Here is a 72,089-nt window from a genome sequence, read left to right as displayed (position 1 = left end):
CCCTAGATGTGGAGTCAAGTACTTTGTTGCTGATCTAACGTTGTCCGTAACAGGATAACCATAAAGGCAGTTGATGGGTACTTCATAAAGCATGCTGAGGGACAGTAGTGACCTAGATGGAATTTGCCAATCCTGCATAACAGGATAAATGTCATGGGCCCAATATTGAACTGGACAAAGATGACACCAAGTATGTTTTGTGTTCAATATAGACATAAAGGGCAAAGGGGTAATTATACACACTGATATTATCACAAGAGGTTATGTTTAGATCACATGTTAATTTCTCGTAACTTGAGTAGCAGTGATGTGTTGCTAGATACCGCTCACTGTTTATTGTAATAAATAGTGATTTATTATAATTGTCAATGTTACGGAAACCTACAGGGTCACACACGTAAGAACAATCTAGTGAGATTGGAACACCGTAAGGTACGGTGCACCTTGGAGAAATAAGGAAATATGATAAGGGTATTATGGTAATTAAAATGAGCATTACATCATATGGTATGATGTAGCAAGAAGGGGGTGCAAATATGTACTAGACATATTTACATGAGAATGGCGCCCACTATAGCCCATTTAGTTAAAAGGGCTTTAGTGTAATTTTGCCATGGCAAGTGGTTCTATAAATAGAACCCTTGTGGTAAGGAGAAACAAGTTACACACTTTTGTTACTCATTCTCATGAGCCTTTGTTCTCTCCTCTCTTGAGAAACCCTAATCACCTTTCTAGAGTTTTGTGAAAAAACCCTAATCCTTATTTTGTGCCTCTTTTCTCCTAACCCTTCAAACCATTGGAGCTAGCACTCCATTGAAGGTTGTTGTTCGTGTGGACTGGCTAGAGGCGTTATACCTTTAACGCTTGTGATCAAATTCGTTGGTGACTTGGTGGTGACCTTGTTCGTGACGGTTCGAGGTTCTTGTTCGTGACCTTGTTCGTGATTCGAAGTGTTCGATAGCCGTTCGTGATTTAAAGGGAGTTTTCGAACCAAACGGTAAAACTCTAAACACAGTTCATGACCATTCGTAAGGATCACAAAAGGAAAATTTTAAAATTCCGCTGCTTTTATCGTATCAATTTTCCTTCATCAGGTACTTTGACTACTGCAGAGAAGACTTTCCTTATTCAGCTAACAAGTCTGAAGACCCACGTTCTCAAAAGAGAACAGACAAAACAAGAGTAGCTGAACTGAGCAGGCTTGAAAGGTCCTTTTCTTCATTGGTAGAAGAGTTGACTTGCAAAGGGAATCTTTACAGCTTTCAAAAAGATCTTCAGAGGTTGATGAAGCTTTAGTCACTTAAGAAGTTCTGAAGACTTCATCATCTGAAGGTTGTAACTTCTGAAGTCCAACATCTTCTGAGCGCTTATGAACTTCTGAATTCACATCCTCTGAGCTTCACTCAGAGCTTATCTGATGCTTATATCTGCACACTTAAAATAAATTTTTAGTCCTTCCAATTGTTTATTAATACTTTGTTATCATCAAAACCTTTATAGATTTAGGGGCAAACATTTTTAAATCAATTTTGTTCCAACATACACAACTACTCTGGTTAAAATATCAGTTAGAAGATTATCAGGTAAGCAGTAACAATATTCCTTTATATTGTGACAATACTGCAGCCATTCATTTATCTAAAAATCCTATCCTACACTCTAGAGCCAAACATATTGAAATTAAACACCATTTTATCAGAGATTATGTTCAGAGAGGCATTATAGATATTAAGTTTGTTGATACTGAAAATCAATGGGCTGACATATTTACTAAAGCCTTACCTGTTGAAAGATTTGATTTTATAAAGAAACATCGGAACATGTTTTCAATCTCTGAATGAAATTTTTTTTTTTTTTTGGTTTTTAAAGTGTAAGAGGTTATGTATATCAGAACTTATGATTCAGATCATCTGAAACACAAGCTCTGAAGTACCTAACTCTGATAGAGAATTTTTAAATAACTCAGAGGCTCTGAACTATTTAAATGGGAAACGTTTAGTATTCACTGCTGAACAGTTGTCCATTAAAATAGCAGTTACCGAGTAAATTTCTGCACGTGATCTACGTGTGTCAGGTAGTGGGTGGTTAATGATGATTTTTAGTATTCAACCTTCTGTCAATTAGCGTAACTTCCCAAATTTGCCATTTTTGTGTTAACTGTACTCATTTAAATAAACTTACACGATACACTTGCACACTATTCACTTTCACAACCTACACTTTCATATTCTCTCTAAACCTCCAACACACTTTCTTTCTCTCTCGTTAGTTTCCAAACCCTACCCTAATCTCCAACAATGGCCGGACCTTCGTCATCTTCCTCAACAAAGATTCCACCGTTTATGTTCAAGAATCTTCAGATTGTTGGGAACGAGATGGAGTTTCCTGAATCTGAACTATGCTTTCTGTCTGAGAAGATTGTGGATTTTGATAGTCTTTCTGCAAACGGCTTTGAAGTTAAGCAGTACTTTACATCACAAAGATGGGATAAGTACTTCGACATGCTTAACGGTCCTATCTACCCAGACTTGCTTAAGAAATTTTGGATGAAAGCAAGAGTGTTTGATAAACATGAAGCAAAGAAGGAAGAGATTGCTGCTATTGAGAGGAATCCTAGTCTGAAGGGTAAAACTAGGAAGGAAATGGGCTTGCTGGAATTTACAGGTGTTCAGATTAGGTCTAACATCTGTGGGATGAATATGGCTTTCTCACCAATTCATTTCAATGCTCTTCTTGGTCTACCTAACTCTGGGATAGAGTTAGATGCTTTTGAAAAGGATACCAGATATAGAGATGATCTTCTGCATCTCATCTGCACTGATTTCAAGCTGAAAGGGAAAGTCAAAGGATTGACTGACGAGTGCAGAGTTTTGTTCAAGATAATCCTTGCTTCTATCAGTCCAAGAGTTGGAGGGACTGATACAATCTCCTGGTCGCATCGTCATTTGTTATATTTCCTTCTGACAAGGAAGAGAGTTAATCTTGGAGATTACTTTTTTGAACGGATTTGTGAAGCAATTTTTGCAAGTAAGTCTCAGAGGAAAACTACTATAGTTTATCCCAGGCTGTTGTCAGATCTTCTATATCAAGGTCACGTGGTTCAGAACTTGCAGAAGTTCCACCCAGAACTGGTTCAGAAGAAGTTTTATCCAGAGATTCTGAATGCTAGTTTTCTGTCCAAGATGCGTTTGATTGCATCTAAGCCTGTTGCTCCTCCACAAGAGTTCTCTGTTAGGCTTGAAGATCGTCTGTACATAGAAGGCTACCCAGTTATATCTGAAGCTGATGCTGAGCATGTGATTCAGGACTACTTAGAAGTGCTCAGAAAAGAAGGTTTTGTTGTTGATAGGAGTATGGTTCCAAAGGCTCCTGCAAACCAGTATAACCCTTCTAGGAAGCAAAAGAGAAAGGCTGAAGCTCAAGATGATCTACCTAAGCCAGATCTTTTGGCTCAGAAAAGGATTTAGGTGGAGCAAGCTGATGCTGAACAGAGAACAAAGAAGAAGCATGAAGAAACTGCAAACAAGGCTGCTGAAGGAGCTTCCAAAAAGCCTATTGTTGTTGAGGTAGACAGTTCATCTGAAGAGACTGAGTCAGAAGATGAGACTGAATCTGATGAAGAGACTCTGGCTGCAAGTTTGAGGAAAAGACCTGCTCCTACTCCTAAAGGTAAAGGTAAGTCTACTAAGTATGTCTTTAATGCAAAAGAGATTGGAATAGGTTACACCAAACCTCTCAGAACTCTGCGATGCGTGAACTAAACCTTCTCATTCTTCCTAATCTCTCTTGATTTACTCGTTTTTTCTTGTTTTTACTTGAAGAAGGCATGTTCACTCGTTCACCTTTTATAACCCTTTAAGCGCGTTGGTTTTTCTGTTTTTTTTTAAAATAAATTCACCTTTGTAACAACCACTCTTCTTCTTTGACTGTCTTGGTTATATAAATTTTTTTTACTTTTTGATAATGACAAAAGGGGGAGTAGTTACACATTAATTGATAAGTGATAAGTTCAAAACTGAAACCACGCCTTTATCTCGCTTTTATCCGTTAAGTTAAAAGTTGTTACTTTTAAGTTGTTTTACGAATTTTAAGGTGGAGACTAAGTTAGTTGAAACTGAAATAAATTTCATAAGTAAGAATAAGTTAAGAGTGCAATTTTAACTTAGCCTTATGAGACTTAGGGGGAGAGCTTGCAAACCTCTCACTCTGAAGAAAGATATGAAATTTGCTTTATTTCAAATTATCTTAATCTTATACTAAATTAAAATATCATGGATAAAACTTAAAGCCTTGGCTTTAAGGAGTATCAATCTTAGGGGGAGCTTGCAAACCTCATAAACCTAAGAGAAACATGATAAGTTAATTTAACAACAATTGTCAATTAATACTTATGTTTGTCATCATCAAAAAGGGGGAGATTGTTGGAACAAAATTGATTTAAAAATGTTTGCCCCTAAATCTATAAAGGTTTTGATGATAACAAAGTATTAATAAACAATTGGAAGGACTAAAAATTTATTTTAAGTGCGCAGATATAAGCATCAGATAAGCTCTGAGTGAAGCTCAGAGGATGTGAATTCAGAAGTTCATAAGCGCTCAGAAGATGTTGGACTTCAGAAGTTACAACCTTCAGATGATGAAGTCTTCAGAACTTCTTAAGTGACTAAAGCTTCATCAACCTCTGAAGATCTTTTTGAAAGCTGTAAAGATTCCCTTTGCAAGTCAACTCTTCTACCAATGAAGAAAAGGACCTTTCAAGCCTGCTCAGTTCAGCTACTCTTGTTTTGTCTGTTCTCTTTTGAGAACGTGGGTCTTCAGACTTGTTAGCTGAATAAGGAAAGTCTTCTCTGCAGTAGTCAAAGTACCTGAAACTCTTTCTTAGTTTTGGATACAACCAATCTGCATCAAGACAGACTGCTTGAAGACAAAAGTTTATCAACTCCAACGGTTCTTTTTGCAACGACTCTTTTCTAGTGATATATATACTAGAAGAATCAGCTACAACATATATACAATTATTAAGGATTGAACGTGCGCTGAACAACCTCTGAACTTTGTGATATACAAGCTCTGAACCTTTGTCAAGTGTTTTTGCACTTTAGTCAAATACTCTGTACTATTTGTATTTGCTCTCTTTAGGCTCATCTAAGAGCATTTGTATATTTTCATATACTTTACTATTACTTGAGGAAACTTAAGCTTGTGTGCTTAAGTGTGAAGTCTTAAGCTTGTGTGCTTGAGCATTGTTGAGAAGTCTCTTGCTTGTGTGCTTGAGCAGGTGTAATCTTGTGTGATTATAGTGAAATCCCTTGGAAGTGCAAGGGGACTGGACTACTCTCGTTTTGTGAGAGGAACCAGTATAAATTGCTTGTGTAATCTCTCTCTCTCTCTCTTGTTATTATTTGTGTTATTTATCCGCTGCTAACGTAGTTGAGTTAAGAACTTGAAAAAGTTTTAACTTAGCTAAAACACAATTCAACCCCCCCCTTCTTGTGTTTTCACACCTTCAAATACATCTTAAGTTTATTCCTCGAATCACTATCATTCCGTCGTCCATGATGAGACCATACTACATCAACATCCACGATGCATCTAACAAAACTAGTCTCTACCGACTCTTCCATTCCATGAATCCAAATTCCTTAGCAAATACTTACTCACTCTTATCTTGTGGGCACTACTAAATGCTCTCCGACACTTACCTTAGACATCGCCTTCAACTCCTTACTATATGTGCTAAAACACGACATCTACTCACATGTGCGATAATCCTTTTCGCAAATTCTCACCTAACACAAGTCACTTCCAACATGACCTCATACTACTCATTCTCAACACGTTTTCCAACGGCTAACTTTCTTATTCTTCATCATTCAAAAATGATACCTCTCATTTAGCTTCATCTCCACTTCTAGGATCTCATTCAACTTCGACACAAATTGTCCGGTCATTATCCAAATCCAATCACTCTTCGACAAGCCTCTCACAAAATCCTTTGAATCGTTATCCTACTTCCATCTTCGAATAAACTCGATTATTCATACAATCCTTCCTTCCAACGATTCAACAAGCATACCAATCCTATTATGATATTTCTCAATTCCATTCTCATCTATTTTAAAACCTACTTCCTTTAATTTCCTCGATTAATTAACACCAACGATTCACTAATCTTCACATCTCTTATGAAAATTACTTCACACACTAGACTTAGAACTCCAAATTGTTCAACCAATTCAACCTACTACCATATGCACGACTCACGTAAAGCTTCTTACTCAAACATCTGCTACAACATCCTATCCACTTTGATGACAACTTACTTCAATATCATCACCTCTCAAGAATCATAATCACTTCCTCTTCCTCATATTCGACTCCTTCCGATCAAACAGGTACTTCAACCTTGGTCCACAAAAATGATGCCTTCAAACTTTTAGTGCAAGACACAATCTCCAACCATTCTGAATACTCTTCATCTGACTTAACCAATCTCACTAACGCCCCACGGCGAAACACTTGGTCTGACAACTTCCCTTCTAGTAGTTTCTCACAACTTGTTGTTCCCATTCATTCCACTTCGAACAACGTCGCTAATTCCTGAATATTCCGCTTCAAGAACATCTCTACTCATCTCATCTTCTCACGTTCGAAACATCTCGGAGGGATATAACCTTCTCCCCCACTTATCTCAAACCCACTCCTACTCTTCCACTAGAACTTCCGGTGCTCACACCTAACTGTTCTATCGTCTCTAAACATATTCTTCCTAAGAAGAAACTAGTATCGACATCGTTTACACGCATGTCGCATACAAGGGACAAAATCTAACCCACGATACCTAAACACTAACACAAATTCATGCAAGCATTCAAGTAACCTATACTTCCCTCACTTCTCAAAGTTAGGAAATCAAAACAACACAAGAAAAACGAACATTGCATAGCAATAATTCATACTCACATTCAATCAACTCAGAACAAGACGTCAACAAAATAAATTTCTTGTCTGGCTCCCTCGCTTAGCAAAAGCTAGCGAGCTCCCGGCGAGACAAGTCAAAAACATTCACAAGATTTAGCAAGACTTAGCGAGACTCAGCGAGGTTCATTCTTCGCCTAGCGAGCACATCCAAAAATCTGGGTGCTCTGCTACGGTTTTGAACTTACGCTCACTAAACTCTCGTTTTCTCGACTCACTAATCCACAAAATCCAAAACATCAAGCATATAACATCATTATAGACTTGAAAGCACAATTAGAATCATGCATCAACAATCACGACATAGAATTATGAGGTCTTCATGTTTTTACTCATAAAACGCATAGCAATTCAAATGCCTAGTAATCATCTAGCACATGTTATAAACAAACATATAACAAACACATACCAGGACACATTAATATCCTACTCTTCTCACCATTTTGAAAATTTAATTTTCACTCACCCAAAAGAAAATAACTCTATATTTTCACCAAAATCTTCAAGAAATAATATTAGTTTTTAAAATTATTCCAAATCATTACCACATGCAGTTTTACATCATGCCGGATCATCACATGCAGTTTTATATCATGCCGGATCGTCAACAATTAGCAAATAAGCATCAATCAACCAAGTTTAAACTACACAAAGGTTAAACACTAAGCATATACAACTATTATAAACATAGAAGTATAATACTCACACATCTACTCACAAGAAGAATGGATAATCTAATCCAATTCACATCACTCATAGTCCCTAAACGAACAACATAAATGATTTCACAAAACAAACACAACCAAATCGTTAGACAAACACGACTGACACACAACACTCACTTGGTCTGAATGCACAGACCTGCTCTGATCGACACATAACCCACACAGTCCGAAGACAACGGGGCTCTGATACCAATTGTAACACCCAAACCCATTATTTTAATGTAATTCTACCTTTATTAAATCTTTTACAAAATACGCAACGGAAAATTGCAATTTAAGTTATAGAATATCGGTTCGAGTATTACACTCCTCTATCAAAATAATACTAATGTAATTAATTAGTAAAAACAGTGTTTATACAAATCTTTGAATCAAATAATGTATTTATTGATTATACAAAACAACCTAGACAATAGACTTTATATACAATATAAAACCCTTTCCCGTGTCACAATCAGAGCGGAGCTTCACCAACGACTCGACATCGAAACACACATAACCTGTAAGATCTGGACCCCCAACGGTCCAGCACATAACACATAAAAGAGAGTTAGATAACATACTCAAAAATATACAAGTGTAAGTAAATGATACTTAAACACTTCATCACAAATCATACATAGTCTAACTCATGCATATACTTCATTAATCACATCAAATTAGGAGTTATAACCTAATTGTACTCATACTTCATTTATAAGCATACATCATTAACTTCATTTAATTATAAGCTACACAAGTTATAATCAAATATCAATCATAATTCACAAGATATTGAAGCCAATTACATTTAAAATCATCGGACAATCAACACATACAACAAGTCTAACACACATAGACAAATATCACAAATTCCAAACATATGTGTCACATATCAAATATCAAATAATGTACACATATCCTAATGCAATCTAATGCCACAATCTTCATGCTATGTCCCCTAGACATATCTAATGCATGTGGTACCATCTTCTTTATTAGAGTATCTCACCTCTAATATCCTTCTTTATCGGATAAATATAATCCGATATCCTTCTTTATTGGAATATCCAATATCACATATATTCATGAATGCATGTATGTATTTCATGAATTCACTCACAATCTATAGCATTAAGCTCTTCATTTACTAATGTGGAACACTATCCAACATTACTTCTTTATTAAGATAACACTATACCTTAATATCCTTCTTTATTAGAATAACATACTCTAATATCCTTCTTTGTTAAGTTGATTAACACCTTAATATACTTCTTTGACATTTAAACAAACATCATCAATAATCATCTTCCAAAACAAGATACACACACATAATCCAATTGCATACATCATCACAAAAGTATAAGATTAAGTCATACTCCTAACACATATTCATGATCATCACAATCATATTTATTCTCTAAGATTACTCAATTAATCTCATACAATATGTTCATTATCCATATTATAATCATACATGTCTATTACAACAATTAACATACATAATATAACATGTTAGAACCCTCAAAGCCATTCAAATTCCAAAACAGCAAAGTGCTGTGCTGTCACGGTGGCTAAGCGAACCTTAGCGAGCTATAGCGAGCTGTTCGCTAAGCGAAGGCTCAGCGAGCTTCAGCGAACCACACCAGTGGCTCACCTGCTCGTGGCGAGCTGCAGCGAGCTGTGGCGAGCTGTTCGCCACACGTTCGCTGAGCGAACACCTCCTGTCAGGACAGTTCAAAACTTGCGATTTCTACACCAAATCACCCAAAAATCCCATTTTTCATGTTATAAACCCCAAATGAGTTTGTATTCAAGTGCAACAAACATATCTAAACACAAAAGGACGGTTCATTTCACCGATCTACCATTTTTACTACGAAAAAGTAGAGATTTAACACTTTTACTCAAAACTCTCAAGAACACAAAGTTCTTGAGTTTAATCCTTTATAAATCTCGTTTTTAACCATTAGATTCGTTCATACATCATGATAAGAGCATGTTAAACATGTTATGAACCTTAGAATCGATTTCCATTAAGAAAATCCATCCAAACTAAAACGAAAATGGGGTGGAGGAAGTTCGGGTGAGGAGAAATCGACATTCTCCCCTTCCTCGAGTCACCCACGAATATGAAATCTACTCTCTTACCTGGATTCGAAGAAAACTCGGAGATTTGCTCTTGATTCCTCTAGCTCAAGCTTGCCCTAGCTCTCCTCTTGCTCTCCCTTCTCTCTTCCTCTCACAAGAACATGAGAAAATGAATTCTCTCTTCCCTCACTATGCCCATATGGGCGCTCCACACCCACACAAGGCCCATTGGGCCTCAAGCCCAATTGGCTTGGCCCAATTACACGTTAACTCACTCTACTCGCCTAATAACTAAAGTACTCGATAAATAACTCAAGTTATTAACTTAATTAAAATGCCACGTTAAATAAAATATTTTAACACATAAAAATAATAATATGAAAATTGGGTCGTTACAAATTCTCTCCGCCGCAGAACCAAACACACGCTTAATTTATCGAATACTACATTTAAAAAAACATAAAAAATTAAAAGATTAATAAAATACTTTAATTTATTGAATACTACGTTTAATTTGTCGAGTACTTTTATTTTTTTGTTGGAATAATTGATGGTAACTTTACCAATTACACCATTTACAAAGAGCAACAAAATATGTTCTTCCTACACACACAAATAGTCACAAAAAAATGGTCATATCAGAACCAAAAAAAGATTGAGAGGTGGAAGGCCATATCCATATCGTTGATGGTGTACAGTAGCTGAGTCAGTTGGGTTTTTGGAAACAGAGGGAGTTGGCAATGATAATCATTACTTCTGAATTTTATTTTATTTTATTTTTAGTTTTCAGATTTGTTATTTTTTTAAATAAGGCAAGCATCTATCTATTTCCTTTCTTTCTGATGTGAATTTGTTTATCCTATTTTGTCTATTTTCTTTGCATGGTGATTATTGTTATAGCTATCTTTGAACCTATATGTAGGTTCAACAACTTCATCTCCAAAAATAACTACAAAACTAAGCACTTTAAAAAAAACTTACAAAATTATATCCTTTTTAGTTAGAAATTTTTAAAAAAAAAAAATATGTACAAAATAATAATCATTTTTAGTTAGAAAGTGGACAAATGATAAGATTAACATTGAAATGCAGCTCATTGATTTTGTCAGCACATCTGCAGCCCTACCTTATTTTCACATTTGAAATTCCTGGCACACAGTGGACAGGTGTTGATCAAAGTGTATCAACACTTGTCTGTTGTAGACAGATGTTGTTACAGGTGCGCCAACACTTGTCTATAAACAGAGCAAATAACATAAAACAATACGAACAGTAAAGTAAATAACACAAGAGAGTTGTTAACCCAGTTCAGCCTAAAGCCTACTCTGGGGGATACCAATCCAGGAATGAAGTCCACTATCAGCAGTATTACTTCGAAGCTAAACTCACCCGTTTACAACTTCTCACTTAATCACTACCCAATGACCCTTCTACCTAGGAACTCCTAGATATGAGACCCCGTCCCAATTCCCACCTTAGCAACACAGACAGCGCTGCTATTCAATTCCACGATCACAACAGGTGGAGACACACTCCTAAGAAACTAGGATTCACTCTTGCTTAAAAGCTTGCGAGTAAACCACACAACACAATAGAACAATCTCCGTACTTCAAAGCTTAGGAGAAGTTCACACTTACAACTCAATAACACTCAGGTCCTAAGCTTGCATCAATGAGACACAAGAAAGGCTCACAATTAACACTCTAAAATCCCTAAAACACACGCTTTGTAAGAACACGATTTTAGATACTTGAAACCATATGCTTGCCTTCGTATTTATAGCAGTAGAATGACTTGGGCTTCAAGACAAAATTAGGGCTTCTAGAATTGCGGCAGCAGTGATATATTTTTGAAAACAATAGTTATATTTTTGAACCGCAAAAATATATTTTCCAAAAATATAATTCCTTTGGAAAATAAAACTAGGGTTTGGCTGCCTCATGAAACACATTAAACACGTGCGCCTTCCTCTGTAAGAAACCTTGAAATAATTCTTCAAACAAATCTTCAAAAGATTGAGTAGAAAATAATAACATCCAGCTGGCACGCGCAGAACAGAGTCAGGTGTTGTTCCAAAGTGTCCCAACATTTGTCACAACACTTGGGGTCAGCACACTTGTCTCAACACTTGGCTAAAATATGTTTTTGCAAAATGTAGCCAATATACAAAAAACCAACAATCTCCCCCTTTGGCAAATTTTGGCTAAAACAATATTAGACCAGTATATAGAGAGATACAGTATTACCTTTCCTTCGAGTCAACATGATCACACAACTAGGAAAGAAAGTAACACATAATAAAACTACTTCCAAAAGAAATAAGTAGCATCAGAGGCAATGCAACAGCGGAATAAGAACAACTAGCCTCATGTAACAACACAAGGGAGAAATAAACTCCCATAGTAGATGCAAAGAAATAGGAGAAATAAACTCCTAATAGTTTAACGCGCATCCATTCATCATAAGAACAACAGGGAAAAATAAATTCCCATAAACTTCTGAGAAAAATAAATTCTCAGTCATAGTGGATAGTGGACTCATTAGTCAGGTGCCATAACAATTGGCACAACATTTGTCGTCAAATATATTCAGGCGATCAAGAGATATTATCACTCACACTCCCCCTGAATTCATGCAATCACCAGATAGAGAAAGAATATTCACTACTCCCCCTCAATACGAGCATACGAAAAAAAACACAAACACAGTCACCAGATGTGAGAACATCTGTCTTCACACTTGTTACACACACACACTACTCCCCCTTTTTAGCCACAATTTAGACAAACATCATGCATAGGAAATAGAAGTGTCAGGGTGCAAATATTACAGACCATAGAGCACACACAGGTGCTAGAAATCCAGGGCCTTGCCCATAAAAGAAACAACAATAAAGACACACCAAAAGTACACCAGAACCAAATATAAGGAAACATCAGAAATCATATTGAAGAACTTTCATCAGAGTCCTCCATCACATCCTCAGAGCCATCCTCAGAGTCACTAGTTCCTTCTCCTTCTTGTTCATTAGGCTCACCCTCAACAGTCTCAGCAGCCTCCTCAGCCTTCAGTGCCTCAATCACACGATCAATTTTCAATTTTCTTGCCTCAAGGGCTCTGCTAGTCTCAGTAAGATCAGCAATCATCTGCTTCCTTGAAAGTACACCAGCCTGGACAGATGTGCCAACACCTGCTGCAACATTTGTCCCATCCAGCAGCCTCTGCTCAATCACCAACACCCCTTTCCTTTTACAAGGAACATCAGTACTTCTTAGTATATCTGGGTGTTGCTCAAGGATGATATTGCATAGCAGAGTAGGGAGAGCAACTGGCTTTTCAACAGCATAAGTCAGAGCATGACTTAAAGTTTCTTGAAAGAAATAAGATCCATAATCAAATTTGGCCTTGGTACCCACAGCATATATGAATTTTCCCAATCCTCTGGCTACATCACCTGAATGGGTTGTAGGGACCCAATTGTGTGCAGCTATCCTATTCAAAACAGCATAAAATGGAGAGAGAGAAGTTGCAGCCAACTTTGCCTTGCTTGGCCATACCTTGATCCTGCCACCTGTGAGGACCTTGCAGACCTCATTGTCTGTGACTTTAAGAGGAGCCACCTCATCAGAATCCCTTTGCAAATATTGGTTGATCACCGTTGGAGAGAATTGAACACACTTCCCACGAACAAATACCTGCCTATATTCAGGACTTGCTGGATCATTACAGTTTGCAGCCACATTAATCAAAAATTCTTTGACAAGCCTGTCATAGCACTTGTCCAACCCAACCACAGTTTTCATTAATCCAGCATACTCAAGAGCTTCAACAACACTTGGACATTCAAGAATATCATTCTTCAAATTCCTTTCCAGGGCTAACCTCCTGTGATATACATACTTCCATCTTGCAGACCCATTCTCCAGATGAAATGAGACATTATCCAAAGGAGCATAGGGAACAGTTTGAGGAACCTTCTTCCTTCCTATACTCTTCCTAGATGTGCTGCCAGATGCAGCAACATCTGTCTCTGGCTCAAAATCAGAATCACTAGTTGGTGGAGCCTTCCTTTTCCTAGTCTCAGTTCTAGTAACCACCTTACTTACAGGTTTTGGAGGTCCATATAGGGGCTTTTTACCAGTAACTTTTTCAGCCCTAGATGGTTTGGGAGTTTGGACAGGTGTGTTAGTAGCCTCTACAGCTTTACCAGCCCTACTTCTAGTCCTCCTAGCCACACTAGCCTCAGAATTTGTAGGAACAGCCTTATCACAAACAGTGGTTTCATTTACAATTACAACATCAGGATCTTCATTGACAACCTTGTCAGGAACAGTCTCTTTATCAGCATCCTTAGGTTGGGGACTCTCATCAGACTCAGAATAGTCCACCAGATTTTCTTGTGCCAAAGATGTGGTAACATCTGGCACCACATTTGGCGCAGCGCCATGTGTTGCAGCACTTGGCATAACATGTGTCTCAGCACCAGTTTTTGTGGGAGACTCAGTAGTAACATCAACATTGATCTCAGTAGTAGCATCAACATTAGTATCAACAGCAATAGGGGAGTTAGGAGCACTTTTCCCCAAATTATCAGTCACAGTAGGTTTCTCTAAACCTAGGTTTTCAACAGAATTTGGAACATCAGAGTTTTGATTAAGTGAATTCTTACCAGATGTGTCAACATCGTCCTCTCTAGCATCAACGACAGGAGTAGGAACATCACTTGATGGCAGAGGATCAACATGCAGTTCAGACATTGTATAGGACCTTCTCGATTCAGTTCGCGATTTCTTGCTCTTCTTCTTCGTTTTCTTAATTGAAGAGGAGGGAGATGAAGGATTTGTGCTTGTTCGTGATGATTTTTCCTTCTTCGCAACTGATTTTCTCCTCATAGTTGGACTTATGGAAGGTATGGTGTTGAGAGGAACAGCATCGATTACCACCTTTTGTAGCGATGGAGCAGCATCTGTCTTTGTTGGTGAAGATTTAGCAGAGTTAGACATAATTTGGAAGTGAAATTTTCTGAGAAAAGGAGAAATGTTGATAAGGAAGATGGAGAGTTTTTGAGCGTGAGAGAGAGAATAAATGAAAAGTAATGATTGTGGTTGATGGAGGTTGTGGGAAGTTGAATGAAAACTTCCTTGATTAGCGTGTAACTTTAAGTGATGAGAGGTAGTTACACGCATTACATACTGTAACTGCTATTTGTCTTCAAAAAGGCAAATTCCAAGTTTGCCTCTTAAATTTTCAAATTGGCTTGCGTCCAACGCTTTAGTAAAAATGTCTGCTAACTGTTCTTCAGATGCAATGTGCTCAAGTGTAACAATTTTTTCTTCTACAAGCTCCCTTATAAAATGATGGCGTATATCAATATGCTTAGTCCTACTATGTTGAATAGGATTTTTAGAAATGTTTATAGCACTCAGATTGTCACAGTAAAGTGTCATGACATCTTGCTCAACACTATACTCCTTCAACATTTGTCTCATCCATAACAATTGAGAGCAACTACTCCCAGCTGCTATATATTCTGCCTCAGCTGTTGATAGAGACACACTATTCTGCTTCTTACTAAACCAAGATACTAGATTGTTTCCCAAGAAGAAACATGCACCAGAGGTGCTCTTTCTATCATCAGCACTTCCAGCCCAATCTGCATCACAATATCCAATTAAGGTAGAATCATTACCATGAGAGTACAAAATTCCATATCCACATGTTCCATTGACATATTTGAAGATTCTCTTTACTTGAGTCAGATGACTCATCTTGGGTTCAGATTGATATCTTGCACAAACACCAACTGCAAACATGATATCAGGCCTGCTAGCTGTGAGATATAGCAAGCTCCCAATCATACTTCTATAGAGACTTTGATCCACATCAACCCCTTTCTCATCCTTGGTAAGCTTTAAGTGTGTAGGTGCAGGTGTCCTTTTGTGACTACCACCTTCCATTCCAAATTTCTTCACAATGTTTCTTGCATATTTTTCTTGAGAGATAAATATGGTGTCTTCCATTTGTTTGACCTGAAGACCTAAAAAATAAGTTAGCTCACCTACAAGACTCATTTCAAATTCAGATTGCATTTGATGCACAAAATGTTCCACCATTTGTCGCGACATTCCACCAAATACAATATCATCCACATATATCTGAGCTATCATTAGCTTCCCTTTCTCTTCTCTTACAAATAGGGTTTTATCATTTCCACCCTTCTTGTATCCATGGCTGACAAGGAATTCAGTCAGTCTTTCATACCATGCTCTAGGGGCTTGTTTCAATCCATAGAGTGCTTTCTTTAGTTTGTAAACATGGTTAGGAAAGCTTGGATCTACAAATCCTTTTGGTTGTTCAACATATACCTCTTCATTTAGATAGCCATTTAGGAATGCACTTTTTACATCCATTTGATATAGCTTGAACTTTAAAATGCATGCCACCGCCAAGAGTAATCTTATGGACTCCAAGCGAGCAACTGGAGCAAAAGTTTCATCAAAGTCTACTCCTTCTATCTGGGTGTATCCTTGTGCTACAAGTCTGGCTTTATTTCTAGTAATGTCACCATTTTCATCAGTTTTGTTCTTGTACACCCACTTTGTACCAATAACATTTATACCATCTGGTCTAGGTACTAGATCCCATACCTCACTTTTTTTGAACTGAGTTAGTTCATCCTGCATAGCATTGATCCAGTATTCATCAGTCAAAGCTTCTTTAACATTCTTTGGTTCTATCTTTGATATGAAACATGAATTGGAGATTGCTTCTTTTGATCTTCTTGTTGCAATTCCTTGATTTGGATTTCCAATGACAAGTTCCAGAGGATGATTCTTCTGTGTTCTGGTAGATGGTCCCTTGTTTGGTCTAGGAACCTCTGTAGTAGATTCAGAATGTTGATCAGGTTCAGGTTCAGTTTGATCATCATCAGGTGTTGGGACAGGTGTTATGACATCTGTCTCTTCAGCTGGATCTGCACTTGTTGTATCACTATCATCAACAACAACATTAATTGATTCCATCATAGTTCTTGTTCTGGAGTTAAAAACCCTGTAGGCTCTGCTGTTGGTTGAGTAACCTAAAAATATCCCCTCATCACTTTTGGGGTCCAATTTTCTCCTAGGTTCTCTATCTGCCAAAATATAACATTTTGACCCAAACACATGGAAATACTTCACAGTAGGCTTCCTATTCTTCCATAGTTCATATAGTGCTGTAGCAGTACCTTTTCTTAATGTTACTCTATTGTGAATGTAACATGCTGTATTCATGGCTTCAGCCCAGAACTTGTAAGGAACATTTTTGGCATGCAACATTACTCTAGCAGATTCCTGTAAGGTTCTATTCTTTCTTTCAACCACACCATTTTGTTGAGGTGTAATTGGTGAAGAAAATTCATGAATTATTCCTTCAGCAGCACAAAAATCAGCAAATTTAGAGTTTTCAAACTCCTTACCATGGTCACTTCTGATTCTTACTGAAATTCTGGCACACTAGTAACACGATGTTGAACACGATGCTCCAACACTGTATGTTTGATCCGATGATCCAACACTGTGTTCAACACTGAACTAGACGAACAATAAGGAAATATAAAATGCACGAAACAGAATAACACAGTTATTTGTTAACCCAGTTCAGCATAACAGCCTACTCTGGGGGATACCAATCCAGGAGTGAATCCACTATGATAGTATTAGTTTGAAGCCCTCAATAAACGCCCCGTTTATGACTTCTCACCTAATCACCACCCGTGCTATATTCTACCTAAGTCACACCTAGGTATGAGAACCTCCGCTCACCTCCTCTTGATCACAGCCACTGTGATCGTACACTTCTAGATTCAACAGGTGAAGACACACTTCATAAAACACATACCAATTCCTTACTTAAAAGCTTTGGAATTGTATACACACACTATCTCCTTGCTTAGAAGCTCCAGAGATATTACAACACAAAGACACACAGTTCCTAATCAGTGTATAAATCAACACAAGACTCAGAACACAATTAACAATACTAAAACCCTGAACACATGCTTTGTAAGACTCAAATCTGGTTTCAATTGCTTGAACAATGGTGTCAACATTCTTTAAATAACCTTCACTAGCTCAGGCTAGGTCTTCAATTAGGCTTCAATAGCACAGCTTGATTAAAGGTTCCTTCAAGGAATAATCTTCAATTAAAATGTTTTGTTTCCTTAACTTGAAGATCTGATTAGCAAACAAAACTTGATCACGAGATCCATTGTTAATTATACGTGACAGCGCTCCTTATCTCAAACGAACATTTATTGTGGATTCCATATTTAGAATTTAAATCTTTTATCTCTTAATATTGAGGAACAAATAACACATAAATCGCTTACTGAAGATTCTGGAAACACCTGTGTGTTGGCACACAAATTAAAAGGCGTGGATTAATTCTTCAATCAAATCTTTCAAAGATCTTACGCAAAAATATATCATTCGCGAAAACAGAGCGCACTGGATGTGGTATCCAATGTTGAAGCATGAATGTTGTATCCAATGTTAAAGCATTCTATCCAACATCTTGCTTGAATATTTGTTTTAGCAAAATGAGGCCAACATAAAACACCAACAATCTCCCCCTTTGGCAATTTTTGGCTAAAACAACTTAAGATCATTTCAACCAATCTAGAGAGATACATCACCTACCTTTCTTCAAATCAACATAAGCACACAGTCATGAAGTAAAGTAGAACATCTTCAAATGCAGTTTTCAATAGAACTTCTCAGATGAAAATAGCAAATAAGAATAGCTGTATCGCACAAGAATAACAGAGGCATGCAACAGCGGAATAGTGAACACAACTCGCCTCACAGGAAAACGCCAATGGAGTGAAAAATATTCTCATAAAAAGAATCACCGGGGAAAAATAAATTCCTCTCAGGAATCAAGATGTTCATTTTCAACAGAGCATCAGGTAACGTGATTCAGCATCGATTAGAACATCTAGCATTGGGCCACTAAAGGCAAACCAAGGCAAACCACAGCACATAATACTACTCTTCACAGATTCAGCAGACAATCAGCAGTACATCAGGCAGACTTACTAACTCTCCCCCTTTTTAGTCACAAAATATGCCAAACAGAAGCTTCATGAACGAAGAGTATCACAGAAATCCATAGTGCAGAGTATCAGAGCATAACAAATCCATATATTAGTATCTAGAAATCCGTAGTCTTGTAATAGCATAAGCATTACTTCACATACAAAAATGCAGCAGCATTGCTATACATAACATATACTCCACTCCACAACAGGAAGGGCAAATGTCTCAACATTAAGCACCACATCATAAAACATCAGATAACTAATCCCCTTCAAGACATGCATAATAGAGTATCAAAACATCACACCACTCATGCAGAGCACATTCAGAACATATGCAGAGCATATACATCAGATACTATACATTACATACTGCTAGCGTGCCCACACCAGATGTTAGAGCATCTGTCAGCACATCATGCTCACTAAATAATACTAAATAATACTACTCCCCCTCAATATCAGAGATAAGCAAAAATTTAATCAAACATTTTTACTCCCCCTCAATATCAGAGATGAGCAAAAATTTAATCAAACATTTTTACTCCCCCTAAATAAGTGCATATCAGAACAAGGTATCCGAGTACCACATGCATATCAGAACTTACTCCCCCTTAACTCATGCAGAGCAAACATAAGTACTACAACACATATCAGATGCAGCAACATCAGATAGCACATCAGCATACTGCACACTACTAGCTACCAACTACTCCCCCTTTTTAGACAAAATAGGGTCTTCATAGAAATAGCAGAAAATCCAGAGACATGGTGCAGAATATCACAGTCCAGATGCACACAGGGTGCTTAAATTTAGATCATAGCCCACACATGGAAAATAAATCCAAAAAAAACATTACACAGAGGCACTGTCTTGGGGAATCATTTCCCTCATCTTCAACCTCAGAGTCTTCTTCCTCATTATCACCACCTGCATCAACACTCAGATTCTCATCAATACCTGTATCAGTTGCTTCTAATGCAGCTTCTTCAAGCTTCGGAGCATGAATCATTCGCTCAAACTACAGCTTCTTTTCATCCATCTAACTAGAGGTTGTAAAAAGCATATCTACTACCTCCATCACAACAAACACATAGTCAACATTCACAAAATAGATATTTCCCCTTGTTTGCACAATATGACAAGGGCATAAGAAAACATTGTTCCAATCTCCCATGAACAGTCTTTGGCTGAGGTTCATCCAAGAAGTCAACCTCATCAAGATCAATCATCTCTTGTTCTTCATCTACTATCTTTTCAGACTCAGTATCTTTATCACCAAGAGAGACAACTTTCTCTATACTTTCCTCTGTTTTAGAGTCTTCAATAACATTAGCAGGAATATCATTCTTTTCTTTGTCCTGCAATTCATCTTCAGTAGCAGCCTCAAAATCACAGCTATCACCAAAAGACTCAGTGATAGTGGTAGCATTTGGATTAGGCTGGACAGAGGATGTTCCAACATCCTGTGCAACATCAAGGGTAGTAATGTTCTCCTTGATAGAAAAAGTAACAAGCTCAACAACAGAATCAGAGATGGACTTATCAGATGGAGCCACATGATCATTCACAACTACAAATGGTTGTACAGTAGCATCAACAGTATTATCAGAGTTTAACATGGTGATCTGATTGAAATAAAATAGTTTTTGATTGAATTGAACTTCAAACAAAGCACAATCAGTGGGACAGTAGGTGAAAGAGAGTTGATTGCATGTTATGAAACGGTTATGGCAATTTTGATATGATTGCCCGGAATTAGCGTGCATCACTGGTGGGAGCGAAGTGAAAAATGTGGTTGCACGCTCAAAACTCCTTAACTGCTACAATTCCTTATGCAGGCAAATTCCTAATTTGCCCCTTAGCCTTTCAAACTCAACAACATCCAATGCTTTACTGAATATGCATCCAATAGCAACATGATCAAGCTTCACAATATTTTCTTCAACTAAATCCCTGATAAATGGGACTTTGTTGACACGAGCAAGTTTTGATTTAGGATCAGCAGATTCATTGTTAGAACCTGAAACTTCATCAAATACAATATCATATGACTGTTGAATGGATGATTCATCATCTGCTGTTTTGGTTGATGATGCATCATCAACTACCACATTCATTAATTCCACGGTAACTTTAGTTCTAGAGTTATAAACTCTGTAAGCTCTGCTGTTTGTGGAGTATCCAAGAAAAATGCCTTCTGATGCACAGGAATCAAAGAATTTTGCATTCTCAAATTCTTTTCCACGATCACTTCTTATTCTTACAATAACAACCTCCTTTTCTCTTTGAAGTTGTAAGCATAAGTTTCTAAAAGTTTCAAAGCTGTCTGATTTTTCTCTAAGGAAATCTATCCAAGTGAATCTAGAAAAATCATCTTTCAAAGCAAAAACATACCTTTTACCACCAAGATTTTCAGTCTGCATAGGTGCCATCAGATCTATGTGTAATAGTTCAAGTGCTCTAGATGTAACCGAATGTTGGAGCCTCGGATGTGCCACCATGGTTTGCTTGCCTATTTGGCACTCACCACATATAGTTCCTTCCTAAATCTTGAGCTTTGGATTTCCCTTGATTGTTTCTTCTGCTATGACCTTTTCCAAACCTCTCAGATGTAAGTGACCCATTTTTTGATGCCACAGCTTCACTTTATCCTCTTTGCTTAAGAGACAAGTGGACAAGTGGTTTTCTTCTTCAGAGACCCATAAGTAGCAGTTGTCCTTTGACATCACACCCTTCATCAAGAGTCTTCCTTCTTCATTTGTAACAAGACATTCTGATTTTGTGAAGTTTACTTTCATGCCTTGATCACACAACTGGCTAATGCTGATTAGATTAGTTGTAAGACCTTTCACCAATAGAACATTATCTAGATTTGGCAATCCATTGTTGATTAGATTCCCAATTCCTTTTATCTCTCCCTTAGCTCCATCACCAAAGGTTACATAACTTGTGGCATAGGATTTTAAGTTGGCAAGACATCCTTCCACTCCAGTCATGTGTCTTGAACATCCACTGTCAAAGTACCAATCTTGTCTAGATGATGCTCGTAGTGATGTGTGAGCTATCAGACATACATCATTCTCTTTTTCTTTCCACTCTTTCTTAGTCTTCACATTTTCTGGCTTTGGTGCAGGTGACCGGAAATTCTTTGGGTAACCATACAATTTATAGCAATAAGGCCTTATGTGCCCTTTCCTACCACAATAGTGACATCTCCAGTTCCTTCTTCTAGATTTAGTTCTTGACCAGTTATTCAGATGTGGAGGAGGATGTTGAGGCATCGATCCAGTCTGTGCAGGAGGCTTAGGTTTGGATTTTAACCAAGTGTCAGTTCCCTGGTGTGTGGGAGGATGTGGTGGTAAAAAGCCAGCACTGACAGGAAAAGTCTTCTCAATGGGAGTACTGATTGTAGCTTTGTTGTATCCCATTTGTTGATCAACAATCTCATAGTCAAAGCCAATTGGTTTCTTTCCTGCACTTTGTTTCAATAGCATTGCTTGGAATTTTTCTTCTCCTGATCCATAAACTCTGACTTGTCTTCTAGTATGCTCCAAGTCAACATTTAGTTTTTCAATCTCTTTGTTGAGAGCATCAATTTTTGCAAGATAGTCATTCTTCTCAGCCTGTAGTTGACAATTAACCTTCTTTTGTCTTTCCAATGCCTTACAAACTTCATTACTCCTGATGAACAGATCCTTATAGGTGGCAACCAGTTCTTCATAAGATGTTTCATCACATGATTCAGCATCAGACTCACACAGACCTGTCAGCGCATTGACATGTTTTGCAGATCCACTTTCAGTTTCCTCCTCTGAGTCATCCTCATCTGACCAAGTGATAGCCAGACTTTTCTTTTGTCTCTTCAGAAAGGTAGGACATTCAGCTTTGATGTGTCCATATCCTTCACATTCTTGACACTGGACCCCTTCTGACTGACTGGTTTTCTCATCACTTCTAGCCCTTCTTTGATCATTGGTCTGTTTGTTGATGTCGAGCTTGATGCTTGGCACATTGAACTTAGACTTTTTGTCCATTCTTTTCACGATTCTGTTGAATTGTCTTCCTAGCAAGACCATTGCTTCTGACAAACTTTCATCACTCTCCAAATCTGATTCTTCATCTTCTCTAGTGTTGGAGGCAAAGGCTAAACTTTTATTTTTCTTTTCTTTTCTTTGATTCATGCCTAACTCATAGGTTTGAAGTGAGCCTATTAGTTCATCCACTTGAATGTTGACCAGATCTTGAGATTCTTCAATTGCTGTCACTTTCATGTCAAACCTCTTAGGTAGAGATCTGAGAATTTTGCTCACAAGCTTTTCATCTGATATGGGTTCTCCCAAGGCATCAAAAGAATTTGCAAATTCTAAAATATTCATGTGAAAATCATGAATAGTCTCTTCTTCCTTCATACTCAGATTTTCAAAGCTTGTGCGAAGCATCTGAAGTTTGGACAACTTTACCTTGTTGGTTCCTTCATGTGCTTTCCTAAGTATCTCCCACGCATGTTTAGCCACAGTGCATCGTTTGACAAGTCTGAACATGTTGATGTCCACCCCATTGAATATGGCATTTAAGGCTTTTGAGTTTCCTAGAGCTAAGTCATCCTCATCTTTAGAATAGTCTTTTGTAGGCTTGATTTCACTGGTTTTCTTTCCATCCTTATCAATGACCACTGGGGGTTCCCAGCCATTTTCTACAGCTTTCCATGTTCTGCTATCAATGGATTTAAGAAAAACCATCATCTTAGCTTTCCAGTAGTCATAGTTCTCAGGCCCTATCAGTAGGGGCGGTCTGGAAATTGTTCCTCCTTCCTTGTCCATTTCACCAGAAAGTATTTTCCCTGGAGCTCACCCTAAATCCAGAACAGGGTGCCTGCTCTGATGCCAATTGAAATTCTGGCACACTAGTAACACGATGTTGAACACGATGCTCCAACACTGTATGTTTGATCCGATGATCCAACACTGTGTTCAACACTGAACTAGACGAACAATAAGGAAATATAAAATGCACGAAATAGAATAACACAGTTATTTGTTAACCCAGTTCAGCATAACAGCCTACTCTGGGGGATACCAATCCAGGAGTGAATCCACTATGATAGTATTAGTTTGAAGCCCTCAATAAACGCCCCGTTTAAGACTTCTCACCTAATCACCACCCGTGCTATATTCTACCTAAGTCACACCTAGGTATGAGAACCTCCGCTCACCTCCTCTTGATCACAGCCACTGTGATCGTACACTTCTAGATTCAACAGGTGAAGACACACTTCATAAAACACATACCAATTCCTTACTTAAAAGCTTTGGAATTGTATACACACACTATCTCCTTGCTTAGAAGCTCCAGAGATATTACAACACAAAGACACACAGTTCCTAATCAGTGTATAAATCAACACAAGACTCAGAACACAATTAACAATACTAAAACCCTGAACACATGCTTTGTAAGACTCAAATCTGGTTTCAGTTGCTTGAACAATGGTGTCAACATTCTTTAAATAACCTTCACTAGCTCAGGCTAGGTCTTCAATTAGGCTTCAATAGCACAGCTTGATTAAAGGTTCCTTCAAGGAATAATCTTCAATTAAAATGTTTTGTTTCCTTAACTTGAAGATCTGATTAGCAAACAAAACTTGATCACGAGATCCATTATTAATTATACGTGACAGCGCTCCTTATCTCAAACGAACATTTATTGTGGATTCCATATTTAGAATTTAAATCTTTTATCTCTTAATATTGAGGAACAAATAACACATAAATCGCTTACTGAAGATTCTGGAAACACCTGTGTGTTGGCACACAAATTAAAAGGCGTGGATTAATTCTTCAATCAAATCTTTCAAAGATCTTACGCAAAAATATATCATTCGCGAAAACAGAGCGCACTGGATGTGGTATCCAATGTTGAAGCATGAATGTTGTATCCAATGTTAAAGCATTCTATCCAACATCTTGCTTGAATATTTGTTTTAGCAAAATGAGGCCAACATAAAACACCAACACTTACAATATCACAGTCTTTCTCCTTTTGAAGTTGTACACAAAGATTTTTGAATTCTTCAAAAGTCTCAGATTTTTCCCTAATGAAATTTACCCAAGTATATCTAGAGAAGTCATCAACAATAACAAGAACATATTTCTTACCTCCAAGACTCTCAACTTGTATGGGCCCCATCAGATCCATATGTAGTAACTCAAGAACTCTAGAGGTGGTCAAGTGTTGCAACTTTTGGTGCGACACTTTGGTTTGCTTCCCAATCTGACATTCACCACAAAAATTGCCTTCCTGTATCTGTAAGCTTGGTAGTCCTCTGACAGCTTCTTCTGATATGACTTTCTTCATGCTCTTCAGGTTAAGATGTCCTAATTTTTGATGCCACAGCTTATCCTCTTCATTTTTAGTTAAGAGACATGTAGATACATTGGCTTCTTCAAGAGGGATCCACAAGTAGCAGTTGTCTTTTGATCTAACACCCCTCATAAGGATGTCTCCTTCATTATTGCTGACCAGACATTCATTTTTTGTAAAGTTGACTTTCATGCCTTGATCACATAGTTGGCTTATACTGATTAGATTGGCAGTTAGTCCTTTTACAAGGAGTACATTTTCAAGTTTTGGTAGACCATGGTCAATCAATCTTCCAATACCTTTGATTTCCCCCTTTGCTCCATCTCCAAATGTCACAAAACTTGTGGCATAGGATTTTACCTCTTTCAAATACTTTTCAACACCAGTCATATGTCTGGAACAACCACTATCAAAGTACCAATCTTCTTTTGATGAGGCTCTGAGTGACGTATGGGCAATCAGACTTTTCCCACTGCTTTCAGCTGTATACTCCTTGGTATTGGTTGCATCATCTTTTTGCTTCCATTCCATCTTTGTTTTAGTAATGGATGGATCAGACTCTTGAGGGATTTCACTTGGATACCCATACAATTTGTAGCAGTAAGGCCTTATGTGCCCCTTTCTTCCACAGTGATGACATCTCCATGAGTGGTACCTGTTTCTTGGTCTAGGTATAAACCTAGGTCTCTGCCATCTTTGCTGATGTGGTGCCACATGTGGCAACACTTGTCTCTGCTGTCTAGGAGACAGGTGTGACGACATCCTGTCATGCATTTTTGGAGACGGTTGTTTACTTATCTCAGGCATATATTTCCCTTCTTTGTTGTAATCCATAATCCTATTAACATTTTTGTATTCATACCCAATGCCTGTTTTGGATCTACTAGGAGCAGGCAAAGTTTCCAGGATTTCATCTAGATCACTTCCTTTGAATAGCCCTAAGAACATGCTTCTTTAAATTCTCAAGATGAGAGTTTAATTCAGTTACCTCTTCATTCAGATGGGCTATCTCAGTCAGTTGTTTGATCTTGTCAGCTTCTAAGTTGATGATAGTTGCTTTCTGTTCCTCAATGATCTTTAAACTATCTTCCCATTTAGTACTAAATTCAGAGATTCTTGACAGATTAACAGCTCTCTCAGTTTGCAACTTAGTGATTGTTTCTTTTTGCTCTTCAGAGACTCTGCAGACTTCTGCACTCTTTAGACACAGCTTTTTATATGAATCAGCAAGTTCATCAAAGGTTAGTTCTTCTTCACATGATTCAGTGTCAGATGTGCAGACACTTGTCAATACATGTATAGCTTTTGCAGTATCGGCTTCTCCTTCAGAATCTTCATCTGACCAAGTTACAGTTAACCCCTTCTTTTGTTTCTTCAGAAAGGTTCCACATTCGCTTCTAATGTGACCAAACCCCTCACATTCATGGCATTGAACACCTTTATTTGGAGCTGATTTTTCATCTGTTACAGGTTTTCTGAAATTCCTGTAAGTGTTGCGACCAATGTCAGCTGCACCTGTCTTAGAGCGTTTGTCCATTCTCTTTAGCACCTTATTAAATTGTTTTCCCAAAAGAACCATTGCATCAGAGATGCTTTGTTCAGACTCTGTGTCACTCAGTTGATCTTCTTCCTCAGCATTTGAAACAAACGCAATACTTTTGTTTTTCTTATCCATCTTTTCATTTGTAGCTACCTCATAGGTTTGTAGTGAACCAACCAGTTCATCTAGCTTCATATCTGTGATATCCTTTGCTTCTTCTATAGCTGTGACTTTCATGTCAAACTTCTTAGGTAGAGACCTGAGCATTTTTCTTATCAGCTTTTCTTCAGGTATCTTTTCACCCAAGGCATCAAATTGATTGTCAAAATCAAGTATGGTCATGTGAAAATCCTGAATGGTTTCATCATCATTCATTCTAAGATTCTCAAACTTAGTTGTTAGGAGTTGTAGCTTTGACAGCTTCACTTTAGAAGTACCTTCATGAACAGTTTCAAGGATTGTCCAAGCTTCCTTAGCAGAGACACACTTTTTGATGAGTCTGAATATGTGCTTGTCAACACCATTATATAGTGCATATAATGCTTTTGAGTTTGCAAGAGCAAGCTCATCCTCTTCTTTGGACCATTCTTCAGCAGATTTCAGCTCAAGAGTTGGTTTACCATCTTTGTCCATCTTCACAGGTGGAGTCCAACCTCTCAGAACTGCCTTCCATGTCTTGCTATCAATTTGTCTTAGAAAGGCCATCATGCGGGACTTCCAATAGTCATAGTTTGAAGCACCAACCAGAAGAGGTGGTCTGGTAACAAACCCTCCTTCTTTGTCCATCCTTGCCAGAAAAAGTTTCCCTGGAGCTCACCCTAAAATTCAGAACAGGGTGCCTGCTCTGATACCAATTGAAATTCCTGGCACACAGTGGACAGGTGTTGATCAAAGTGTATCAACACTTGTCTATTGTAGACAGATGTTGTTACAGGTGCGCCAACACTTGTCTATAAACAGAGCAAATAACATAAAACAATACGAACAGTAAAGTAAATAACACAAGAGAGTTGTTAACCCAGTTCAGCCTAAAGCCTACTCTGGGGGATACCAATCCAGGAATGAAGTCCACTATCAGCAGTATTACTTCGAAGCTAAACTCACCCGTTTACAACTTCTCACTTAATCACTACCCAATGACCCTTCTACCTAGGAACTCCTAGATATGAGACCCCGTCCCAATTCCCACCTTAGCAACACAGACAGCGCTGCTATTCAATTCCACGATCACAACAGGTGGAGACACACTCCTAAGAAACTAGGATTCACTCTTGCTTAAAAGCTTGCGAGTAAACCACACAACACAATAGAACAATCTCCGTACTTCAAAGCTTAGGAGAAGTTCACACTTACAACTCAATAACACTCAGGTCCTAAGCTTGCATCAATGAGACACAAGAAAGGCTCACAATTAACACTCTAAAATCCCTAAAACACACGCTTTGTAAGAACACGATTTTAGATACTTGAAACCATATGCTTGCCTTCGTATTTATAGCAGTAGAATGACTTGGGCTTCAAGACAAAATTAGGGCTTCTAGAATTGCGGCAGCAGTGATATATTTTTGAAAACAATAGTTATATTTTTGAACCGCAAAAATATATTTTCCAAAAATATAATTCCTTTGGAAAATAAAACTAGGGTTTGGCTGCCTCATGAAACACATTAAACACGTGCGCCTTCCTCTGTAAGAAACCTTGAAATAATTCTTCAAACAGATCTTCAAAAGATTGAGTAGAAAATAATAACATCCAGCTGGCACGCGCAGAACAGAGTCAGGTGTTGTTCCAAAGTGTCCCAACATTTGTCACAACACTTGGGGTCAGCACACTTGTCTCAACACTTGGCTAAAATATGTTTTTGCAAAATGTAGCCAATATACAAAAAACCAACAACATTGAACCAACTCAATGAGTAATTCTATTTTTTGTTTGAGTAGAGTAATGATTATAAAATACTAACACAGATTGCATAAATGATGAGTATAAAGGAAGGAGTGTAGTGAAACCAACTCAATGAGTAATTCTATTAGGTAAAATATGAAAGATGAACAAATCTTGAAAGACTCGATACAATCAATCCAAAGTAACCATGGTTACTTTTGGAGTGTTAATGATGAGGTTTAAGTGTCGTGGTTCTGTTTTCTTGCCATAATCTTTCGCCCCACAAAAATCAAAGAAATCCACGTGGCCGGTTTTCATTGTTGCGTATCGGTGCAGGAAAAAAAATATGATGATATAGGAAAAAATGCAGCCACTTTGTAGAAACTGATTTTGTGTTTCTCCAAATCCATTTGTTTGCTCATAATTTCACTTGGTCAAAGTAGACAAACAACATGGTCTTTGTGCTATAGAAGCATATATTTATGGAGAACGTTAACTTGTGTTGTTAAGGCACATGTTAAGGAAACAAAAATTGAAATTATTAAATATTAATTTGTGTATTTTGACTTTTGAAGCATTGAATTTCTATTAAATGCTAAGTTTGTGTTTTTTTTTTTATTTTTTTATAATTATAAGAAATTATTTAATTACTTATTTGTTCAAAACAATTATATGAAATTATTTATTACTTATTTGTTCAAAAAAATATATATTTCATTACTTATTTTTACACAGCCAATTTTTTTTTGACTAAATTTTTATAATACCAATTTAAAATATGAAAATAATTTTTCTTATAAAAAATATGCATTTGTTTTGTAAGATAATTTTATTATTTAAATATATATTTTACTGTATCAATATCAAGTGTGGACTAAATACAAATATAAAAATAAAATAATATTATCCGCTTTCTTATCCTATGTGCACCAAACAGATGATAGGATAGTAGTTATCCTGTCACTATCATATCCTATCCTTATCCAGCTTCTTATCATATCATATCTCTATCCTATCCTGCGCACCAAACGGGCCGTAAGGGCACATGTTAACAAGACCCTATATTTATTTATTTACTTTAACTTTCTTTTCTTCCTCTTTCTCTATATATACTCTTATGTTGTGGTTCAATTTTTCTATGTAAAAAAAATTCATCTCTTCATTTTTCTAACCAAAAAACAATTTTTTTACAAGGTATAATTTTTTCTTCTAGGAGAAGAAGCTTAACCTTTCCCTATCTTCATATTTCTAAAGATTTTGTTTTTTTTTTTTTTATATTTAGTATTTTAATCTTAACTTTATCCTTCCCTCTATGTATTCTAATTCTAATCTTGATTTTTATCCTTCTCTATTCTTGATTATTTTTTATATACTTATTCTTGACTTTTATATTTATTATTCTAATTCTAGCATTCTCTTTAAAAAAAGATATTTTTCTCATTTTTCCTGTAACAAAAAAAAATCTTATCGTTAAAAATTAAATGTTCATGAAGCTAATCTTTAAATTCATTTTGGCAGTTCCTATTTTGATTTTTAGTTTTAAGTACCTTATATGTCTAATAAAAAAGTCAAGACTAAATGGTAACTTTGGTGTAAAGTGATGATAATAAATCATAGGGGTTACGCTGTCTAATAGAAAAATTAAATTATTTTTGTAAGTTTAACTCGATAAATAGGAGCACTATAATATATGAGAATGAATTCTCTCAAATTTTTTTTCTTTCAATTTTTATATCTTCACCCTAAAATTCACCTTTTTCTTTCTTTTATTCTTTCTCTCCTCCCAAATTAATGGTTGCAAAAAAAACTTGACCATAATGTTAATGGAGAGAATCATCTCTCCTATAATCTTTTTTTTTTTTGTACAAACATAGTGAAAAAGAAGAGCACACACACACACTCCTCTCTCTCCTATAATATGTAGGAGTTTGATTTCAAAATCGATATTTATTTATTTATTTATTTTTTTTGCATAATTCAAAATCGATATTTTACACTCATTCATCTCAACATTTAAAATTCTAACTATTAAATCACTTAAATAAAATATACTAATCTATCTAGACTACTTCATTAGTAGTCTATGTTGCACCTATACACTTTCCATGTATTCTTTAAATTAAAATTATGAGAAAATAAGTTTATGATACTGCACGAACCTGTCCAAAAATGGACCATACTACTTTTAAGAAATTTTGACAAAATATTATTCTTGTTTTTCATTTTTTATCATTATAAAATATATTTATTTTTTACTAAAAACAATTAAAGTCTATTGTTAGAACATTTTAAGAGGTATTAAACACACTCAATATTTAATATAAGTAAAATTTTAAAATGAATAACATTTATTCAAAAACAGAATGAAATTGCAAGCTATGTTATTTTTTTTTATCTAATAATCTGATGGCAAGAATTTTGATTTTTACCGTGAATAAGTGGAAGTTCGAAATTCGAATCTATAACATACTTGCATTTTTTAATGGTTTTTTAGAAAAATACAAAATCATTTAGAGTTGATTTTAACATATTTATTTTTGGTTCAAGCTATTTTTAAAACTTGCACTCGTAAGTTTAAAATAAAACATTCCATCAAAATTGATCATGTTCATTAATATTAGAATTTAGAACAAATTATCGTGCATTGACTATGAAAATATCTATGGTTTATATTTAGAATTATATATTTACTGTTGTTTCAGTTATGATTGTCTAATAATATTTTGTGGTTGATTTATCAAATTTTAGCATGGATGATGACGAGGAAGAGAACTATTACGAGAACCATGTCGAGGTATGTTTTTGTAATATATATATATATATATATATATATATATATATATATATATATATATATATATATATATATATATATATATATATATATATATATATGGGGGCTGTTAACTTAGACCCAGTTGGGTCTAAGTTAGCAAGGTGCACCTTTTCAGTTGGACAAAAATACCCATGTTTTTAATTTTTGAAAGAATAGAGCAACAGGGGCATTTTTGTAATTTACCCAACAGTACACGCGCCCCCACCTTCTTTTCCCACCCCCCAGGACACGTGTCACGCTATTATTGGACAAAAATCACGCGCGTGCATCACACGCGCCGACAGGCGCGCGTGGGTGAAGGCCAAACGCGGAGAGAGAAAGCCTTTTGAAAAGGCAGGCCACGTGTCAGCATATGATTGGCTGCGTTAATTTTTTTCCATTTAATACTTTAAACTCGATTATTTCGTCGTAAATTAATTTTTTATTTTTTATTTTTTATACCAAAATTCATAATTTTTTTTTCTCTACAAATAGAGACTTGGTTCGTTTGATTTGGACACAGAAAAAAAAACCCAATTTTTCACTACCTTAATCTCATTTTTCACTACCTTACATCAACTCACTGAAACCATTCTACCAGAAAAATGGTTTCAGAGTACAAATCTCTGAAACCATTCTACAAGCTAAATGGTTTCAGAAGCAAATAACTAATAATCAACTTACTGAAACCATTCTACCAGCAAAATGGTTTCAGATTACAACTCTCTGAAACCATTGTACCAGATAAATGGTTTCAGAAGCAAACACAATTAATAAATTACTCACTGAAACCATTCTACCAGTAAAATGGTTTCAGAATACAACTATGTGAAACCATTCTACAAGCTAAATGGTTTCAGAAGCAAATAACTAATAATCAACTTACTGAAACCATTCTACCAGCAAAATGGTTTCAGATTACAACTCTCTGAAACCATTGTACCGAATAAATGGTTTCAGAAGCAAACACAATTAATAAATTACTCATTGAAACCATTCTACCAGTAAAATGGTTTCAGAATACAACTATGTGCAACCATTCTACCAGTAAAATGGTTTCAGAAGCAAACATTAGTTTTTAATTACCGTTTTATCTCATTTAATTAACTAAAAATAGTTTCAGGTCTCCAAAAATTTCATAAAATATACCAAAAGTTCCAGAATATTATCTACTATTTTCCTGGTATAATGGTTTCAGTGAGTTGGTTGAGTGGTGCGTGTTAAATTACAACACACAAGTAACGTATTTAGTAGACAAAAAATGAGATTAAGGTAGTGAAAAATTGCGTTTTTTTTTCGGTGTCCAAATCAAACGAACCAAGTTTCTATTTGTAGACAAAAAAAAATTATGAATTTTGGTATAAAAATAAAAAAATAAAAAATTAATTTACAACGAAATAATTGAGTTCAAAGTATTAAATGAACAAAAATCACGTCCAGCCAACCATTGTGTGACACGTGTCCTACTTTTAAAAAGCAAATTTTTCTCTCTCCAGGTTGTAATCCAGTGTGGCGCAGGCGCTGGAATCTGATGGATCAGGATGATCTGGGCTGTCTGATGGATCAGACAGTCTTGATGAGATCAGATCTTGGCTGTCAGATGGAAATCAACGGTCTTTAACCATGGTCCTTCGGTACGCGAGCGACACTGGATCCGCGTCTATTAATGGTTTCAGGAGGTGGGGCGCGTGTACTGTTGGTGTAAAATTACAGAAATGCCCCTGTTGCTCTATTCTTTCAAAAATTAAAAGAATGGGTATTTTGGTCCAATTGAAAAGGTGCACCTTGCTAACTTAGACCTAACTAGGGTCTATGTTAGAAAACCCCTATATATATATATATATATATATATATATATATATATATATATATATATATATATATATATATATATATATATATATATATATATATATATATATATATATATATATATATATATATATATAGGGGGCTGCTAACTTAGACCCAGTTGGGTCTAAGTTAGCAAGGTGCACCTTTTCAGTTGGACCAAAATACCCATTCTTTTTAATTAATTAACCAAATTACCATCAATGGACGCGGATCCAGTGTCGCGCGCGTACCGCAGGACCATGGTTACAGGCCGTTGATTTCCATCAGACAGCCAAGCTCTGATCTTATCAAGACTGTCTGATCAATCCGACAGCCCAGATCATCCGAATCCATCAGATTCCAGCGCGTGCACCACACTGGATTACACCCTGGAGAGAGAAGAATCTACTTTTTAAAAGCAGGACACGTGTCGCTGTCTAATTGGCTGGGCGTGATTTTTTTCCATTTAATACTTTGAACTCAATTATTTCGTTGTAAATTAATTTTTTATTTTTTATTTTTATACCAAAATTCATAATTTTTTTTTCTCTACAAATAGAGACTTGGTTCGTTTGATTTGGACACAGGAAAAAAAAACCCAATTTTTCACTACCTTAATCTCATTTTTCACTACCTTACATCAACTCACTGAAACCATTCTACCAGGAAAATGGTTTCAGAGTACAAATCTCTGAAACCATTCTACCAGCTAAATGGTTTCAGAAGCAAATAACTAAGAATCAACTTACTGAAACCATTCTACCAGCAAAATGGTTTCAGAAGCAAACACAATTAATAAATTACTCATTGAAACCATTCTACCAGTAAAATGGTTTCAGAATACAACTATGTGCAACCATTCTACCAGTAAAATGGTTTCAGAAGCAAACATTAGTTTTTAATTACCGTTTTATCTCATTTAATTAACTAAAAATAGTTTCAGGTCTCCAAAAATTTCATACAATATACCAAAAGTTCCAGAATATTATCTACTATTTTCCTGGTATAATGGTTTCAGTGAGTTGGTTGAGTGGTGCGTGTTAAATTACAACACACAAGTAACGTATTTAGTAGACAAAAAATGAGATTAAGGTAGTGAAAAATTGCATTTTTTTTTCGGTGTCCAAATCAAACGAACCAAGTCTCTATTTGTAGAAAAAAAAAATTATGAATTTTGGTATAAAAATAAAAAAATAAAAAATTAATTTACAACGAAATAATTGAGTTCAAAGTATTAAATGAACAAAAATCACGTCCAGCCAACCATTGTGTGACACGTGTCCTACTTTTAAAAAGCATATTTTTCTCTCTCCAGGGTGTAATCCAGTGTGGCACACGCGCTGGAATCTGATGGATCAGGATGATCTGGGCTGTCGGATTGATCAGACAGTCTTGATGAGATCAGATCTTGGCTGTCTGATGGAAATCAACGGTCTGTAACCATGGTCCTTCGGTACGCGCGCGACACTGGATCCGCGTCTATTAATGGTATTTTGGTTAATTAATTAAAAAGAATGGGTATTTTGGTCCAATTGAAAAAGTGCACCTTGCTAACTTAGACCTAATTAGGGTCTAAGTTAGAAAACCCCATATATATATATATATATATATATATATATATATATATATATATATATATATATATATATATATATATATATATATAATTGATTTATAAGCTATGTATGTGTATATATAATAAGATTCTGTTTTTAGTTAGATAATTATTTTTCATAATACCCCTTAAAAAGTAAAAAAAGGAGTCTCTGTCAAAAAAGTAAAAACTAAAAAGGAGGCACAATTTTTTTTATAATGAATAGAAATTTCATTTTAAATGTGAATAAGTGAAGTGTTGAAAGTTTAAACTGTAACCCCTGCATAATATATATGATGTCCTTATCAATTGAGCCGACAAAAGGAGATACAAACTTATTAGTTGTTAATGACAAATAGTATTAGTTATTAATTATTACTGTATTTTTATTTAGTAAAAGGTGTTGAACCTATAATAGATAAAAAAAGAAGAAAAAATCTGTTCATTTGTTATAAAAAAAGCCTCACTTAGATAATAATAGAGTTTGATAAATTTTCTTCCCACCCCATGTTTCATTTTCACCCATTTTGCTTTGAAAAAAAATTCGGGTTCTGGTTATAATTTTCCTGAATTTGCAATAAGAAAAAATTTGATTCGCATAGTACTTATTTTATTCGCATAGTACATTTAATTTTTTCGCATAGTACATATTTTATTCGCATAGTACATTTAATTTTTTCTTAAAAAAATTGTTATTTATAAATTCAACCACTATAAACTTTTTTTTTAATGATAAATTGTTAGAATATTTACAATGTTATGTTAGTATTTCTCTTTGTCATAATTAAACCATGAATCTCTAACTCTTTGATCCTTAGTTTAATTAGTTTAAATATAAATTTGAAATATCACTTTACATATAAAAAATGGCAAACATCAGGGCCGGCCCAAGGGTCAAGCTAACAAAGCTAGGGCTTTAGGCCCACGATTGTTTCTTCAAATTTGCTTTAGGCCTGTATAATGTTGGGCCGGCCCTGACAAACATTGATATATTATAGGGTCATGATAACATATGCACTAAAGACTCATGTAAAGATTTCAAAAGTAGGAATATTTCCTTGAAGTTTATGCACTTAATTTGTGAAAAATTTTAAAAATTAATTGGTTGCGCAGATTATAATAAAAAAAAAAATTATTTAAATTATTAATATGTGGCATGCACTTTCCTATATTATATTAAAAGCAAGATAATTATGAAATTTTTCATGACTTAAAAGAAGCTTATATTGACTTATGATGCTAGTATTATCTTATTTCCAATCAAAAATTTCATAACCTTCGATTCAATGATCAACCGTCATAATATCTTTAAGTTTAGATATATCCAAAGATTTTAGTATTTTTTTTTTAAAAGCCGAAGATTTTTATTATTGAAATATACTCTTAGTACAATCCACCGCATTTCTTACCAGAGGGAGAGGATGGCACCAATGTTCCACGGCCTCCCCACTATTCTATATTTCTTTTAAGAAGATAGTATATATATATAATCGTATATTAAAATTCTATAAATTAATTTGCTTTTGACATTGTGGTGCGAATTTTTTAACTGCGCCTTTGTTATTCTGTTACAACTTACAAGTCTTACAAAAAAAAAAGTAAGAGTTAATACATATTTTAGTTCATGTGATACGACTAAAGTCCATATTATTATTTAGTGTTTGTAATATTAGATTCTCCAAGATGTATCCTTCATTTAACTTTGTCATTGAAATATGATTACGTGACAAGGTGATTTGGATTTAAAATAGAATTAATTTACACTACTAGAAATTTTAAAAGGAAAAAAAAGTGCATTTTTTGCGGATTTATTTGTGAGAAAACGCTTCCTGGGGATTTTCCTGCGATATTTACAGGGGAGTTACCTGCGGATTGTTTGAAGGAAAGTTTCCTGCGGATTTTTGTTTTTATTTTCAGCAGTAAGTTCCGCAGGAAAGTTTCCTGAGATTCCAGACCGCACATGAAGGTATCAGAACCAAAATCCGCAGGTAAATCCCTGCGGGAGTTTAACCCAAATCTGCAGGAAATTCCGCATGAAAACAGCAAATTTCTAGTAGTGTTAAAATACAAGTTTTTTATTATTATTATTTTTTTTTTTGACCGTAAGTTTTTTATTATTATTATTATTGTTGCTACTACTGTTATTTAATTTTTCAATTAAAATTAATATAAATAAAAAAAATCAAATATTTATGTTCCGTTGAACAACATTTATCTAAAATATTAGTATTTTAGATATAGTTATCACATTTTTTTGACAAAAATATACTACTAGTTAATACTAGCTATCATCACTTGTTTCCACATCTCTTTAAAAACAAAAACACTTATTTTATTGTTATTATTTAGGATTTTTTTATCGTTAAATTTTAAAGACAATAGGACTGTGTATTTTATATATAAATATGAAAACATTTCTTCCAATTATGTAGGTTGACCTGAGGGACCAAGGATATTTAAATCCCATAAGAGATCAAGAAGGTGGAGGTTAGTAACTTTTTATATATATCATTTCTTAATTATTTATGAGATATCATTGCTTAATTTTTATATAATTTGTTATTAATTTGTTTAATACAATTTGTTAATGCAGAATGTTGTTATGCTTTTGCTGCTTGTGATGCAATTGCATATTTGCACCACAAAAAGCAACAAGGCCAAAATCGTGTTATTCTTTCACCACAAGACTTATATAACAATTTAGTCTTCGGTCCAAATGAAAATAACGAGGAAGGGGATGATGATGATGATGACGACGATGATGAGGATGAGGATGACGACGATGAGGATGATGATGATGATGATGATGATGATGATGATGATGATGATGATGACGAGGAGGAGAAGAAGGAGGAGGAGGAAAATGAAGAGAACAATGACGATGAAGATGAAGATGAAGATGAAGATGAGGGTCATGGAAAGAAAATTAATGAAACTTTAAATTGGATCATCGAGAATGGATGTGTCTTAGAAGACACGTGTCCATACCAATTCGGAGTGGTTGAACCACCTGAACCATTAGGTGATCGTCAAGTATAATATCTTTTTTGTTTTTATATTTTCATTTTACATTTCTTATTCATAATAATTAAACTTTTTACACAATTTATTATAGGTAGTAATGAGACTTGAAACCTCTAAACCTTTAAAACGTTGGGATATAGAGGATCACATAAGGAGAAAGCGACCTGTGTTAGTGGGAGTGGACTGGATTGATGAAATGCATTATTTGGGAGCAGAAGTAAGTAACTTTATATGATTTTTTAGCAAAAATTCAACATACTATTTAGCTTTATTTGATTTTATTATATTATAATTTTAGGATGTAATTTATGCTGGACCGGTAGCAAAAATTCAACATACTATTTTTTTTTTGTTACAAAAAGAGGGCAGAGCCCAAAAAAGAAACTAAAACACTACGCGAACACTCTGAGGCATGCAGGCGCCGAATACATCATCAAAAATGAGACTTTGGAGTTCTCTAGGAGGACTCTCTAGAACATGCAAATCAAAAGAATTCAAAGTTAGACTGAAATTAGCTAACCAATCAGCTGATCTGTTTCCTTCTCGCCATGTATGGTTAAACTGAACATGCCAATTCATGTTCTTGAGATCACGAATACGCTTGATCAAAGTAGGAATATTTCCGTTAACGTTGCAGTTTCCTGTTACCATGTCGACCAACATCTTCGAATCACTTTCTACTTGAAGATGGGTAATTCCTTGCCTACGAGCTAAATTCATTCCGATGTACATGCCCCACATCTCAGCATGGAGCGCATCGCATGAGCCAATTTTACGCGCAAAACTGCTCAAACAATTACCATAGCTATCTCGAAGGAGACCGCCACACCTTGACAGGTTTATTGAGCTTTTATGAGCGCCATCACAATTGAGCTTAATCCATCCTTCTTGAGGTTGCTTCCACCCAATAAAAATAGTATCTTTTTGTTGAGGCCTTCCATTCACATGAGCTTGCTTGCATCTATTTATCTCGGTAACCATCTTGAGAATCACATGAGTTGGGTTGCTGGGGCGGCGAAAACCCTCCTCAAAGATACTCTAGTTTCTCCACATCCACAAGTACCAACATGTTACCATAAAAATAGTCTGCCAATCCTTATTGTGTGCTCCCGATATGTTATCGAAGATCCAGTCCCTGCAAGACAAAGACAAAGAAAAGAAGTTAGTTATATGATTAGAAGCCACTAGTCGGATCCAAATTTGGGTTGCATGTATACAATCCCTTAAAACATGGATAATTGTCTCATCATCATTCCCACAAGAAGGACAAGTGGGTGAAATTCCATTCCCCCATTTGCTTCTTCTGTAGTTCGTTAAGAGGCGCTCATGAGTAGCAATCCACAAGAAGGTTTGGATTCTATGGGGTCCATTCCAACTCCACAAACTTTTCCAATTTCCCGCAATCGATATATTGTTTCCTCGCTGAAGGTTATATGCGCTTTGCACAGTAAATTGACGAGTACTTGTGCCACCCCACCCTAGCAAATCTGGGCCATCTGTATCCTTCGGAGCCGGTATAGCCACCAACTGGTTCACAATGGTGTGAGGAAGATGAGTGGTGAGAAAATTGATGTCACACTCTCCCATATTAGTTAGAATATCTTTTACTGTAAGCATCGTATCAATGGTTTGCTGAGTGGAAAAATTCATCAGAGAATGTCCATTAGGCATCCATTTATCAAGCCAAAAATTTATTTGTTGTCCATTCCCCACTTGCCAAACAGTATGGCATCGAAACTGATCCCCGATACCTGCCAAGGCTTTCCATAAAGGAGACTCGTAGGGCTGCATGTTCATAGAAACTCGAAGATCGGTGTTTCTTCCATACTTGCTATAAAGAACTTTGCACCAAAGATCATTTGGACTATTGATCATATTCCAAAGCATTTTCATAAGGAAAGCTTCATTCATTTGATGAGGACTCCTAATGCCAAGCCCTCCATTAATTTTTGGCAAACAACAAACCTCCCAGTTAATCAAATGAGGTTTTCGAGTTTGATCAGTATCACCCAACAAGAAACCTCTTTGAATCTTTTCCATCTCATCACATATAGTCTTTGGGAGTTTGGCATATTGCATGTGATAATAAGGAATAGAGCTAAGAACAGACTTGGTGAGAGTGAGTCTTCCAGCAAAGCTAAGACATTGATGTTTCCAACCACTTAATTTGTTTTGTATTTTCCCAATAATGTGGTTAAATTTTCCTCTAGTAGTCCTCCCGGGAGCAATGTTGGCTCCCAAATATTTACCAAAATTGATAACTGGTGTGTAACCCGTATGTTGAACAATATCACTTTTGAGTTCCTCATCAACATTCTTGGAGAAGAAAATTTGAGTTTTCTGGTTGTTAATCTTTTGACCCGAAGCCTCACAAAACATATCCAGACAATGCATAATACAATGAGCCTGTTCAATAGATGCCTCTGCAAAAAGAAGAAGATCATCAGCAAAAAGAAGATGGGAAATTTTAGGCCCTGCTCTACCTGCACACATAGGTTTCCAATAGTTAGCCTCCACTTGATCAGAAATAATATGAGAAAGACGTTCCATACAAATCACAAACAAATAAGGGGACAAAGGGTCCCCTTGTCGAATGCCTCTCGTAGGGGTAAAAGTGTCAGTTTTATCTCCATTCCATAAAATTTTATAAGAAGTGGATATGATACAATGATGAATAATATTAATAAGCTTAGGGGGGAACTTACAATCAGTCAGACACTTCTCAACAAAGTTCCAATTAAGACGATCGTACGCTTTTTCAAGATCAATCTTAATGGACATAAACATTTTTTTACCTTTCATTCTAGCCATAGAATGCATCATCTCTTGGGCCACAACAATATTATGATGAATAGTACGCCCCGGAATGAAACTCGATTGATATGGGGAGATGATGCCATCCAAGAGGGGCTTGATTCTATTAACAATCACTTTTGTAATAATTTTATAAACAACATTACATAAAGCAATAGGACGAAATTGAGAAATAAACTCGGGTTTATCCACTTTAGGAATCAAAACAAGTAGTGTATTATTAATTGAAGAAATAAGTGAAGGGTTAGACCACACCTGATTCACGTAGTGATACACAGAGCCACCAACAATATCCCAATTTTGTTGGAAAAAGAATGCAGGAAATCCATCTTCACCAGGGGGTTTATAAGGGCCCATATCAAAAAGGGCTTGCTTACACTCTAAGTAATGCACCAGGGAGCTCAACTTGTGATGTTCGGTCTCAAGATTCTGAGGGTAAGTCGTCCATGAAACAACAGGGTCGCGGACTGGCTTGTCTTCATGATATAAATTAAGGTAGAAATTCCTTACCATGTTGCTGATATTTTCTTGATCCTCAATCCATTCTCCTGCCTCATTTCTAAGGGAAACAATCTTGTTACGACGTCTTCTAACAATTGTTTTTGAGTGGTAGTACTTCGTATTTCGGTCACCATCAGCAATCCATTTCCCTCTTGACTTTTGGTACCATAGACATTCTTCTTGATACAAAGTAGTCGCGAGTTGATCTTGAAGCTCCTTTTCCAGAGACTCGAGAAAATTGCTATAACCATAATTTAGACTGTTCTGGATCCCATTCAGTCTTGCCAAAAGCTCCTTCTTTCTTTTAAAAATATTTCCAAAAACCTCTTTGTTCCAGACTTTTAGATTATCAGTGAGATTGTTTAAGAGAAACACCAAATCTCTTCCCCTGTTCCAATTTTCCTGAAGGACCTGTTTAAAATTCTCATGAGTATTCCAAGCAGCTTCAAATCTGAAAGGTCGATTTCTCCCTTCATTAGGCTCCCCTTCATAAAGAACAATAATAGGATGGTGATCGGATTGAACACGGGGAAGCACTTTAGCAAAACCATCATGGTATTTTAATCTCCAAGAGACGTTACACAAAACTCGATCAAGTTTTTTAAAGACTCTGTCCCTCCCATTCCAACGAGGTCCCCTCCAAGTAAACTTTGTTCCCGCAGTAGTGACCTCCATAAGGTTGCACTCATTAATCCACCTGTTGAATTGCAAACATTTTCCTATATCTGCTTGCACTCCCCCTTTTTTTTCATCTGGACTAGCAATCTCATTAAAGTCACCCATCACGAGCCAAGGTTCAGTAATATTTGATGCTAATTGATGAATATGATGTCAGGTCTCGCTTCTCTCATTCTCACGAGGGCTAGCATAAACCACAGTTAGAAGCCAAGGGTCCACGTCTTTTTCCTTAACCTGCACATGAAGAAAGTGAAAGTTAGTTTTGATAATGTGGACCTTGATATCCAATCTATTCCACATAATCCAAATACCGCCAGAGAAACCTCTAGCTTCCTCTAAAATAAAATATTTAAAACCCAATTTTTTTATAGTATTGCGAGCAATAGTGCCACTACACTGCGTCTCTTGTAAAGCAACTAAGTCTACTTTATTATTCCTGCAAAAATTAATAAGTGCTCTTCGAAAAATTTTTCCATGTAATAACTCTCATTAAAAAAATAATTAAAATAAAGTAAAACAATGAAAGATAAAAAACACTCATTATAATATCATAGAGCAAGCATGAGCACGCCCTTCGTCTGGGCTATTTTTTTGCATGTTCAAACCATCATTCGCACTAGATTGAAGCTCTTCCATTTGCATTTCAACTAAGTCATCTCCATTGATCCCCTTCATGTTGGGACGTTGATGTAAAGAGTTGGAGGAGGTTGGATTTTGAATAATCACACTATCATGTCCTTTTTGAGATTTATCTCCATGATGAGCTTGAAGTGCACTATCTCTTTGGACTTGTAATGATCCATTCCCACTTTTTGCTACACGTGTAATATTAGTAGGATTAGTGGAATTGGTACTTGGGATGACTTGAGTCATACTACTAGTTTCCTCATTCAATCTTTTCTTTTTCATTCGGACCTTAGCTTTTTGGTTAGGTCCAATAAGCGGGTCCATTTCTTCATTTTGGATCTTCTTTTTCATATTGAGATAACTTTCCTTATCAGGGAAACCATATTTGGTATGTTGTTGTAATTGCCCCCCTTTTAATAGCTCATTATTGCCATGATTCTTGGATTTATTGTTTCTTTTTTTTCTTTGAACCTTGATCCAATCACCATGCAACAAATTAGGAATGTTACTAACTTCCATACTATTTTTTTCCTCCCCATTAATAGCTGCATTATTAGCAACGGTACTATTTTGATCATTTCCAAATTGTTCAACATCCGGTTCAACTTACTTGGTTGGTTCAGTTCCTGGTTCAGCGAGTTTAAGGACCGGTTCAGTTGGTTTAGGGACCGGTTCACTCGTTTTTTTTTCACGTTCATTCTTCCTGCCACTATCATGAACATCTGTTACTGATTGCTTCGTTGGCGGCACACAATCTTTCATCAAATGGCCATAACAACCACAATGTGTACAAATTATGTGTAGACCCTCGTATTGCACTTGATACCATTCGCCGTTTATCCCTACGCGACCAACCACCGGCTTTGTGAGATCAACTTCAACACACATACGAGCGAATCTTCCTCGAGCAACCTTCAAAGTTTGAAGATCCACTTTGATAGGATTTCCTACCATTGAAGCTATAGCCCATAAGACACTCATCGTAGAAAACAAGATTAAGACTCGGAATTCGTATCCACACCATGGTTTTGTCAATCTTTGCGGTGGAAGCATTAAAATTAGGTGTCCATTGTCGCACCGTCAAATAACGATCATATATCATCCATGGACCTTCATTGATGACTTTGTTTTTGTCTTCCTCTCCATCAAACTTGACCATGTAAAAAGCATTTCCGACGTCCATTAACTCAATTCCTCCCATGAGTTTCCAAATGTTCTCTAGTTTGTTCTTCATAGTGTTGTATCCAAGATTTTTGCCGAGGAGTTTAACCACTAGCGCATCCTTCCAAGGTGTACTCAAATCTTCCATAACCGCCTTCTCCACATGAAGCATAGGCATCAAACGATTACCTTGTACAAGTTCAATCTTTGCCATGTTGTTCGCGATGAGATCAACTTTTTCTCTAACCGCATGCATTTTAGTTCCCAGCACCTTATCTCGAAACGACACCTTGATGGTGTCTTCATTTGATCTTGAGTAATCACGGTGTTGGTCATCTGGTGGTTCAGGTGGCTTTTGTGGCGGCGGCGGCCGTACTGATGTAAAGGTGAAAACCATTGCTCACAAGGGTTGCAAGAGCGTTAAAAGTAGTTTTTTTTTTTTAAAAAAGGAAAAATATGAAAGTCTCAATTCAACATACTATTTAGCTTAATTTGATTTATTATATTATGATGTTAGGATGTAATTTATACTGGACCGGTTGAAGCATCGGAATTTAAGAAATCAGAAGGACATGCACTTCTTGTTGTTGGCTTTGGACCGAATTATTGGCTTGTCCGTAATTCACATGGAGATCAATGGGCTAACCAGGGTTATGCTAAGTTTACTAGAGAACAAGGATGGTTTCTCTCCCGACCCCCCTCATTTCTTTTCTACCCCCTGAATTTCCGTTTTTGCCCTTGGAGGGTACTTCGGTTTATACGAACCGAATTTTTTTGTCATGCTAAAAAAATTCGGTTTATATAAACCGAAATATTGTGTTCCAATTTTTTTTCCAGCTTTCCTGCATAAATTCTGCATGAGACCCTCAACTTCCACAATTTATTTGAAATACTAAACGATGTCCGATTTGAGTAAACGACCACTCGTTGGAAAGCTTAGGGTGTCAAGAATACAAATATAATTTTTGTTTTCAGGGTTAACTATCCAATTGGTTCAGTTTAACCAAATAATGAGTATTGGTACAAAAACAGAGCATAAACTTTTCTCAAACTTGTAGGTTGATTTTCTCATACTATACTTAATGAAATTTAACAATTCCGGTGTCAATCTTGTAGTAAATTTTGTCTTCTTTACACTGGATCAAAAATCATTAGCATATGACTTATATTCAGAGAGCTATGAGAAATTTACCACAGGTATCTCTACAACATTTTATAGAAACTTTTCTCAAACTTGTAGGTAGATTTTCTCATACTATACTTAATGAAATTTAATAATTCCGGTGTCAATCTTGTAGTAAATTTTGTCTTCTTTACACTGGATTAAAAATCATTAGAATACGACCTATATTCAGAGATATATACTAAATTTACCACAGGTAGCTCTACACGAATTTTCACATAAATTTTCCTTCTTTTTGGGGGGTATATGTTATTTCGGTTTATATAAACCGAATTTTTTTTTCATGTTTAAAAACTTCGGTTAATATAAACCGAAGTTTGTTGGCAAAAAATTTTCATACCGCAAGGGGCAAAATGAGATTTTTGGGGGGTAGAAAAGAAATGAGGGGGGTCGGGAGAGAAAACTTCGAGAACAAGTTCATGGTAGATATTTGATCGATGATGGCTGGGGACCCATAGGAATAACATATGAGGATAGAAACGGAGTCCAATATCCTCCATTGAATTAGTTTGGTTGAGTCATAGTTGTTTAAGTTTAAGTATTATCCTACTTGTTATATCCTGTTTAGAGACTTCTTTTTATAATTTGGATGTATCTTACATTTATGTTGGTGTAGTTTTAATTCGACAATATTTATAATTTTCATGAATTCAGATTTTTCATTAATGGGCAAATGGGGTGATCGCGGTGCGGTTTGGTTCGGTTTTGAGCATAAAAGTCATCCTAACCGCGAGATAAAAATGCATGCGGTTCGGTTTGGTTCGGTTGATTTTTAAAAAGTCATCCAAACCAAACCAAACCAAACCAATGCGGTTTGGATCGGTTCGGTTGGTGCGGTTTAAAACATAACGATTGTACCGAACAATTTTAAGCATAAAAAAAAAATAAAAAATTGAAGTTCCAAAATAACATTGTAGTACCAACAAAAATTATTTATCCAAAATAACATTATAGTAACTTACAATTTTAAATATATAAAAAAATTGAATTTTCAAAATAACATCACGGTACCGATAAAATTTGTTTATTTAAAATAACATTACAACACCAAAATAAAATTTCAGTACAAAAAATAAAAACAACTTGAAGTTCGATTAATTTGGTCGACTGACTTGGTAATTGGGCATGTATATTGGAATATAAATATATTTTCTTTTACGATATTGGAATATAAATATATAATAGTAACTTAATGCGGTTTTTGCGATTATCCGCGGTTTTTGCGGTTTTTGCGGTTTGCGGTTTTGCGGTTTGCGGTTCAGTAAGAAAGCCATCCAAATACATCCAAACCAAATGCGGTTTTCGCTTTGGTTTGGTTCGATTTGCGGTTTTACTTTTGGATTGGTTCGGATACAATCACCCCTAGCAAATGATATGCAAAATTATGTTGTGGCTATTTACTTATAGGCCAAATGCTAATATGTGCCCCAAGGGCACATTTTAACGTGAATTTAATTAACTAATATCCCACTTAATTTATTTCAAAAATAGCAATAATCAACTTTATTAATTAAAAGATATGGTACACTATATTTATTACCTATTTAAAAGAATTGAAAATGCAAAATATGATATGCTGCCAAATTTGATTTATTATCACGCGCTTAGTAATACGACCATAATTATATGTATCTAATTTTTTCTTGGTTTGTTAACAATCGGGCTTATAGTACTCCAGGTAATACTTGATTTATGCTAACTTGTGTTTTTTGTTTTGTTTTTCGGTGAACAAAATCGAGTATTATAGTATTATGTTGTAATGGTAACGATTGTTAGTACTATTTTAGCTTTTGAATTGCTAATATGTTTTAGAATTTTATAATACTTACTATAATTTCTTTTTCACTTAAAAAGAAAATTTTTGTAACAAAAAAAATTTGACCAAGCGCGTGATCATACATCAAGTATTTGGCAAGTATTATATTATTATTATTTATTTTTTTTGTAATTAGGCAAGCATTATATTTTCTCTATGCAATTTTCTTAAAAGGGTAATAAATATAGTGAACCATGTCTTTTAATTAATAAAATTAATTATTGCTATTTTTGAAGTAAATTAAATGGGATATTAGTTAATTAAATGCACCTTAAAATGTGCCGTTAGGGCACATGTTAGCAGAATATCTTATAATATATGAGGCCATTTCATGTGAAACCCCAATTTGTATTTATTTGTTTTTAAATGCTTATACGGTTATAAACTATTGAGATTTGAATACTTTAAAGAGTTTAATGCCACTTTTGAATTCTAAAATAAGAATAAGGTGTAAAAAGAAAATGCAATTGGCAGCTTGTGGATGTAATTTGCATGATCTGGGTGGGTCCAAGCTTTTTCAACTTTCATCAAGTAAAAAAGAAGAGTTATAATAAAAGATTTTTTCATTTCACGCCTCCAAAGTCCTCGTTCGTCCCCCGAAATTTCAAAAATACTACTCTAACTACTTAGGTAGCAAACTCAGGGTAAAATTTGGAAGTAAAAAAAAAAAAAAAAGTTCGCCAGTCTATTGATTGTCCATATTTTGTATTCTGCAAGCTTCTGAGACAAAATGCAAACTCAGTTCGCATCTGTAACAAAAAAAAAAACTCATTTCGCATCCTATGATACAAACCTTATAAAATCTAATATTTTTGAATCTCTCATCCTTCATTCACCCCTTTTTTATAAGGTCCACATCATAAGATGCGAACTGTTATTTTTCTCTCCAATTTTTGCTATTTACAAACTTGCATACTACATTGTGAGAGGGGTAGGATTGGAAGGTCGGAGGCGCGTGTGAGACTCGAGCGCAAAAAGAAGGAATCATAATACAATCACTTTAATAGGTATCCAAAGTTTGCGAGTAACATTAGCACCATACAATACTACACAACATTAACAAACAGCACCAGTGTTACAATCCAAATCCAACCAAATATATAAGGTGGGGGGTAAAACTTGATATAACAAACATTAAACTCGCGATAACCCAAAATGGTGGACGAAGGTGTGAAAAGAGGTGGTTATCATGTTAAAGGATGATCGTGCTTATAGGGTTTGGTGTTTGCAATGTGAGTAACATCGTGCAAACAGAGTAAGACACAACGATGAAAGTTTTTTCCTTCATAATGCCTAAGGAGGGAGGCGAAAACAATCTTTGCAATTTAGGTATCATGGTAATGAGAAGATGGAAAACAAAAGAAGAAGAGGATTCAATTACATTAATGGCTAACAATAAGACCTCTTGCTCGCATAAAAATCCATTTCTCACTAGTGTAACATCTTTATTTTTTTGGTAGCAAGTGTGTAACATCTTTAAAATGAGAAAAAATGACTTACCAATTCATAGTAGTGCATAAATCAAATTAAGAACTGTACCGGACAAGTACGATTCGCCTAAGCCCAACACGCCCAATTGGGCCACTCGCCTAAGTCAGAGGAGGCCCAAAAGACTAGGTCATAGAACTAGCCCACTACTCCCTATGTTTACTCCACCATCACCTCATTACTCCCTATAATCTCTCAACTACTCCCTCAATTATCTCCTACGACACTCCTATATATATAAGGCAACATAAGCATCAAGAAGCCATCACGTTCTTCTTTCACAAAACTACTGAGAAAACCAATATCAGTGTCTAGTACCCTACTAGCTTGATAATCACATTCTACATCTTGCATACCCCCTGAAATCCTTGCAGGAACAAGAACAAAACTACAGATTTGTTTTGAGAGGAGAATTTTGGAAGGGAGAGTTTTGAAATGATATATCTACATTTTAATATGTATCAGTTAAATCATACTTCATTAATTTTAGAAACATTCCAAAGCTTGCGTAATTTAGAAAAGAAAAACATAAAAATACCGTCTAGCAAAAGTGACATTTGATGATGTGAAATAACTATATTACCACCGTCACATTTAATTAACTACAGCCAGCAGTCTGTCCAGACTTGAATTTCCTGTAAAAGGAATAAAGAATTAGGCTTATGAGATAAACATTTGGAATATATCATTGCGATTCATGATTAAGAAACAAAAATTTTCTCTTGAAATTGAAAGTCGTCAGAATATGCAAGTACCGCCGAATACTAGTACTACTTTAACCAGGCGAGCAATTGGATAAGGCAAACAATATTGACAAGAGATGGAAAACAAAATTATATGATAGATATATAAAATACAAAAATAAATTCAGTAGAATAATGTCTTTCAAGTACAATGACAGAAAAGCAGTTGAAATGGGTGATTTGCACGTCAGTCTTGGTTAAATTGTGGCTCAAGGTTATTTAGTTTACATATGTGTGTTAATGTTTTACTTCAGTCTATTTTTAAAAAAAGGGTCAGCACTCCATAGCTTACAGTGAGCCACAAAGAAATGGCTAACTGTAGTGAAGACAATAGCAAAAAAGCACAATGCAGTTATCAATTATGTGCATATTCATATTGCAACTGAACAATACTGATGGTTTGCATGTTTACCGAATTCTAATTATCTATAGGGCCAACTAATCCCCTGCTACCTTTTCTTTAGTAGTTGTGACTTGTGTGATGGCTAAAAAAATCAGACTACACAACCAATTTAATTTGTGAAAAATTCAGCGTTAAACTTAAAGCAACTAATATAAAATTTGAAGCATTTTAATCAGACTGCAGCAGGACTCTTTACTAAAAGTACAAACAGCAAAGCAACTAAAGATTTCTTTCATTGCTCAAAATAAACACAGGCTCTAGAGTTACTGCGGCCAAGCATATGTTCTAACAACATGAAGAAAGCCACAAATAAGGACAATCATGCATAACAGTGAGGTGCTTTAGTTCACACACACACACACATGTATAATTTATAAGAAAATTGAGATACAAATTTCTGCATGCTAAATCGCAATATTGAAATCTTAAAACTTCTAATTCAATAATCACGTATAATATCTATTCAATTCTCAATACTTCCTATACATTCTCTAATCTCTAGCGAATATCCTACAAAGAGATAACATAAAATGCAATCAATTCATTCATTAAATACGTAAGCAAACATTCAAAGAAATTTACATGTGATGCAGACACACCCATAGAAGACTAAGCATATCACCAGTTACTATCTCAGTTAAAAATTCCTATTCTCTGTCTTGAAAAAAGCCTACTGCTGGTTTATTTTTTTTCTTCTCTTATGAATTTTCCTAATTGTGAATTTGATGATGGAAAAAGAAAAGTGGCTGAAACTTATTATACATACCAAAACAAATCAAATAGAATTTCAAAGGAACTACAAGAAAGGATTAAACATGTAAGTATGCATAATATTAATGCAAGGTTATTACCCTTGTGCTGTGTTAGGTTTTATGGGAACACTATGACCTCTTTTTTTTCTTCTTTTTCTTTAAATGGCATGATCTGACCTCATTTGGCCCATTCATATTTTCCCATACTTGAGCCTGGAAAGTTTTGGCAGAGCAGTTGGGAAGATCTTTTTTTGCTCGAAAGGTAATGTAAAACATAGGAGAAACACTCCATGTTCTCTTGACAACGTCGAGAAACACATAATTTGCACCCTAACAACAATTAACAAGAATAATAATAATAAGTTGATGGAATTTGATAAACCTAAATAATATTAATACGGTTAGAGTTTAGGCAAAATGCATTTTACTACATAAAAACTTAAAGGACCTATTTGATACTTAAAAAACTTAAAGGATGCATTTTTCCTAGAGTTTTGAACCTGATTGTCAGCATTGTACTTTTCTAAGGCAAGCTTGCATAAGGGAGTGAGCCTGCTGCGAAGATTTTCATCCATATCAAGGGGTACTGCGAAGGTTTTAATGGCACACGATTTGACCTTATGTGGCCCATTCCGATTTTCCCATACTTGAGCCTGAAAAGTTGTAGCAGAGCAGTTGGGAGGATCTTTTTCAGCTCGAAAGGTAATGTAATACGTACCAGCAGCACTCCATGTTGTCTTGACAACATCAAGAAACACAAAATTTGCACCCTAACAATAATAATAATAATAATAATAAGTTGATGGAACTTAACAAACCTATATAATATTAATTAATACGGTTAGAGTTTACTACTACTACTACTACTACTTGTTTTTGAACCTGATTGTCAGCATTGTATTTGTCTAACGCAAGCTTGCATAAGGGAATGAGCCTGCGGAGACGATTTTCATTTAAGTCAAGCGGTACTGCAACCCAGCATTTTCCGTATTGGGCTATTCTTGGAGGGGTGATAGCATCGTAAACCTGTGTTGTCCAGAATCAAAGTTGAAAGGGAAACACAAAATTGAAAGCAAAATTAAGATATATAAATAGATTCAATTTTACGGATAGGCCTCGAGAGCGCTTTTTATAATCAGCAATGGCCGCTTCATATTCATTATCTTTCTGAATCTGAGCTTTATTCCTATAATAAAATTTGGCACACATGAACCCAAAAGGTTTAATGTCGTCGTCATACATGGAGAAGTCACTCAATGTAAGATCATTAACGCGTTTCAATTCCCAAGCAGGTTTTGGTTTCCGTTCAGGTTTCGGTTTCGGTTCAGGCTCCAACTCCGATTTTGGCTCAGGCTCCAACTCCGGCTTTGGTTCTGATTCTGATTCCGATTTTGGCCGCTTCCCTCTTTCTTCGAGGTTTTCCGGAGGAGATCGGATGACGCCGAACAAGCTGGTATCGGATTCCATCGACATTCTGCAAGACGGAAGGTAGGAAATAGGAACCCCAATTGACTGTGTACGTAAACCCTAGCTAGGTAGATGAAGATGACGAATACAAAACTTATTTATATTTATATGATATGATTTTGGGCTACTCTTGCAATTTTGCTTACGACCCGCCCACGCCCGCTAACAAATCTCACGTGCGTTCATTCTTCTATTCTTCATCAACACATTCTCATTTAAATATTTTTTATTTTAACTTTTTAAGTGTAAATCTATGTTGTAATCTTTTTTTTAAAAAAAAAAAAAAAACATATATTCAACTCTTATTATTTTCCTCCTTCATCAATTTTATAAGGAAAAAAAATCACACAGTCCAAAACACATTGTACATAATTATTTTCATTTAATACTCTTATAAATTTAAATTTATTTCATGTATATCTTTATTTAATTGCTCTTAATTCAACTAATTTATTTTTTTTTTTAATATTCTCTCATAATAAAAAAGGACATAAGTGGAATTTAACATTTGAAAATTGGTCAAAGTTTCTTATAAAAAAGACCAATTTTTTTCCCAAAGTGTTCCGTATAAAAAAGATCGGAGGGAGTATTATATTTTCTTTTTTATGAAATGAAAAATAAAACAAACAATAAAATAAACTAAGCTCGTGGACAAACAACACTCACAACATCAGCCATCAAGACGAGATTGATTCTTCTATTCTTCATCATCACATTCTCATTTAAATCTTTTTTATTTTGTTGAACATAAGTGTAAATCTACTAGTATGTTGTAATCTTTTATTTTTTTTAAATAAAAATTCATATATTCAACTCTTATTATATTTTTTTTTTATGAGATGAAAAATAAAACAAACATCAAAAGAACAAGAAAAGGAAATAAGTTCGTGGACAAGCGACACCCAAAACATCAACCATTAACACGAGACTGAATCGAGGGGGATAACTATTCCAAAACTTCAAAGTGTCATCGCATGAGGCGTAACAGAAGTGGTAGCTAAAGCAATGAAAAATTGATTTAAGTAAATTCACGCATGGTACACTACATTCGAAAGATGCAATCCGAACTAGCTTAGGTTCAGAATTGAATATTCATAGACGGAAACGCAAAGTTGTTCTTCACTGTCCAGAAGCTGCGATCCGAATTAGATTTTTATAAGCTCCTGGCAATTGGATTATTCTCTTGTGGTTTTCAGTGTATCTGATTGGAAGATGCTTTTATGTGAATTTTGATAAATAGATATGTACCCTCGTTAACCTTCACGTTGGATTAGGAACACAACATTGAAAATACAAAAGTAACACAATATATCCCTGCATATTGTTACCTATTGTGCTTGCAGTTGCTAATATAATAGATATGTACCCTCGTTAACCTTCATGTTGGATTAGGAACACAACATTGAAAATACAAAAGTAACACAATATATCCCTGCATATTGGTTCTGGTTCTGATTCCGATTTTGGTTCAGGCTCCAACTCTGGTTTTGGTTCTGATTCTGATTTAGGCCGCTTCCCTCTTTCTTCGAGTTTTTCCGGTGGAGGTCGGATGACGCCGAACAAGCCGGTATCACATTCCATCGACATACTATAAGAGGGAACGAAAGGAAGGAAATAGGAATCCCAATTGACTATGCACGTAAACCCTAGCTAGGTAGATGAAGATCACAAATCCCACGTGCGTAGATTCTTCTATTCTTCATTTAAATCTTTCTATTATTATTATTATTATTATTATTATTATTATTATTATTATTATTATTATTATTATTATTATTATTATTATTATTATTATTATTATTATTATTATTATTATTATTATTATTATTATTATTATTATTATTATTATTATTATTATTATTATTATTACGATGGCGTCTAAGACGTCTTGACCCCTATCCAATTTTGGGGCCAATTCCTTCTTCGTACTACCAAAAATGAGATTCTTGCCAAGAGCAAGGGTGATGTTGAATGTGCTCTCAATTGCAAAAACTAGTCCAATGGTATGTTTAAATTAGTGTTAAAAATGACATGGAAGGGAGAAAAGTTGAAAAAACTCAACAGAGTTGAAACTGAGCAAAGGAGACACGCGACAACATTCCTGCGGCTAAAAGCAGGCGTGTGTTACGCAAGGTGAGAGTGGAGCAGGGAAATACGCGGAGAAAGAGTGTCATGTTGATAAGATCCAGCCACGTGGTTGGCTGGATTTTTATCCATTTAATACTTTGAACTCAATTATTTCATTGCAAATTAATTTTTTTTTACCAAAATTCATGATTTTTTTTTTCTATAAATAAAGACTTAGTTCGTTTGATTTGGACACAGAAAAAAAAATCTTTTTTTCACTATATTAATCTTATTATTATATTTCTATTAGTGTTAATCTGGAAGTATTAGTCTTTTTTTTGGTGAAATGGATCCCGATAATAATCCCAACAATTATCCCAACAATTAGTGACATTTGATGATGTGAAATAACTATATTACCACCGTCACATTTAATTAACTACAGCCAGCAGTCTGTCCAGACTTGAATTTCCTGTAAAAGGAATAAAGAATTAGGCTAAATACAAAAATAAATTCAGTAGAATAATGTCTTTCAAGTACAATGACAGAAAAGCAGTTGAAATGGGTGATTTGCACGTCAGTCTTGGTTAAATTGTGGCTCAAGGTTATTTAGTTTACATATGTGTGTTAATGTTTTACTTCAGTCTATTTTAAAGAAAAGGGTCAGCACTCCATAGCTTACAGTGAGCCACAAAGAAATGGCTAACTGTAGTGAAGACAATAGCAAAAAAGCACAATGCAGTTATCAATTATGTGCATATTCATATTGCAACTGAACAATACTGATGGTTTGCATGTTTACCGAATTCTAATTATCTATAGGGCCAACTAATCCCCTGCTACCTTTTCTTTAGTAGTTGTGACTTGTGTGATGGCTAAAAAAATCAGACTACACAACCAATTTAATTTGTGAAAAATTCAGCGTTAAACTTAAAGCAACTAATATAAAATTTGAAGCTTTTTAATCAGACTGTAGCAGGACTCTTTACTAAAAGTACAAACAGCAAAGCAACTAAAGATTCCTTTCATTGCTCAAAATAAAAACAGGCTCTAGAGTTACTGTGGCAAAGCATGTTCTAACCAATGTTTTAAGAACCGGACCGGACCGGCCGGTTCGACCGGTTCGACCGTGAACCGGACACAGCACCGGTCCGGAAGAAAGGCCAAAACCGGTAGTCAGTGAAACCGGTAAAAAACCGGTATGAACTGGAGTGAACCGGTGGAACCCTTGAAACCGGTGAACCGGTCACGGTTCTGGAAAACCGGCCGGTTCTCACTCAGTTTTAAAAAAACGATTTTTTTTTTTTTTTTTTTCTGTTTTCATTTTTCTTTTCACATGAAACACTAAACATGGAAGTGAAACATTTTCTATGTTTTTTTTATTTCAGTTTCAAACAAATGGTTACTTTTTTTCATTTTTTCCATTGTTATTAAGTATTAACTTTTCCTGTGTAAAAAAAATGTACAGTTAACTTTTCCATTTTCTTCCAAGTTTTTCATGAACAAAGAGGCAAATTTATTTATGGAACACAAGGAATGATGAAGAAGAAGAAGAAATGAGAGGTACACAAGAAACATCAGAACAATAACAATGACATAACATGAATAAATTAAATCAAAAACTAGTAATTCGTTTTCCTTGAAACAAAAAAAAAAATACGTGAAGAGAGAGGGGGAGGCGGCTGCTGTGCATCTATTTTTGTTTTTTAGGGTTTGTGTTACTAGTGTGTTATTATAATACATATATATAGAAGTAAATTTGGGCCATAGAAAGTTAGAAGTTTGATTTTTAAAAAAACCCAATGTGATTTATTTTTTTTTAAGGAAAAAATCTTTAGATTTCCATATATAAAACAAGTACAAGATTTTTTATTTTTATTTTTTTATGGTAAAATAAGTTCAGATTTTTTTATGGTAAAATAAGTTCAGATTTCAAAATTATATGAACGGTTTAATGTAAACGGTTGAACCGATCCGACCGGTTGAACCTTGAACCGGAGGTCACAACGGTTCGACCTCCGGTCCGGTTCTTAAAACATTGGTTCTAACAACATGAAGAAAGCCGCAAATAAGGACAATCACATAACAGTGAGGTGCTTTAGCGCGCACAAACACACACATGTAGAATTTATAAGAAAATTGAGATACAAATTCTGCATGCTAAATCGCAATATTTAAATCTTAAAACTTCTAATTCAAGCAAACTTTCAAAGAAATTTACATGTGATGCAGACAGACCATAGAAGACTAAGCATATCACCAGTTACTATCTCAGTTAAAAATTCCTATTCGCTGTCTTGAAAAAAGCCTACTGCTGGTTTCTTTTCTTTTTTTTCTGTTGTTATGAATTTTCATAATTGTGAATTTGATGATGGAACTACAAGAAAGGATTAAACATGTAAGTATGCATAATGTTAATGCAACATTCAAAGAGAATTTCAAAGGAACTACAGGAAAGGATTAAACATGTAAGTATGCATAATATCAATGCAACATTATTACCATTGTGCGGCGTGTGTTAGGTTTTAATGGCACACGATTTGACCTTATGTGGCCCATTCCGATTTTCCCATACTTGAGCCTGAAAAGTTGTAGCAGAGCAGTTGGGAGGATCTTTTTGAGCTCGAAAGGTAATGTAAAACGTACCAGCAGCACTCCATGTTGTCTTGACAACATCAAGAAACACAAAATTTGCACCCTAACAAGAATAATAATAATAATAATAATAATAAGTTGATGGAACTTAACAAAGCTATATAATATTAATTAATACGGTTAGAGTTTACTACTACTACAACTTGTTTTTGAACCTGATTGTCAGCATTGTACTTTTCTAAGGCAAGCTTGCATAAGGGAATGAGCCTGCTGCGAAGATTTTCATCCATATCAAGGGGTACTGCAACACCACATTTTCCGTATGAGCCTACTCTTGGAGGGGTGATAGCATCGTACACCTGTGTTGTACAGAATCGAAATTTAAAGTGAATCACCAAATTAAGTTAAATAGATAGATAGATAGATTCAATCTTACAGATAGGCCTCGAGAGCGCTTTTTATAATCAGCAATGGCCGCTTCATATTCATTATCTTTCTGAATCTGAGCTTTATTCCTATAATAAAATTTGGCACACATGAACCCAAAAGGTTTAATGTCATCGTCATACATGGAGAAGTCACTCAATGTAAGATCATCAACGCGTTTCAATTTCCAAGTAGGTTTTGGTTTCCGTTCAGGCTCCAGCTCCGATTTTGGTTCTGGTTCTGATTCCGATTTTGGCCGCTTCCCTCTTTCTTCGAGGTTTTCCGGAGGAGGTCGGATGACGCCGAACAAGCTGGTATCGGATTCCATCGACATTCTGCAAGACGGAAGGTAGGAAATAGGAACCCCAATTGACTGTGTACGTAAACCCTAGCTAGGTAGATGAAGATGACGAAGACAAAACTTATTTATATTTATATGATTTTGGGCTGCTCTTGCAATTTTGCTTACGACCCGCCCACGCCCGCTAACAAATCCCACTTGCGTTGATTCTTCTATTCTTCATCATCATATTCTCATTTAAATCTTTTTTATTTTGTTACACTATTTTATTTTGTTTTACATGAGTGTAAATCTTTTTTTCAATTATTATATATTCAATTCTCATTAGATTATTATTCCTTTTTTTATGATAGAAATTTAGTGCTAGGGAAAGATGTCCCAATTCAAGACGACGCTTATAAAGATAAAATTATATTTAACTTTTTCTAAAAACACTAATGGGGTTCAAATCCAAAACCTCTCAGATTTAAGACGTGTTTTTTTACCACTAGAATAAGTCTTTGGAGTTTTAATTACGACTATTTTTAGTAAATATATATTAGCTTTTTTAGTCAAAAATTATATTAATTTTTTTTCCAGTTAAAGTAGTTTAATTGGTAATTACTCCTTACACATTATTGAATTGTAAAAAAAAAAACTCTGAATTCTTCATACTTCTCTCTTTAGAACTAATACATCATTTGTGACATTTTATAAGTGAATTTCACTTTTCTAGGTTCATTGGATAATTAATGTGTTTGAAGTCCAAATACATTAATTAACAAATAAATATAAAAATGTAAAATTCGCTTATAAAATGTCACAAATGAAGTATATTTGATATACATTCATTTCTTAATCATGTATCTTCTCTCTAACCAAGTTACTACGTTACATAATAAACATCTCATGTGTTTTAAGTTAACTTAAATTTTTGAGGTTGATCATGTTGGAACAAAATGAATTTGTACAATACCTATGAAGTTTTGATGATAACAAAGTATTAAAAGAACAAATTGAATTTGCTAACTAATGTATGCTCAAGAGTAGGGGTGTACATGGGTTGGGCAAATCCGGTCGACCCGGTCAAACCCACCCAATCAAACACAAAAAAGTGGGTTGGGTCGGGCAATTGGGTGGATATGGATTTCAAAAATGAAAAACCCATTAAAAAAATCGGGTTTCGGGTAAAACCGGACCCAACCCAAAAAACCCACTAACCCACTAACCCACTAGTGCTATGTTTCTTGAAATTTTTTTATGAAAATACTAAAGATTTTTTCATTTGATTATTAAATATTTTTATATTGAAAATGAGTTATACTATTTTTTACGAAAATAAAAAAGATTGAATAATTTTTATAAACAAATATGATAACTTTTCGCATTATTTTTTTAAAATTTTAAAAAATTGAATAATTTTCATAAACAAATATAGTGATTCATGGTTTAGTCATTTGATATTAAAAAAAGCAAAAAAATCATTTGGATAACACGTTATCCAGCCCGTAAATTAGTAGATTTACACAAAAAAAAATGGGTGATTATTTTTTATAGTGAAAAAAAGTTACCTTATTTTTCAACAAGATACATTGATTGAGTTATTTTTTATGAGAAAATATGATGATTCAATATTTAGATATTTAATAAAAAAAAATAGAAAAATAATTTGGGTAACCCACAACCCAACCCAATCCAACCCGGAAATTAGTGGATTTACACAACCCGGCCCAATGTTATAACGGGTGGTTATTTTACTAAACCCAACCCGGAGTACCATATGTGGTTTGGGTTTTGATTTTGGCCAAACCCAACCCAATCCGGCCCACGTACACCCCTACTCAAGAGCAAGAGCACGTATGTTTTTGAATTCGAACTCTTATACTTTGCTGAAACTCTTATACTGCATTGCAATGTCTAGAACTACGCACGCGGGTTTACTTTTTTTGTTATTATGCATATATATAAACAACACTAGTATTCAAGTTTATTCTTTTGTACTTGTAAAACAAAAAGGTTGCACATTTTTTAATCTTTTTATCAAAGAGGGCAAAAGTCCTAAGATAAAAAAGATGAGAAAAACTAAGAGAAATAAATTTTCTAGACATGCAAGTCAAAAAAATATCATCAAAATAAGACTTTGGAATTGCTAAGAGGTTCCTCCATAAGACCATAGCATGAAAATCCATAGACTCCAGATATTATAGTTATCATGTCAATCCACACTTTTGTCGGTCTCCTTTATTGTATGGCTGTTTAAACATGCCAGCTCAAGGACAAAACGGCTTGAAATATGACGAAGCAATATAATGGTTACCCTATAAACTCGCACTTATATGTAATCATGTCCACAAGAGTCCTTGATTAGCTTCCACCAAAATTTGATTAATCTCTCCCTTCAAGCCGTTTCTAGACCAGGATCACATCTATGCATGATTTTGTTATGGACCAACCATTAGCTTATATGGGCCAAGTTGAGAAAATTGAGAAAAGGCCCAAGAGAATCATTAAGCTTCCCAAAAGATTGGAGGACTGTGTTTTGGGTTGATACGTGGCATTGCAAGAAGCTTCTAGTTATCATTGACGTCACCCACTAGGGGAATAATTTGTTAGATTCGTTATTTCATTTCCTTTAAATTCGGTTGTACTTGCAATGATTGGTTATGAATAAAATTATCCTTTTCCTTATCTAAATTCTAGGAGGATTCTTCTTTGTGCCTAATAATTACAGAGAACCCCACTACCAACTCTTATCATTTTGGTGCTTTCATTGCTCTCCCGTCATATCCAAAATGACTCGTACCAACGATCGTTTTGATGAACTTTCTCAGCAAATCACTCTGTTCCAAGCTCACATCTCTTTTTCCTTGGCTGACGTTTCTCAGCGTGTGGCTTCATTGGAACGCAGTTCCCCAGATCCATCTTCTTCTTCTGCTGTTCCCCCTCCACCACCTGCACCACCATCTACACCTCGTTTGAAGCTCGATTTACCCCGTTTCGATGGTCAAAATGCATCGGGGTGGATCTTTAAGATCTCGCAGTTTTTCACATACCATCACACGCCTGAGGAAGAACGAATCACCATCGCTTCCTTTTACCTCGATGGTCCTGCTTTGTCGTGGTACCGCGACGGTCAGATCCTCTCATGGCACTAGTTCCTACAGGCGTTGGAGCTCCGTTTTGCTTCCACCGCTTACAACGATCCACGTGGTAAGTTGTTTAAGCTCCAGCAAACCACCACTGTTGCTTCTTATTTGACGGAGTTTGAATCTTTGCCCAACCGGATTGTGGGTTTATCCTCGCCGGATCTGTTGAGTTGCTTTATTTCTGGTCTTCGGTCGGAGATACGTCGTGAGGTTTTAGTCCAACAACCCACTTCGTTGATTCAGGCAGCGGGGTTGGCTCGTCTCAAGGAGGAGAAGCTTCAAGACTTCCTCCGTTTCACCAAATCTCGATTTCAGAGTCCTTTGGTTCCGCAGCAACCATCATAACCCAAACCATCACAGTCGTCCTCTACTTCGTTGCTCCCTACACCAACCAATCGTCCCCGTTTTCGTAGCTCTCACCAACAGAGATGGCGGATCGCCGAGAGAAAGGGCTTTGTTTTAACTGCGATGAACGTTTTTCTCGCAATCACCGTTGTAAGGCTCACATTCTGTTACTAATTGCTGAGGAAGATGATGATTCTAATGGATCAGTTGTACCAGATCCGGGAGAATTGGTTTTACCCGAACCAGAACCGACCCAAGAACCACCTGTCATTATTGAGGAGCTTAACTCGGCCCAACTCAGTTTCCATGCGCTTTCTGGAGTCTAATCAGCCCAAACCATCCGGGTATTAGGACGAATTGGGTCACAAGAGGTACATGTACTTATGGACGGGGGTAGTACCCTTAATTTTATACAGACCCAAGTTGCTCATAAATTAGGTCTACCACATCTTCCTTCTACACCTCTTAAGGTCATAGTTGGTAATGGTGAAGAGTTATCCAGTACTCAGGTATGTAAGGGGGTGCAGTTAGAAATGCAGGGTCATGTCTTTGTCATTGACTTTTATGCTTTAAATCTTTGTGGGCATGATATTATGTTGGGTACTCCTTGGCTGAAGACTTTGGGTCTAGTTTTGATGGACTATAATTCTCTTAAAATGAATTTCACTCATAATAGTGCTCTAGTAGAGATATGTGGAGAAATTGAACCCCCTGCTGCTGACATCTCATATAATCAACTTAAGAAGCTCATTGCTACCGAACCTATGGCCCAGTTCTTTTCCCTCAGCACAATCCACTGTAAGCTTGCTTCTTCATCTACTGATATCACCGCCCAAGCCAATCCTTTGATTGCCTCCCCTTGGCTTACTTTAGTCAAAAAATTTGTCCGCGCCTTGCAAAGGCCTCTACTTACATCAGAGAATTACATGCTATCACGGCTGCTGTTAAGCGTTGGCGCCAATATCTCTTGGGACACTTTTTTATTATTCAGACAGATCACAAGAGTTTAAAGGAGCTTCTTACCCAAGTTATTCAAACTCCTGAACAACAACATTACCTTTCAAAATTGTTGGGCTATCATTATGAGATACAATACCGTCATCTCCTTCGTTAGTATTTTTGGATGAATTGCGTAAGGAGCTAGCTATTGATGCTATCTTTCTGGAGATATGCAACAAATATAATGTCGATCCTTCACTTTTACCCAATTATAAATTGGTAAATGGACTGCTATTATACAAAGGGCATATTTGGATCAGTCCTAACTCTCGTTTTAAGGCCCTGTTGCTACGATAATACCATGATACTTTATCTGCTGGGCATGCTGGTCTCTAGAAAACGATGAAGCGTTTGGAAGAAAATTTTTACTGGGAAAATATGAAAAAAGACGTGCAAGCTCATATCCGTCAGTGCTCTACATGTCAGCAGACCAAGTATTCAACCGCCAAACCCAATGGCCTCTTGCAGCCTTTGCCTATTCCCAATCATGTATGGGAGGAGTTATCCATGGACTTCATTACAGGACTTCCACAGTCTCGTGGTTACTCTGTTATATTGGTGGTGGTGGACAGTTTTTCTAAAGGAGTTCATTTGGGAGCTTTAGCCTCTGGTTTTACTGCATATAAGGTAGCTGAGTTGTTTGTTTCAATGGTGTGTAAACTCCATGGTTTACCTCGCAGTATTGTTTCTGATCGTGATCCCATCTTTATTAGTAAATTTTGGCGTGATTTGTTCAAGTTTAGTGGCACCTTTCTGCGTATGAGCTCCTCTTACCACCCATAAACTGAAGGCAAACAGAGGTAATGAATCGTACAATTGAGCAATATCTGCGGGCTTTTGTGCACGCCAAACCTTCCAATTGGGTCTCCTTGCTTCCATGGGCTGAATACCATTACAATACTTCTATTCACTTGGGATCTGGGTTTACCCCTTTCCAAATTATGTTCGGAAAAAGCCCACCTTCGATGCCTGACTATGTTACTGGTTCTTCTTCCATAGAAGCGTGTGATTCTGTGTTGACGTCTAGAGAAGAAATTCTTGAATTGTTGCGCGAAAATCTCACAAAGGCGCAAGTTCAAATGAAGGCAACCGCTGACAAACATTGTAAGGAGGTAACATTTGAAGTTGGGTCTTGGGTGTATGTAAAACTCCAGCCTTATCGACAAACTTCTCTTTCTCGTTCTAAGTATCACAAACTCTAAACGTTACTATGGGCCTTATGTGATACTCACCAGAATTGGAGCAGTGGCGTACAAATTAGAACTACCTCCTCATGATAAGATTCACGATGTCTTCCACGTCTCTCTCCTTAAGCCATATGAAGGGACCACTCCCACTTATGTGGATCAGTTACCACCTTTCTCTGTGGACAATCATCCTATCATCTCTCCTCTTGCTATTTTGGATTTTCAGACCCAGCTTGTGGAAGGCATTCCGACACGTTTTTCTTTGGTACAGTGGGATGTCTTGCTTCCTGATGACACTTCTTGGGAGCCATGGAATGAGTTGAAGCAAATTTATGACCTTGAGGACAAGGTCGCTTTTGATGATGGGAGTATTGTTATGGACCAACCATTAGCTGATATGGGCCAAGTTGAGAAAATTGAGAAAAGGCCCAAGAGAATCATTAAGCTTCCCAAAAGATTGGACGACTGTGTTTTGGGTTGATACGTGGCATTGCAAGAAGCTTCTAGTTATCCTTGACGTCACCCACTAGGGGAATAATTTGTTAGATTCGTTATTTCCTTTCCTTTAAATTCGGTTGTACTTGCAATGATTGGTTATGAATAAAATTATCCTTTTTCTTATCTAAATTCTAGGAGGATTCTTCTCTGGCCTAACAATTACAGAGAACCCCACTACCAACTCTTATCAGATTTCCATATGTGGTTTATGTTTAAAATGATGCACGCACACATTAATATACGAAGTAATATTGTAAAAGATGATTCCATTAGATTTCACAAAGCTGTAGTTGCCAATCAAAATGACTAGTTTTTATGGTGCAGTTGCATATAACACCATACATGCTAACATTCATTAAAATCATTTGAAGTTTACAATGTTTTGTATTCTAGAGACAATTGTTGCAAAATGTATGCGTGAAAAGATGTGACATCTCATACTAAATACCTACTAAGAACATCAACTGCACTAGAGAGCTCTAAGCATATCATACTGAAAGCCAAATGCAATCAATTCATTCCATACATAAGCAAACTTACATAGAAATCTAAATGGGATGTAGACAGACCGGCTGAAACCTAACCTAAGCATTAGATACTGGGGCTATGCTATTGGACATTTTATGTTAGTAGTCTAGACCATTAGGTAGTATTATATATTCTCTTGTAACCTTTTGATAAGTTACATCATTGTAAGAACATAACCAGTTATTATCTCAGTTAAAAATTCTGATAGATATTTAGCAAGTGTACTAAATAGTCGTCAAGTAATAAAATTTATAAAGTTCGTATCCGCAGGGATTGTTTCAATCTCGACAAAACAATTAAAATAATTTAGGATTAATAATTAAAATGCAAAGGGGGGAGTTTAACTTGGTTTGAATTTTTATCATAAACTTATAAATAACTTGTGATTCAAATTGAATGAAAGAAAAACGATTGATCCTTTTGGTTCATCTAATTACTACTTCTCTTGGTAATTTCATGTATGATTACAAATTTACTCAATTTAGTTTCATGATTAGATTAAATCTCAAATGATTATGTCCAATGTCTTGGTAACACAATCCTCTCCCTTGATCATCGATTCCTAATGTCTTAGGTAATTTATGATCAATTGAGGTTTACAACCTTTAATCTTTTAATCTCAATTAACAATCCAAAATGTCTTAAGTGAAAGTTAATTGATCAATCATTCCTAGATCGATCATTCATTCCTATCGTCATAGTAAAACAAATAATTGGAATTATCACACAATTGATCAAGTCATGTAAAGCATTAAGCGCAAGGAATAATTGAAGAAACTAACTTCGTAATTCATTGATCATAACATATGATAATCACATAGTTCAAGAGAAATAATAATCAGAATCCCCGAAGGACCAATCATAAAAATTTAGTTACTCATACTAATCAAAATCAACAAAGGAAAAGAAGAAACTAGAACCATGAATTTCCAATAGCCAACACGTGTCACATGTTGCAGCCACTATCTTCAATTCTCCATTCCTTGCACTGTAGCGCAGCTTTTGTTTCTTTTCTCCTCCTTCCGTCGATGAACAGTTCCTCTCTTTCTTGTCCTGTAGTGCGTGTGTAATCTGTGTCCACAGCAGCTCCTGGTACATGTGCCAAGCTCCATCTCTTTCTTCTTGGATTTGGGCCAAGACATTAGGCCCACGTTTTCTTCTTTCATTAGGCAGCTTTGGTTTGTTTTCTATTTACACCAGCACATTACACTAAAACACCTATTAATAATATTTGTTCTCAAGCATAAAATCTGTTTAGTTGAAACAAGAAAATAAAAACTACACAAAATATTATTTTAATAGAGAAAAACGTCTAATTGACTCAATAAATCAAAAACCGCAATTTATTTAAAATGACTTTAAAGTAAACACTAAACTAATAAAATTATATTAAAAACTTAATTAAAAATACTCTAAAAATAGCGACTGATGAAGATTCATCAAATTCCTAATCCCTGTATTGAATTAATTCCAAGAACTTTATCTGCAATTTCTCACCTGTAGAAATTACTTATCTGTAAACTTGACCAAATTCTTTATGACCTATATTCATAATTGTAATGAGTTACCTCTGCAATGATGTACTATATATCTAGCTATTGTGAGTACATCAACTTGACACAATCCCCTGATAATTTGTTAGGTTAGATTAGAATCACATATCTACAAGTCAATTTTGTGCATATTGATATTGCTACTAAATACTGATGATTTGCATATTAACTGTATTCTGATTATATATATATATATATATATATATATATATATATATATATATATATATATATATATATATATATATATATATATATATATATATATATATATATATATATATAGGGCCAACAAATCCCTGCTACCTTTCTTTAGTAGTTATGAGATGAGATGGCTACCTAACTGATCCTACGCAACCGATTTTCTTTGTAAAAAATTTAGCATTAAATCAGATAATATAAAAATTGAAACTTTTTAACCAGACTGCAACATGATTCTTTTCCAAAGTACTGATGGCAAAACAACTTAAGATTTCTTTCATTGCTCAAAATCAAAACAGGTTCTAGAATTGGTTAAGGCAAGCATGTTTTAGCAATAATAGGTAACAGTTTCTTATCACAAGGGCAAAATCTAACAACATAAGAAAGCCCCAAATAAAGAGAAAAATATGGTTTCTTTCATTTATCACCACTTGGGTTGGTGCATTGGTATTGACTTGGGACCTGAGAGTGTGCTCCTCTTGAGGTCTGAGGTTCGATTCTCTCTGGTGCCAATTTAGGTGGCTAATTTAGCTTCTTAAAAAAAAGTTCTAACAAACAATGTTTAGTTTGAAAGTAAAGCAAGAAAGAAACTAGAAAGTTTAGAAGAAATAATCACAATAAATGACAATTTGATGCTGCACTAATGTCGAATTTGGTACTCAGTCATGAAATGGAGAGCTATCTACTTCAACCTTGTCTTCAAATATGAAAAGAGAGAACCATGGTATCAAGCCAAAACGCAAAATCACATTTTCTTGAAATCAACATAAGATCTATTGTTCTGTTTCAATTTTGCAGAATCAAGAACTAATGTACACAACTTTGGCATAATTGATGGTAACATTTGAGTCGTGGATTATAGTGAGGTGCCTTTAGTTCACACTTCACACACACGCGCAGAGTCTATAACAAATTTGAGATACAAATTTTTTCATGCTAAATCTCAATATTTAAATTTTAAAACTTCTAATTCAATAATCAACTGCTCAATTCTACTCAATTCTCAATACTACTTCCTATGCATTCTCTAATCTCCAAGAATATTGGTTAAACTAGAAAAGATTAAACGTGTAGATATGCATAATAACATTAATGCAACATTTTACCGTGGTGGTGAGTGTGTCGTTAGGTTTTAATGGCACATGAAAAGACCCGGTGTGGTCTATCACGTGGCAACTTCTGTAGTAGGGTTGTTGGAAGGATCTTCTTCTCTTGACAATGTGAGCAAGCAGAAATTTAGCACCCTAAATTACAAGAGTAATAATTAGTTCATTGATGAATAAACGAGTTTACTACTAGTTGTTGTTTTTCAATAAAATAAAGGGCTCAGGGTCGTCGTCAAACATGGAGAAGTCACTCGCCCTAAGATCTTCAGCGGGTTTCGTTTCCCAATCATCATACATCGGCGTGCTTTTCTGTTTCGGTTCCATCCTCTGTTTTTTCGTTTTTTGAATTAACGAATTAATCCTCCAGTGGTGATCAAGCCTAACTAAAATTATATTTATAGGTCTCACCCAGTCCACCGAGTACATTAAAAATCACTTTATTTAAAACAAAAATAATCAATTTTAGAAGTTTTAAGTCGTTTCCCATCCACTAGATTTGCTCTAATGGTGAAGAGTTTGAGTAATACGTCATAGGTTCTGGGTTCGATCCACAGCTCATTCCCCACTAAGTGATGGCTACTATGAGTTCCATATTTTTTACCCTCTTAATCCCAAAATAGATAATCATTACTAGTTTACAATTATGTCCTCTAATCATTACTAGTTTTACAACTTCCAATTAATAAATCATCAATATTTTTAAAGGAAATTAAGTAAAAGTATATTCTCTCCGGCAGTTCCACAGTCGGCCAGTCCGGGCACTTATCCAGACTCTAGTCAAATTAATGTTAGTTAAGGGTAAAACTGAGATTTGTTTGTTCAAAAATGAGATTTGCAGTGCAAAATTGAAATTTTTATTTACAGTATTGAGATTTTGCCCAAACTTTATAACTTTTCTCGCTTTAATTGTTACCTTTTTTTTTTAACCAAACAAACTTAATTCATATCATTAACTAATAAATGTTCAATACATAAGGGAATAATATCAAATCTATGGAAACTAGCCCAAACATTGGCCGCCCTAGCAAGTATGAACAACCAAATTCGTCTGTCTCCTAACAAACTTAACCTCAAAGTTTACATAAGAAGATGACATAAGAAGAATAATGTCGTTAACAATTAAACTAAATTCCGAATTGTCCCGTCTTCTCGAATGGATAGCGTCAACCAACAACTTTGAGTCACTTTCAAATTGAACTCGCTCAAATCCACGATGGATAGCCTCTTTCATAGCATGTAGTAGTGTTAATGCTTCGCCTTCCACTATGGAATAAAAAGGCTGCTGCCATTGAGTCAAGCCAGCCACAAAATGCTCATTGGTATCACGAAAGCAAAAACTCATAAAAGTAATATCAGACCCAACTACAAATGCAGCATCAACATTACATTTTATTCATCCCACTCCTGGTTTCTCCCACCGAACCGGCCTAGGATCATCAACATGAACAACGTTATGACGCTGCAGTTGGTGGACAGTAAACCACTCATTCCAGACGACGAACGCCATGCTTCCAACTTGACTCGGAGACTGAATATTGTTACCCTTCTTTTAAACTGTGTAAAATGGTTAATTAAATCATCTAATAAATGAAGGGAGTATGATACCGATGTAAAAGAAATGAGTATTTTTTTTACCAAAGAAAATTCAATAAATTATGAATTTGGGTTTTTTTTTTTTTTAACATAAACTAGTATTAGTAGACAATGGGGTCGTTTCTATTGCTTTAATGAGTTGAGATCCTTTCAATTTTCTATTATTTTCATTTCTTTTATTACAAAAGTTTTTAAATATTTTGGGGTGTATAAAAGATATTTGGACCCACTTAATATCACACTTTTGCATTTATATTCTCAAAACTATATAATAATGGAGGAAATAAAAATAATAGAAAATAGAGATATCTTAACTCTGCTTCAATGCTTCACCAATCTCTTGTTCAGCAATGCACTTAATACTGCAGTTGACCTATTCACATTGTTACTTTTTTTTTTCTTTCGAAAATGCTAAATATGCATCCGAGCACTCTTTAAGCACTTTAAATAGTAAGCTTTTGTGAATTTTTTTACTGAGTTGATCATATGAATATGTTTTGTTGCTATATATATGAGTATAGATTGTTCTATTTTTTCTTTAAAAAAAAATAAAATTATTTTGTTTCAATTTATAATCTGTTTTGTTTATATTTTCAAGCGTATAATCGCTATTTTATTGAGTTGATCATATTAATTTGTTTTGTTGCTATTTTTATGAGTATAGATTGTTCTATCTAAAAAAAATTGTTCTACTTTTGTTTCAATATATAATCTGTTTTTGTTTATATTTTTAAGCATATCATTTTATTTTTTTGTATTTATCTTATATTTGTCCTATATATTTTTTTTAGCGAAATTATAATGAAAGATATAAAACTTGCAACGTGGTTAAAAGTAATAAGATAAATTAGAAATTTTGGTGGTAATCGATTTTAATATATTAGTAATAGATTAGTAGTAGATAGTAGATTAGAAATTTTATCTGAAATATTTAGGGTAATTTAGTAAGTTTGATACTAGTTAACTTTATTACAGTATATTATTATTAGTGGTTGATGACAACCAATTATATGACATTTTTAGTAGTAGATTAGTATAGTTTTTATAGTAAATAAAGACCAAAAACAAGGAAATATCAGGAAAAGTGAAGACACAAAGACCGAAAGCAAGAAAAATAGAAAAAGCAGCAAAAAAGGGCAAAAATGGAATAAAGAAAGGACACCATCGTACCCATGATGAACCTGGGCGTGGCGCGATGAGAAGAAGGATAAAATTGAAGAAAATCTGCGGAAAATCTTTACCAACGTGGCACGATGGCCTGTCATCGTGGCACGATGATGACTTGAAAAATAAGCAGAAAATCTCGAGTAAATCTTCAATCGTACCACGATAGGATCCATCGTGGCCATGATGAGGCAAAAATACACGCCATCGTGGAAACGATGGGTGCGATGGAGGCGCAGAAAAAGCCCAAATCCAGCTGTAAAACTATAAATAGAGCATTCCTCCTTCACAATTATTCATTCCACTATGTTGGATATTTGTGTGTTGGCCTCATTTTGCTAAAACAAATATACAAGCAAGATGTTGGACCAAATGTTTCAACATGTTTGGGTACAACAGTCAGATTGCCCAAATCTCGCGCATTTATTACACGTATCTGCTATATATGGAAATCCACTCTACAAACGTGTATATCAAGATTTGATCTGATCAAGACGTTATTAGTGAAGATATGTTCTTATCATGACTTAATGGAATGATTAACACATTGCTTATTTCCTAAAGAGGATCAACCATTTTAGGAAAGTTTTTATTAAGGTCTGATTTGCTTAGCTAGACGTGACTCAAAGACCAGCTGTGTTCTGAAGCTTATCTTGGATGATCAGGAGTGTGCTAGCTCTGTCTATATAAAGAAGACTCAAGACCAAGATTTGATTAACCGAAACCATTGTTCATCAAAGATGTAGTCTTTAGGGTTTCGTGTCTTTAATCCACTCTCTAGGAGAGTTGGTGTAAGTGAACCACTCGGGTTGTGAGATGGTCACTATGTCATCACTCAGAAACCTTTAGGTAATGAGTAGAGTTTTGTAATATCTCTGAAGCTTTTAAGCAACGAGATAGTGTTTGTGAGCCTCTCACGTATTGGTTTAATACTTGAGTAGGACGGTGTTTAATTGAGTTGTAATGTTTTAAGGTTACTCCTAAGCTTTGAAGTACGGAGTTAACTATGTGTGATTTACTCGAAGCTTTTAAGCAAGAGTAAAGTTTGTCACGGTGATTGTCACCACATTGTATTCAACATTATATGAACAACACAAGTTGTGTTGGTTGTGTGGAAGTGAGATGGGATCTCATGTCTAGGAGTTCCTAGGCAGAAGTTGCATGAGTAGTGTGGAGGTCATAAGACGTAAACCTAGGGTTTGCTGGAGGTCTTAGTGTAAGACGTAAACCGAGGGTTTGCTGGAGGTCTTAGTGTAAGACGTAAATTCAAAGGGTTTGCTGGAGGTCTTAGTGACTAGAGCTATTAGTGGATTTCCTTCCTGGATTGGTATCCCCAGAGTAGGCAGGTTGGCTGAACTGGGTTAACAATTTCCTGTGCAGTTTATTTACTTGTTGATTTTATTATGTTTCGTAAGATGTTCCAACATTAAGTATGACATTCTCTTTAAGTTGAATGTTGGAACATCTGATCAAACATTATTCCTCAGTATCCGTTTTAATGTGTATATGCCTTGCTGTGTTATTCATGTCAGACCAGATGTCTCGACATTCTGTACAACATCTGGTTCTGCTATACCAGAATTTCAATTGGTATCAGAGCAGGCATCCTGTTCTGTTTTCTGGATGAGATCTTAGGGAAGATACTTTCTGGTTATGGGCAAGTAAGGAATACTGAAAATTTGTTTGAACTTGGAGAAGTTCACATTGATTGAATGGTCCCTAGAAGTGGAGGATGGACTATTCATGATAGGGTGTGTATTAGACCTATCTTTTGTTGTTCAGGCGTGTAGATCTTGTGATGAGTTGCTGTATGGTTTGATTTATTTTCAAACATGTGTTATTGTAGTGTGCCTGAGGTTTGTTGAGGAGTTTTGTGGTTTGAATTCCGCTGCATATATATCTGAAGGAAAACTCCTAGTGGTTTTGTTTGTTGAGGATGCACCACTCTGTTCTATGATGTAAGCCCTGGTGTGGTAATGCTCGAGGAGAGTTTTTTTTAATTAACTTGTTAGATATGCCAAAGATACTTGGGGGTGATCTTAAGTCCACTCATAAAGGCACTCATGTATGAGTTTGTTGAAAAGGGATCTGAAGAAAGTTATGAGCAATTTATTTTTGCTTCCAACTCTAAAAAGCTAACCTCCATTGGCTTTGATAAAGGATTTCTTGGTGTGTTCCGTTAAAAGGGAACTGATGTCTTACCAGATGTTGGAACATCTGACGGACCATCTGACGAGCAGATTCTGCAGAATCTTGTTGGATGACAGTAGGGCATGGCAGATGCTTGGGTGCTAAACAAGTGTGTGTGTTGGTTACATATGTTTGGAACCTTCTCCTGACCTGGAAGAGGAGGCATCTGTGTTTGAGATGGTTTCTACGCTAGAAACATGTCTTAGATAAGTTTGTTAGGACACGATCAACATATGGTTGACCTCTTGGGTTAGTTCATGTCTGATCCAAGTAAGTGGTAGTTGAAGTTGTGTGCGGTGTTGATGTGTTATATGATGTTTTAACCATGCATGTTATATTCTTGTGATAATATCTAGTTGTATGAATGCATGATTAAACAAGGAGGATTTTTTTTTGGGACCAAAGGATTATGGTTCTCTGGTATTTTTGGTGAAGTTAATTCTTTATCTTGTGCGTTAAAGATATCTTTTGAATTAAGATTGACGAAGTTTTTACTTCCCTTTAAGATGTGTGTTTGTGTTGAAGTGAAAGGAAGTATATGTTGCATCCCTCTCTCCATTGTCTGGTGCACACTAATCAAGGGAAACCCATCTGATGTATTTAATGCTTCCACTAAGGTCACAAGTGAGTTTGTTGATGAGTCTCTCAAAGGATCTGTCTCTGAAAATGAT

General features: G+C 35.5%; 2 protein-coding genes across 4 annotated transcripts; both read right to left on the bottom strand.

Annotated features, from left to right (window-relative positions):
* Window positions 1-48,632: 48,632 nt before the first annotated feature.
* On the bottom strand, window positions 48,633-51,645 carry LOC123909814. Of its 2 annotated transcripts, none has more exons than XM_045960728.1 (5): window positions 51,181-51,645; window positions 50,956-51,099; window positions 50,574-50,843; window positions 50,173-50,403; window positions 48,633-48,810 (listed from the first exon to the last, which is right to left on the bottom strand). In XM_045960728.1, exons 1-4 carry the CDS (start codon window positions 51,544-51,546, stop codon window positions 50,203-50,205), a joined length of 981 nt encoding a protein of 326 aa, XP_045816684.1. In that variant the 5' UTR covers window positions 51,547-51,645; the 3' UTR covers window positions 48,633-48,810; window positions 50,173-50,202. The 2 variants fall into 2 exon arrangements, with proteins under 2 accessions (XP_045816684.1, XP_045816685.1); XM_045960729.1 differs by having other exon boundaries at window positions 50,574-50,726; window positions 51,181-51,636.
* Window positions 51,646-54,026: 2,381 nt separating this feature from the next.
* Window positions 54,027-57,090, bottom strand: LOC123909815. 2 transcript variants are annotated; one of them, XM_045960731.1, is made up of 4 exons: window positions 56,639-57,090; window positions 56,418-56,561; window positions 56,110-56,305; window positions 54,027-54,079 (listed from the first exon to the last, which is right to left on the bottom strand). In XM_045960731.1, the coding sequence occupies exons 1-3, from the start codon at window positions 56,960-56,962 to the stop codon at window positions 56,126-56,128; spliced, it is 648 nt and encodes a 215-aa protein (XP_045816687.1). In that variant the 5' UTR covers window positions 56,963-57,090; the 3' UTR covers window positions 54,027-54,079; window positions 56,110-56,125. The 2 variants fall into 2 exon arrangements, with proteins under 2 accessions (XP_045816687.1, XP_045816686.1); XM_045960730.1 differs by lacking the exon at window positions 54,027-54,079 and adding an exon at window positions 55,851-55,984.
* Window positions 57,091-72,089: the final 14,999 nt, after the last annotated feature.

Source organism: Trifolium pratense, linkage group LG2 (assembly GCF_020283565.1).
Source record: "Trifolium pratense cultivar HEN17-A07 linkage group LG2, ARS_RC_1.1, whole genome shotgun sequence".
Taxonomy (NCBI): Eukaryota; Viridiplantae; Streptophyta; class Magnoliopsida; order Fabales; family Fabaceae; genus Trifolium; species Trifolium pratense.
This window is presented reverse-complemented; position numbering and strand designations above follow the sequence as displayed.

Excerpts from the sequence above, each read along its gene's own strand:
- LOC123909814 (XM_045960728.1), bottom strand. The coding sequence starts at position 51,546 with ATGTCGATGGAATCCGATACCAGCTTGTTCGGCGTCATCCGATCTCCT. Across the intron at positions 51,100-51,180 it reads AGCGCTCTCGAGGCCTATCC|GTTTACGATGCTATCACCCC; the intron begins GTAAAATTGAAT and ends TGGACAACACAG. Across the intron at positions 50,844-50,955 it reads AATACAATGCTGACAATCAG|GGTGCAAATTTTGTGTTTCT; the intron begins GTTCAAAAACAA and ends TATTATTGTTAG.
- LOC123909815 (XM_045960731.1), bottom strand. The coding sequence starts at position 56,962 with ATGTCGATGGAATCCGATACCAGCTTGTTCGGCGTCATCCGACCTCCT. Across the intron at positions 56,562-56,638 it reads AGCGCTCTCGAGGCCTATCT|GTGTACGATGCTATCACCCC; the intron begins GTAAGATTGAAT and ends TGTACAACACAG. Across the intron at positions 56,306-56,417 it reads AGTACAATGCTGACAATCAG|GGTGCAAATTTTGTGTTTCT; the intron begins GTTCAAAAACAA and ends TATTCTTGTTAG.